The sequence below is a fragment of the Nelumbo lutea genome, chromosome 5 (genome assembly GCF_056320005.1).
Source record: "Nelumbo lutea isolate HS-2025 chromosome 5, American lotus-T2T, whole genome shotgun sequence".
Classification (NCBI taxonomy): Eukaryota; Viridiplantae; Streptophyta; class Magnoliopsida; order Proteales; family Nelumbonaceae; genus Nelumbo; species Nelumbo lutea.
The window spans coordinates 4,546,527-4,614,570 of NC_142688.1; the positions used below are offsets into that span (position 1 = coordinate 4,546,527).

General features: G+C 41.7%; 6 protein-coding genes across 8 annotated transcripts; 4 read left to right on the forward strand and 2 right to left on the reverse strand.

Moving 5' to 3' along the window:
- Positions 1–3,458: 3,458 nt before the first annotated feature.
- On the forward strand, positions 3,459–7,596 carry LOC148849941 (L10-interacting MYB domain-containing protein-like). Of its 3 annotated transcripts, none has more exons than XM_088947843.1 (4): positions 3,459–3,559; positions 3,699–3,739; positions 6,313–6,679; positions 6,757–7,596. In XM_088947843.1, exons 3-4 carry the CDS (start codon positions 6,338–6,340, stop codon positions 7,345–7,347), a joined length of 933 nt encoding a protein of 310 aa, XP_088803969.1. In that variant the 5' UTR covers positions 3,459–3,559; positions 3,699–3,739; positions 6,313–6,337; the 3' UTR covers positions 7,348–7,596. The 3 variants fall into 3 exon arrangements, with proteins under 3 accessions (XP_088803969.1, XP_088803968.1, XP_088803967.1); XM_088947842.1 differs by having other exon boundaries at positions 3,521–3,596; XM_088947841.1 differs by having other exon boundaries at positions 3,554–3,608.
- A 1,140-nt stretch (positions 7,597–8,736) lies between these two features.
- LOC148849942 (protein ALTERED PHOSPHATE STARVATION RESPONSE 1-like) lies at positions 8,737–12,600 on the reverse strand. The gene is made up of 4 exons (XM_088942520.1): positions 11,278–12,600; positions 10,979–11,178; positions 10,422–10,645; positions 8,737–9,825 (listed from the first exon to the last, which is right to left on the reverse strand). Exons 1-4 carry the CDS (start codon positions 11,951–11,953, stop codon positions 9,045–9,047), a joined length of 1,881 nt encoding a protein of 626 aa, XP_088798646.1. The 5' UTR covers positions 11,954–12,600; the 3' UTR covers positions 8,737–9,044.
- A 5,239-nt stretch (positions 12,601–17,839) lies between these two features.
- APX3 (ascorbate peroxidase 3) lies at positions 17,840–24,685 on the forward strand. The gene is made up of 9 exons (XM_088944042.1): positions 17,840–18,610; positions 19,364–19,488; positions 21,599–21,648; positions 22,319–22,384; positions 22,467–22,515; positions 22,930–23,012; positions 23,109–23,188; positions 23,270–23,372; positions 24,349–24,685. Exons 1-9 carry the CDS (start codon positions 18,498–18,500, stop codon positions 24,532–24,534), a joined length of 855 nt encoding a protein of 284 aa, XP_088800168.1. The 5' UTR covers positions 17,840–18,497; the 3' UTR covers positions 24,535–24,685.
- A 234-nt stretch (positions 24,686–24,919) lies between these two features.
- On the reverse strand, positions 24,920–27,194 carry LOC148849944 (Tetratricopeptide repeat (TPR)-like superfamily protein). Its single transcript, XM_088944041.1, has 4 exons — positions 26,874–27,194; positions 26,541–26,753; positions 26,276–26,431; positions 24,920–26,190 (listed from the first exon to the last, which is right to left on the reverse strand). The coding sequence occupies exons 1-4, from the start codon at positions 27,045–27,047 to the stop codon at positions 25,246–25,248; spliced, it is 1,488 nt and encodes a 495-aa protein (XP_088800167.1). The 5' UTR covers positions 27,048–27,194; the 3' UTR covers positions 24,920–25,245.
- Positions 27,195–34,565: 7,371 nt separating this feature from the next.
- Positions 34,566–39,744, forward strand: LOC148849945 (uncharacterized). The gene is made up of 3 exons (XM_088947003.1): positions 34,566–38,523; positions 38,597–39,021; positions 39,096–39,744. The coding sequence occupies exons 1-3, from the start codon at positions 38,220–38,222 to the stop codon at positions 39,336–39,338; spliced, it is 972 nt and encodes a 323-aa protein (XP_088803129.1). The 5' UTR covers positions 34,566–38,219; the 3' UTR covers positions 39,339–39,744.
- A 17,231-nt stretch (positions 39,745–56,975) lies between these two features.
- LOC148849946 (myb-related protein 308-like) lies at positions 56,976–58,358 on the forward strand. The gene is made up of 2 exons (XM_088943928.1): positions 56,976–57,623; positions 57,721–58,358. The coding sequence occupies exons 1-2, from the start codon at positions 57,361–57,363 to the stop codon at positions 58,190–58,192; spliced, it is 735 nt and encodes a 244-aa protein (XP_088800054.1). The 5' UTR covers positions 56,976–57,360; the 3' UTR covers positions 58,193–58,358.
- Positions 58,359–68,044: the final 9,686 nt, after the last annotated feature.

Consider the following 68,044-nt stretch of genomic DNA (forward strand, 5'->3'; position numbering starts at 1 on the left):
CATACCAACTCAATTCATTGACATACCTATAATCCCCACTACTCGAGAAATAAAAATTTCTAGGTAAAACTCAAAAAAGGGAACAACCTGGAGACCACATTCGATTCGCATGCAAGTTCTGCCAAATAGTGCAAGAGATATTTTGCACTGATCTTCCTTATTTTGATGTATCACTCTGAATCACCTACCCACAAACTTTTCCTAGATCCCTACCCATGACACTAATACCTTGTATTGGAGATATCTTTCCATGAATTACAAGGGGGAATGCGTTAGTTCGATTAGGTTTTAAGGCACAACCTTTAACCTACTTTGTAAGGGTTGGTTTTAAAGGGATGAGAGATCCATCATATGGATGCCCACAAGTTGCGGAATAGGGTGGGCGAATTTCAAAAATTTATCTCCTTTCAATTGGGAATCGTATTTCTTATTTTAGAAAAATCATATTTTTCAAGGATCAATCTTGAACCATTAATCGAACCAGATTTGAAACGAAAAGTAGGAAAGGGATATACCTGATACAGATAAATAATATCTCTCAATGGAGGTGTTCATGCCCAAAGAAGATCACCAAAAACTGCTCCATTGAAGATGACACAGTGGATGGAGGAGCAGAATCAGTAGGGTCCATCCCACGAACCGAATACTTCAGCAAAAATCCAATGGAGGCAATGAGCACAACTTCCTATCAGCCTTTTGAAGATGACACAGTGGATGGAGGAGCAGAATCAGTAGGGTCCATCCCACGAACCGAATACTTCAACAAGAATCCAATGGAGGCAATGAGCACAACTTCCTATCAGCCTTTCAGCAAACATTGATGTCAAGATCCAATCTTGACCACTCCTACAATGTTGGAGAACGAACTGGCAGTATGGCGGCGACAAGAAGGGATCACAAGGAGAAGGCGCAGTTACACTGTGTATTCTTCTCTCTGTAATTCGAGATCTAGTATTTCTGGAATTTCGGAGATGGTTTTGATGGTTTGCCCCCTCCTGCTTTTATAGGCTCAAAGAGATCAGCTCCTGATCCTATCAGGAGTTTCCTAATTCAGATCATTATCTGAATTTGGACTCTCTTTAAGTGATAAGGATGAGACCCTTATCTTATCTACAGATTAGATCGGCCTTCTCCTGATCTTATCAGGAGGTTTCCAAATTTGAATTCAGATCTGGTATCTCTGAGTGGATAGGATAGGACTCTATCCTATCTGTTGATTTAATCCTAGATCCACCCCTTCTATTTAACTAATTAAAAGGACCAATTCGAAATGGGCTTCAGGCCCAATAAGTCCATGTGCTCAAAACTACTTCCAAACTGTTGCCCAGTTGGGCTTCTTTGTATGGCGTGGGACCCAAGCATTGATCTACACATCAGCCACATGGGTTCGGCCCAGCCTTTGTTACAAGGTCTGGACGAATACACTGTTATGGACAGTGCACCCCCTGAAACCCATCACATGGGCTTCTATTAGGCCCAACACATACATTAAGTGGTCCCTGGGCCAAGCCATCTTATAAAACCCAGGGACTGTGGGCAAATGCAAGATTAGCCCATCAAGCATTACCCTCAGTGGCTTTACACTTAACCTCTCAGCCCATAATGATCAAACATTGCCCGACAAGAGAGGGCCTCTCCCTCGGCTACAAGGAACAGCATTGCACTCTCTACTTATATGGATCCCGAGAATTAAAACCTTTTGCAAACATTTTAAAAACTGTAATATATATATACTTTTATATCTCATATAAAATATATTTTACAAAACAAATCTCAACGATTGAAATCGGCTACCGGCAATCTTGGTTTCCATAAGAGAGAGTGCATGCTCGATCATTACCTTTGTCCGACAAAGGGGTTGATCCTGTCACTATGATCTCCTACTCAGATGAATTCTCAGACTGTCCCAACATACCCAGGTTTTGACCCCCGCTAAGGATCTCACTGATTGGTACATCAAAGACAGCCCAATCCGACACCTAGTACAATATCATAATCGAGTCTAGGGGTTAGGTGTAACTTTCTAGTTTTGCCCATTAATCTCCAAGGCTTAGGGCAATACTGAAAATCTGGTCCAGTTCAAAGATTCAATTAATCCTACACTGCATGTGCTTTGGGTCTCACCCTGGCGGCTGAAACAAGCCACCCCAACCGACTTGGTGGCACATCAGTGTCAGTCTTATCAAGATAGGTCTCCCCAGACTGATTCACTGGCTGTGAACATTCTAAACTAACACGAGTCTCATTAAGTGTCCAATTTAAGTGTATAAAACAGAAGCAGACCACAAGAACATGAATCAAATATACATTTTATTCATTTTCAATAAATGTTAAAAGTACATCATTCTGATTGGAGCTAAGGGCATACAAAGACTGTCTAACAGGTTCTGTGTTTTTATAACCTAAACCTGCCCTATGAAGTTGATTCAGGCTTTGGGTAAATTTTGTAGTTATTATTCATTACCTTACTTATTATACACATCCAAATATTAAAATAAAAATAAATGGTCAAATCACTTAAGTGACTTAATGGTTTGTGGGTAGGGGATTAAGTTTAAAGTAGGCCTGTCAATGAATTGGGTTTGGATAGAACTAAAATTGATTCGACAAGAAATATTAAGAAATTGGAACTGAACTAGATCCTATAGGGTTTTTAATTTTAGGATTATAGCAGATAAGTTCAACTTTTGGGCCCTAATATCAATAAAATTAACATTTTTAAAAAATTTTCAAAAATATGTTAACTTTTTAAAAATAATATCAAATAAGGGTAAAAAGACTGTTCATCTTCTTCCTTTTGTAGGTCATTTATTAGCGCCGCTGGCTCCGCCTACCTCCGTCACTTTTGCACACCTCTAGCAATGCGTCCACCCACCTCCGCCTCTGCCTCTGCCCAACGCCACCACATCTACTCGACGGCAGCCCTGGTGGATGGTAGACTAACGCAGTTGCCGCCTCTTCCTTCGCCCACCTCCAGAGGTGGAGTGGAGGTGGGTGGAGGCATTGGCGATGACACCAATAAATGATCTACAAGAGGAAAAAGATGAACAATAATTTTGCTCTCATTTGATATTATTTTTAAAAAGTTAACTTATTTTTAAAATTTTATTAAAATTATTATTTTTATTGATATTATGACCAAAAAGTTGCGATTATATCCTATAATCCCTTTAATTTTAGCCCTGAAACCAAGACGTTATGGACATGATTATAATAAACTTGCGGAAAACATTATACACTATACAGCATTGTTTTATAATTTTGTATTATTATTATTGAAATTTAAAAATACCTATTAAATAATTATATAAATTACAACAAAATCAACAAAAATTACCTTCGTAAGCATGCGACTATAAAGAAAAAATTGGCTGTCAAAGCTCGATAGCCTGCGCTCTCAAAAGTACTCTCGTCGTTTGACACGTTAAAACTTCAACAAAATGTGTAACGTACAAGCAAAAAGAGACCTGTTGACAGCCAAAGCTTTGGCTGCTAGGTAGTAACATGAAAAATCGAACAACAGTTTAACGCTCTTTTTAATTTTTATAAATTTGTAAAGGTAAAATTACGAAGTGCCAAACTGAAAAAGTTTAGAGGTGCCTGTACCAGTAATATTCTCCCTTTATTTATTTTCTTTTTTATTATTTCTTCTTTTTTTCCATTGCGTTAATCTCAAAACTTTGTATTGGTGTCTACAGCTAAAACCTCCACTCCCTCCCGCGATCGATCGACGATTCGAGTACGGGTTTCTTGTCACTTTCTCTCTTTCTGTTCTGCTCCTGTATTTTATTTATATTTGTTTTCTTTTTGTTTTTGTTTCTATGTGTACTCCATGATGTTTAGCTTGGGTTTAAGAATTTTAGGGTTTTTTGATCACATTATTGGTTTTATTGTTTACTTCTTTTTTTTAACCTGAATTTCAATGTCGTAACCGTTTATGTTGATGACATCCTTTAGAAGACTAGGGCTTCAGTCACTGATCGTGTGTGCAGCGAACAAGTTAGCATCGAATGTTGCTATACGAAACTCCTTTGCTTCGCATAAAGTTTTGAAACTTCTTCTTTAAATGTATATCTGATGAAGAGTGGACCTTTGTTCTAGAGAAGTCTAACAATTGTTCGTAGGTTTTCAATGGTTGAAAGTTGAAACCTCGAAGGGAGTCTTTGGCATGAAATGTCAAGCTGTGCTGCATGGAGTCAGAAGGGGATGCGATGGTAGGAGAGAGGCGCTTAACTCATAAGAACCCAATATTCACTTTAATGGCCCTGTGGGGTTTGTCTCTGACTAGAAACGGCACACGGATTTCCAAACACTCATTGATAGTAGAAACACTGAAACTGTGTCCAGCTATTCAGGTCTAAATTTGAGATTTTTTTTTTCCTCAGAAAGATGACTGTAGAAGGGTGGTTTTGATCTCTGAAGGACTTCTCTTTCCATCTTTCCGTTAATGGAGAAATTGACTCTCCATTGAATTTCTTTTAGGGACCTTTTGCAGAGTGCCAGAGAACCAACATAAAACAAAATTAAAATGTGCCGCTGCCTTTTTTTTGTCCTTTTGGAGCTAAGTCTTGAGAAAAGAAACCATGTCATCCTTATGATTTATAGGAACGGCAATATCTTGTATCAACCACTTTTTCAATAGTTCATTGGTCAAGTTGACTACTTTGAAAAACTTTTCTGTTGCACCCTATGATGCCCAGGTTTTGATAAGGACACCGATACAGTAAGGGAAACAGGGAAATAACCTGGCATTTGTGAAAAGACTAGGCACAGATGAAGGAATGGGTGTCGGAGTTGTATCCATTTTCTAAAATACAACTAAAATCACTAACCCCTTATTTTTCTTATTGACTGTTGTCTCTACTAACAAGCTATTACTCTACTTCATAATACATAATTACATAGTTGTCAGCTTATTACTTCATATCTTCCTTATTTTTATTTATTATATGCTTTGAACTCTGCAATATATGTTGGTCAATTTAATGGTATAGTGCCAGGCTAGTTGAAGCTACCTTTTCCAATTTCCACTAAAATAGTGCTCCCCACCCCCACCCCCCCTCCCCCCAGTTCAATGAGGTTATATTCAAAATGCATGTTGGAATACCTGGGCCATGTGCCTACTCATATACATACTGTATCCTGTGGACACTGGTATACTGGTCATGTACAGGTATTAGGCTATGCCTTGTCTTGTTTCAGCTTGTTTCCTCCTACCTTTCCCTTCATTCTATCTCCATGGGTCTGACCTCCAAAATTTGGGACTCTATCTAATGTTTGCCTATTATCTTCTGATAACTGTGACTGCTATTGGCAGTTAATAGTAATTGAGAAGAAAGAGAGACTGTCAATAATATCGGTAGAAGTCTCCAAGGTCTGAAGAGGGGATTGTTGACAGACTAAAACAAACCGAATGCTATCCAAACTTGTATTGGTAAATATACCCACTTGAAATCAATTGTTAGCCCACCAAAGACTTCAATCATTACTATTGCATCAAAGGTATTGCGACAATATAACCCTGATGGCATTGTGGCAAGAGTCCGAATGCCTGAACCTTTGAACCTACTTAAAAATGTGTGCAATGATATAGGAAATATGAGACAATAGAGAATTGGTTTGGGAGACAGGCAGCGGACCAGGTCAGATACTGCTTCCTTCTTGATGGTATGTTCCATGATAGCAACATGGGAGAGGATTTGGAATGATAGTCTTTTAAGGTCTTTCACTGCTTTCTTCTGGGTGACTTAGTTGAAGCACTTGGAGAGAGAGAGATATTTGGAAATCTTTCTGTGTATCTTTTAATATTATCCCTTATCATATTTCTTCTCTTCACCTGTGGGTGTGTGTGTGTGTGTGTGTGTGTGTTTTGTTGGGGAAGAGGAATGTTTAAATGTTTCAAATTTGGAGCCCAAGACTTGAAAAAAAAAAAAAAGCTTCTTGGTCCATGAGGAATGACAGATATTCTTTAACAGTTGGAGAACGATTGTTGGGTTTTTTGTGTTTTATTTTGTTTGTAGATATCTGCCGTGCAAGAAACTATTGCTTTAGTAATGGGTCTTATGTCCTCCCTCCATTCATTTCCTTAAGATTTTCTCTGTTCCTTTGTGTTCAAATGGTATTTCTGGAATTCAGTATGCAGCGCATGGGTTAGTTTGCTACCTACATGTTTTGTTGATTTGGTGTGAACATGATGGCGTTTACTTGGAATATGTTTGGTTTCGTTTGTTATGCATGTGTTTTATATAACACCTTCCTCATAAAAAACAGTAATAATAAGATCTGTCTCACAAAAATCTATCTTAATTGTAGATTCACAAGTCATATATTATTGTTGATGGCTGGTCGGTCCAGTAAACAACAATCTAAGCACGATCAGTCAAGGGCTAAATGGACAGCTTCCCTTACCAAGATACTTGCTGACTTAATGGTCGAGCAGGTTCTAAAGGGGAATAGACCAAATAATTCGTTTGGAAAAAAAGCATGGAAATGTATATGTGATGACTTCCATAAAAAAACGGGATTGAAATGGGATAAGGAGCAATTGAAGAACCGTTATGGTGTTTTGAGGAGACAGTATGTTACTGTCAAATCACTTCTTGATCAAAGTGGCTTTAGTTGGGATGAATCCCGATGTGCAGTAATAGCAAAGGATGAAGTGTGGGATAAATACATAAAGGTAAGTTGTCCCTTTTATCTAAAGATCATTTCAGTTTTTATAACTATTGTTGAATTTCTTACAAATCATACTTGCAGGCACACCCAGATGCTGAGACAGTTAGAAATAATGGTTGTCCAATTTACAAACAGCTTTGCATAATATTCTCAGAATCTGGGGCCAATGGGGGATATGATCAGTCAATCCATCAGGTTGAGTTGGATGATGGTACTCCTAGGTTGGTGCGAGGACCAGAGGCTGCAAGCATGTCTGTTGATCCTGGAGCAGCATCATTTGCACCAGAGGATTCTTCATCACACTCAGAAGAGGACATTGACATGTCAAATGGACAGAACAAAGGTCGATCAGCGACACCACCTAGTACTGGTCGTCGCAAAAGAAGCCGTAAAGGAATTGATGATGTTATGTCAGAAGCGATATTAGAGATGGCAGCTGCATCAAAGTTGAGGACAGCAGCTGCAGCACAGATTAACGAGCAATTTTCTATAAGCAATTGCATCAAAGCATTGGATGAGATGCAAGGAGTTGATGACCACATCTACTTTGCTGCTTTAGACCTGTTCGACAGCCCCAATGCAAGGGAAACATTCATATCTCTTAAAAGTGAGAAGAGATTGATATGGTTGAAGGGCAAGTGCTGCAGCATTCCTTCCAGTTCTATGGAATGAGGAATTCAATACGCCTTGTAATTCTACACCGTTGTATGTAATGTACCGCCCACTAGGCTTAATACCTGTTTGAGCCGTCTTATTTGTTTAGTATAGCAGCTTTTTTCTCTACATGACAGAAGTTATCTATAACTGACACATCCAAGTCCAAGGGGTTAGATGGTGCAAATCGGAATTTCCCCACGAAAAACAGCTCTTGAAATTCTGTAGTAGAATATTGGAATGAATACGATACCGGGATGTGGTTTTTCATGTGGCTAAGTACTGTCATGAGATGATGAACACGCACAGGTTAGGACCCGTGGATTTCCATCTCAACTGCCAACTGCCGGCATACAAGGTCGACCAGGAAAATCTCTCTAATTTGTGTTTTTTTTTTTTTTTTTTTACTTCGTGTCGTGATTTGCGAACAGGTTCAGTTCATACCAGTAGTACTTAAACGGATGCCCATTCATTGAAGTGGGCCTAATTTTATAGAAAAAACATATCCCACTACACTAGTTGCAATGCCCAACCTATTATCTTGGCTGTAACTGTAAGTTCGCTGCTTGGTAGGGAAGAGAAAATGTAGAAACAAGGACTTGAAACTTGAAAGAGCCTTTCATTTCAAATAGGAAGAGATGGGAATTCAAATTGAAAGATGAACTCATGAAAGGATCCAACAAACAAAGTAATATTAAGGGCCCATTCAGTCAATGGGTTCAACGGGATTTTGGTTGTCATTGACCAAGGTATATCCATGTTCTTTATTTTCAGATTTATATGTTGTCTATTAAAAATTTATTTTTCTTGATCACTTGTCCCATCTCCTAGGTAAGTTCCCATTGACCAAGATATATCCATGTTTTTTTTTTTCAGATTAATATGGGATCGATGGAAATTTTTTTTCCTTGATATCACTAATCGGAATAAGTGATATCCGTCTCCTAGATAAGTAACTTTTAATCTTTTCTAGGGGAGAGGGGAGTTGCCAACACTTTGATGGGCCAAAATCACTCCTTTTAATAATGATTTTTTATGACTAAAACGGTTATTATCTTATTTATTTGAGAAGTAAAAGAACATTAGTGCATTTATCGGGATAAATATTTTTCAGGAAACACTTACCCTGATTCAGTAACTTCCCAAAAAACGAATGAGACAACTCCAAGGCCAAGGAAATCCTGAGTTCTGAGCAGCCAGCCTAGTTGTAAACTTTTATACAAATCAGGCCTACTGCCTATAGTTTACCAGTCAGCTATGGAATTTTGGGGTGAGATCCATCAGCACTCAGCAGACGCTCTACTGGCGAGCCTTGGCCGTAGAAGACTTTCGGCTTAGCAATAAGATCATGGGAGTTATATCTCACATCACCACAAGTCCATAAAAATAGAGTTAAGACAGATCCAATTGAGAAAAGCCTCTTGAAATTTTTTTCTTGAAAAGAGACGAGAAAACACCCTAGTGACCCACTGTTACATAAGAAAAGCAAATAGTAAGTTATAAACCCAAACATACACTCCAATTCCTTCCTTACATGGTAAATTCCCAATAACTTTCTATCCTGTACCAGGGTAATAATCCAAACCCATCCATCGAATTCTCGTATCTTCTTCACTCAGATTAGCTTGTCACCACCTTTCAAGGAAATGCCCCTATTTTTTCAAAATGGGCTGCAAATATATACGAAAGATAACAAATGCGTTTAATTCAACTTCTTAAGGTAATATTCTCTTCACTTCATTGCCCTTATCATCGTTCTTGGGTCGATTGGACACTGATTCAAAGGCTTGCATACACACATTGGAAAAGCCTGTCATCGCCTGAAAGACGTTTGGAAATCCCATCTGCAGGTTGTTCAGTGTTGTTGCTCTCATCACGCTCACCAATTTCTCATGCTTTGTCTTCTCCTCTTCAGCTTTTAATCTCAGAATCTCCACCTTTGCTCGCTTCTCTGCAACTGGGTCTCTATGTCGCACAGATGTTTTGGGCATTGAGAACGGGCCATACTTGCATTCTAAAGATCTAAATTCAACTACCTTCTTTTCAAGCTCTTTAAATGCAGCCTCGGACTTTTTCTTTTGCTTCTGCTCTTCTGCCTGCTGAACCACAACTGCGTGAATTACTGTTAAGAGGCTTTTTATCCCTTCTGATGCCACTTTGTCTGGAACCCTATCCAGTGCAAGCTGCCATTCTTCACAGAAAGAGTATATTGCCGACTTCTGTTTGGTTTTGGTTAGAAAGTCATCGTTGAATTGGAAGAGGCTGACCCGGAGCCATCCTGTGAGGGAATGGATATAGTCTCTTTGGGTTTGGACAAGGTTGCAGAAGGCTAAGTGCCATTGCTGGACCTCGAGCTCCAGCTGGAGAGTTGATTGCCGATGAATTTCAGAGGTGACATCTTTAGTTGCAATATTGATATTCAGGAATTTCAGCTGTTCAACTATGTGAGTTTGCACCTGGTGACACTGATACATGCTTCTCCACATGCACATCAATCTGCAATTTCATGAAATTAGATCATGAATTAGAATATTAGATGATGGCCTATGGGCATCATGCTTGTGAGGAAAATTACAGGTGCTCATAAATGATAGACCAATATATGAGGTTGCCAGGGAACAATAGAAGCTACCATACCATGGATGTCATTCTAAACATTGATTCTTTTCAGATGATAAGAATGATTATTATGATTTCTTTGGCCCTTGATGGAAACAAGAAAAAGAATATCTGGAATAAATTGCTATAGAACATTGCAAGGAAAATGTATTTCAATTTATTTGATTTCATCAACGAGGTTCAATGGCATCTAAAATCTAAATTACTTATTTCACCAGCTGTTTAATAAACACATCTCTTTGTACCTGGTTCTTGAATTATTTCATGTTTGTATGCTTGTTCATATCATCTTTTAACTGTGTATCCTGGCGGTTAAATTATCAATAAGAATTTAGTTCTCTATATTCAAATCATTTCGATTAAGACTTAATTCTCTTTTCTTCGCTGTTTGTTTTTAATCCCATAAAGGAGATGAAAATCCAATTTAGGTTATCACAACCAGACCAAGAGGAAAGAAGGTTAAAAAGACTGACCCTTTCACAAGTTCAAGGAGCTGCGGGTAGAGTTCTGTCTCCCTGAGTCTGACGATTTCAGCAGAAGTAGTTTCTATAGCCTGAGAAGCCACAGTCATTCTTGACTCCAACTTTTCAATCTCTTTCTTGCACTTGTCAATCTTCACATAATCAGTCCCTTTCACCTCTTGCTTCCTAAATTGGGTCACCCTCTTCTTATGCTCAATCTTCAGAGTCTCAGCATTCTATGATGGAAAAATAATACATAAACAGATAAAAACATGTTTATACATTGAAAGGCAATGTGCATTCACCATCTTTATTCCAAAGACAAAATGTTCAGGTCATTTCCGAGCCCAGAACAGAACAGAGAAAAAGGAAAGAAATGAATGCTTGTGCAAGTGAGGGAGCTCGTCTTGTTGTTTTTTCATGGGAAACTTTGCCTTTGCGATTTTCCCAAAAGGACAATTGAGAAGCTCAGGAAGAAACAACATGAAGAGAGAGGTAGTCTATGTTCAACAGACGAAAGAAACAGAAAAATATCTTAGATAAAAGAGATGATGATATACGATCAGTACCTTGACCTCCTGGTACAGTTTCTTCTCCCAAGCGTAGATCCTTTCTACGGTGGAAGAATGGCTGAAATGGGGAACACCTCCACAACCAATATCAACTCCAATTTTTTCCTCAACCATCCTACCATAACTGCTCGATTTCGAATTCAAGCCCCATGTCCATGGCAATGGATTCAGACTCCTTCCGTAGTTGTAAACCTTCCCTGGAAACGTACCGGTAGAGATTAAGGAATTTAGTAAGCTAATAGATAGCACAGAAATTGGAGAAAAATCAAATACCCAGATCACAAGAGGCGACGTACCTGTTGTTTTCTGCGTAGAAAAACTAAAATTTGATACTTGTAAGAGCAATGAGACACGGCCTCCAGCGTCGGCTGCCTTGAGGAAATATTCATCAAGCTCTTTAATAATCTCAACAAGATCTTTACTGTTCCTTGAAACCACCATAGCAAGCTCGCTTGTGGTATCTTTTGAATACGCACTGACGACAGAAGGGGGAGCAGCCACACAGGCTCCAGCGGTAGTGGTAGCAGCGACCTCCGAAGCGGTTGTGGTGGCTTCCCATTCCTCTTCAGTGACAGACCTTGACGAAGCGGGGACAAATGGATCCCAGAAATCCCAGCTTGAAGGTGGCGGTGGAGGAGGAGGTAGAGCCGGCGAGGCAGTGACAGAAGTCCAGTTATCGGAACTTGGGCTCATAGGTACTGGTGGAGGGGGTGGCGGAGTCGGCGGCGGAAGTGGCGGGGAAGGGAGAACAGGGGGCAGGTGGTGTTGGGGATTGTGGTGACGGTGGAGACTGGTTTCAGCGTTAGCGAACTGCAGCAGAGCAGAACCAGTACCTCGAAGGGAGCGAAGATACATGGCATGTGCTGCAGAGAAGGCTTGTCTGGCCATTACAAACTGCTTCATGTACCTCTGTCGAGCCTTGCAACGCGAAACCATCTCTTCTTTCTCCACTCTTGAATAACAGCAACCCATCTCCTTCTTCTTCTTCTTCTTCTTCTTCTTCTTCAAACCAAAAAAAAAAAAATTGCTCTACAGTTGTTGCTAAAGCTCCAGTCAAAATTCCTCGGTTTACTATTCTTGTCGTTTTTCTTTTTCCTTCGAAGTGGAACAGAAACGTTTCTTTTCCTCTAGAGTTCCTTCCGAGGCGTTCTTCGTTCTGATTTGATCGGAAGAAAAATTGCTTGTTGTGTCTCTGAAACCTCATTAACAACTGGATTTGTCGTCATCACCATTAGCATCTTCTTCTTCTTCTTTTACTGCAAAACTTCTATTTTTGCCCCTGAAACTCTATAAACAAACAAATATCTTTATTCATAGTGATGATACTTCCCCCTTGTAATAGAGCGTAGGTGAGTCCTTCGTCCCTTTCTCTGTTATCCTCTATAACCTGCCTCGCCAGTCGCCACTATCTTTTCCTACTTGCTTTGCTAGAGAGCTTTAAAATATTGCCGTCGTTGTTCCCTAAACCTCTGCTAGTGGCCTGGTGCTGGGCCGACTAGACGCACTCTTGCTGTAAATGGAGTTTGGTCAAACTTGGGTGAGGAGGGATGGAGACTTGGAGAGCAACAGAGCGGCAGATCAACAGTTTCTGGGATGTATACAGACAATGAGTATCGGGCAGAGTGCAGGACACTTGCTATTTTATTTATTCGAAATTTATTAGACTAAAATACCCTTGACATCATAGCATCTACACCTCAGTTCCTCACCCCTAAAATGATTCAATAAATTCTTTGTTGCCAACCTCCGGCGTCATGTCTAGATGCTGCAAACCAGTCGTCAGCTTATGCTCATATTATGAAAATGTTGCAGATTTGTTTGGTCAGTCTACACTCTCAACGGCCATGTCAGTCTTAATTTGGAAACGAGCTTAATTTGGCAAGGGGTCAAAACTGGCATCGAGAGGAGAATTTTGGGAAGATATTGGGATAAGGATGGGTATTTTGGGAAAATAAAGCTGTCCATGCGGGAGCTTTGCCTTTTTCTTAGGGAACTGTGCTAGTGGAAACAGCAAGCATTTTATTGGGGCAGTTGCAAACTTGCAATTGCTTTATTTTTGGGCGGGTTGGATCCGGTTGAAGGTAAACCCGGACCAACCTTAAAGGTGCGATCTTTGGTTCGAGCCTCAGGCCCAACCTTAAAGCAAACTTGCAATTGCTTTATTTTTGGGCAGAGTTAGTTGGATTTTGGCGGGTTGGCCGGGTTTGAGAGAATTTATGTATATAGTTTTATATGAACATTTTTTTATTGGGATTATGGATAAATTTAAGAGTAGGATTTATTAAATATTTGTATTTTATATTTTTTAAATTGATGTATATTTTTAGTATTAGTTAATCATCGAATATTTAACTATTGACTAATTACACATTTTTTAGTTAAATTGGCATTTTATTCATTGATTTTTCAATTAATTGTTTATTAGTTTATTAATTTTAAGTAAATAATTAGTACTTTATTTAATATTAAATATTTATTCTAGATAAACTATATTTATTTAATTTTTATTAATTAATTATGTTTTATTTACTTATTACTTTTTTAGTTTCACTCAATTGTTTAATTAAATCTTTTTTGCTCTATTTTTAATTTTCTATGTCCATCTTTAAGGGTAAATTTGTAAAGCAACCATACTTTAAAACTCAGGGTTTAGGTTTCAAATTAGCCTTCTCTAAATTATCATAAGAAGCAAAAGACGATCTTCTACTATTACGAGGCGGTGGCGTATTTTCAGAAAATGGTGCCTTTTTCTGTTTGAAATCGTTGTTGTCAAGTAGAAAGTTTTATGGAGCAACAACTTCTTTTTCTGTTTGGTACCAATGCTCTAGGAAACGTTTTCTGCACTTCTATCCATTATCCAGTGTCACATCACTGTCTTGTTGACAATAACGAGCTACAGTTCCAGGAAACACCAAAATTGGTATTGCTCCAAGCCATGTTTTCTCGATTTTCAAGGCATCGCTTAGAACACAGTTTTCTACGAAAAAACAGTTCCAAACAAATGATTGTTTCCTGGAGTACCATTTTTTCCTACATGACGCTGATGTGACACCGTTGCTCCAGGAAACGGCTACAATGTCAAACAGCCGCTAGGTATCAGAAAAACAAGACCCCAATTAGGGAAGATGGTAAGGATTGTGGAAGAAATGGTTTTAGAAGTCCCCGCTAAAGGACCACCCTATTTACATACAGGGGAACTATGCATGTGAGTTCATGCGTGCTTGGAAGAAGAGTTTCTACTTTCTAGAACATTCTCAAGTTGGTTAGGATTTAGGCAATTTTGAGAGTGTTTATTTGAAAAAAAAAATGTTTATTGAATAAGTGCTTAAATACAATAGTTTATTCTAATAAGCACGAGCATTTGGTGAAAAAGCACTTATTTCCCAACGCTTATTGGTGTGGTTATGATAATAATTCCTTAAGTTGACTCGGTAGTAATATGAATCAAGTCATAGAGTGAAGATCAAACTACTGAATTCACATGTGTGCCCCACATAGGGCAATTTTGTCCGCATAGGATTGCAAATAGATCAAATCAAAATGGATGTTGGTATTATCTAAATTTAATCCATTTATATTCAAATTTGAATCACTTGTTGTCCATTAGATTTTAAATGAATTCAGATTGCAATTTGATATTGAATGCCATTGACAAATATAACTCAAAATGATAGAAATTTTATATACTATTAAAAAAATAAACTAAAATTAATTTTAACATTACATATCTTGAAAATAACTGAAAATAACTTGTTGGAAACTTTAACATGTGACTACTTAAGACAATGCTGGTATTACAAGGGATCAAATTTGAATTTAAATATGGACAAATAGGTAAGTTTTGCACAATAATTATATTAAACCAACATGAAAATGAACCAACCAACTGATGGTAGTTCAAATGCCACTGCCACTACTAGGGTAGAGGGGTTAAGACAAGGATGGAGGATGGGCTAAAAAAGTAAGGCTCACGTGAAAAAGAGTACTATATATATATATATATATATATATATATATAAGTGTGGATGTAGAGTGAAAGTTTTTTTTGGACTAAAAATATCTTATATTTTTGTTGTCTAATAAAGGGCATAAAAGACATTTTATTATGGTTTTAATGACTTTTTTAATGGCTATTAAAATGCCCATACGTGTATATTTAGTCAATCTCTAATTGCAATAGTTGAAAATATAATATAAATTATTAGCTTTTATCTCATTTAATCCCCTCTCATTAACTCTTATACTTAAGGCATTAATTCATATTTTTTCTTAATAAATTATATATTTAAGTTATTCTTACTAATAAATGTTACTAATTAAATTTATGTTAATATTTTTTAAGAATATAAACCTATATAGTTTAAAACTAACTGAAAAAACACAAACGGAAAAGTATGGACATGCCCATTGTAGATATTTGAATTCCACTACATACCTATAAAAATTCAAATTGTCAACTACCTCCATTCTATACACCACCCATTGAATTGGCATAAATTCCAAGTTGGCACCTACCCTAACTGTACTTTGGGCCTAAGAATTTTGACCCTAGGCTGAACTGCTGTTCTCCTAAAAACAAAACCATTATTTATCAAGTAATGGCTAAATAATTCAACCAACCAAATCAAATTGATCAACCTATGAAGTAAATATACAAAATTACAGAAACGTAAAAAAAAATCAAACACGTTTATGATTTTTTATTAATCAAATTAAAAAATAAGTGTAATAAAAAAATTGTTTTTATTGATGATAAAAACAATATACATAATTTAGGACTAACCGAAAATGAAATTATTTTACTATTTGACAAAGATCAATAGTTCATCTTTTGGATTTAATGTGTTAACCTTTAATGTCATTAATAAATAATAAAAATAATAGAATATAAAAATACAAAAAATTAAAAAAATACATATTTTTTGCAAAAAAATAAGTGTGGCATATCAAAATTATTTTTAACATAGAAATGCAAAAGAACTATAAAAAATTGAAATCATCTATAATTCTATATTTACATTACTATTAAAAGTATGAATAAGATTGTGAAACTTTCTTTTGATTAGCCCCTTTAATTGTGAGGTTTAAATTGTAAATTGAACTACTACTTTTCACCTAATTCAATTCTCTTTATTTAAACCTTACGTTTTTTATAAATGAACAAAAAATAGATACACTTGCAAGGTAAAACATTACAAAAACAATCTAGCCACAAAAGTAGACCTACCAATGACACTTGAAACTTTACAACTTTATCACATATTTGGACAAGGTGTTCATGTAATCATATTTGGATTTGACAATCTGCACCCAATTAATAATAAAAAATAAAAAATGCATAAAATTTTGGATAAATTATTAATATCATTATCATCACATAGAATTCACACACACACACACACACACACACACACTATATATATATATATATATATATATATATATATATATATATATATATACATACAAGGTTTTGCATTTAACCCTACATTTGGTAAGGGGACAAACACTGAATTGAAGCAAATTTGTACTATGGTTCAGATTTGCAGGCATTTGGTAATAACACGTTTTTGTATTGAAAGTGACAACATTTTTTTTTAATGACATGTTTGCATTCAAAATGGGAGCAAAGTTTGATTCCCAAAATAGGATGCAAACTTTGCGCTTAAAGTTGATTAACGTGAAAAAAGTAGATTCCAATGTTAAAATTTGTGTTTGTACCCATCACAACAAACATGTTTGGTAAGAGAGCAAAATTTGTCAATACAAAACCAAATCAACTTTGCATTTTCATGAACTGTTCATATTGCATTTATACTTTTACCAACAGCAGCCCATAATTTACACTCTTACTTGATACAAAGTTTGTACTTTTTCTCATTTGCACTCACTAGCAGTGTAAGTTTTGCATCTCAAAACCGGATGCAGAATACCACCTTCTTCCTATCCCAATTCTCTCTCATATAACGTGGGGGCTACATCATCTTGCTCCCTACCTTACTCCCAAACAAATAATGCTCCCACCTCAGTTCTCTTGCATACAAAGTGGGACCAAACTATTTTACTTCCTATTATACTTTTCACAAATAAACATGACAAGGCCAAATATAAAACAAAAATAAGCTAGATTCACACTCAGCCTATTTGCATTTCATTACATTTACACCAGTGCAAATGAAAATTGCACCACAAGGAAACACAACTTATGGTTCAAAATTTTGATATGATATGCCCCATATTAATAACTTTTGGAAACCCCAAATAAGAAGTGTTTTAGAATTTGGACACTTTCAGATAAGCCTAAAAAGACCCCTAAAACATTTAAAAGAACTAACGTTGTGTTTGTAAATTTATTTGCACTAGTACAAAATGCATGGGAGTGCAAATGTCAAAATACATATTCTTATTTAATTTTGTTTTGGGTTTTACTTTATTCTGCTTCGTCTTAATTAATTCCATTTATACTGAAATCAAACAAAATAAGTTAAAATTTAAAATAAAAATAGGTCAAAATATACACTCAAATCATTTACACCAAATTTACTTAAATTGCAATTAAATACAGCCTAAAGAAAAAATTCTGAAGTATCGAAACACCCGATGTCTGTTCGTACGTATCCATACTTTAAACCTAAATGCACTCTACCTATTTGTACTCCTTTCAAACTGAGCTGAGCTTAAGTTAAGGTCGTGATTCAGAGAATGAGAAAAAGCCCACGAGGCAAAGAATCTGGATTCTGGACGCTCCATAAAACATACGGACGACAATGGACATAAGTCATAACTATCTGTTTATTTATTATTTTTTGGCTCAAACTTTCATAACTATTTTGATATTATTATCTATCATGACAAATATGACAATTTTATCTTTTCTTTTTTCGTGATGTAAAATGGAGGAGGATAGACGTGAGAATTGGATTTGGATTGGTCAGAAGCGTGGATGACGAAACCGTTCGTTCTAACTTCGTGGGCCGAAGCCCAATATAAGAATAAGGAGGTCAGACAGACCGGCTTCACGTAAATCTGCCATCATCTACTGTCCGATTGGAATAAGCAATGTATGTGAACCCCAAGTTTAATCTAATCTGGATATCTGGTGGTTTTCAGGCAAGCTCTCACATGAGACCGGTCTCAGAAAATAAGTTTCAAAGAAAATGAGAAAGAACAAAAAGAAATGGGGATCCCCAACTTTTCTTTTCTTTTCCTTTTTTTTTTTTTGTTTTTATTTTAATGGAAAAACTACCAATAACAGCCCAAACAGTATCTCCAGATCCTTCACCCATTTCTTCGCTGAGCTGGCTTTCTTTGGTTCTCTCGAAAACTCACCAAGGCTAAACCTAATCAATCCTTTGCTTCTTGTTTCGGTATTCGAATCCATTGCTTCAGTCCAATAGTCATCGGCTTGGAGTTCCCTCTCTTGAATTCTATAAGTTGTTGAGGTCCAATTCCGGTTCTCGCTCCTCGCTCTTCGGTTCCTTTTCTTGCTTTCCTGCGCCATTTTGAGCGAGTGGAAATGGCGGGGCCTGTAGTTGACGCGGAATACCTCAAGCAAATTGAGAAGGCTCGTCGGGATCTGCGTGCGCTCATCTCCAGCAAAAACTGTGCGCCTATCATGCTTCGTTTGGCGTAAGTGCTCATTTTTATCTTCTTCCTGGCTTAATGTTCAATTGGTTCTCTCCTAACTTCTCTCTGTTAGTTCTATACTTCTGTGTGTGTGTGTGTTTTCAATTGGATTTTTGTCTTCACGGGTTTTTTCTTAGTTTTTGGGTTTATCTACTTCCTTGTAGCTGACTCTTTTTTTCTTCATTAATTTTCTGTATATTTTTTAGGTATTGTATCAATAGTTTGTCCTTGTTTTTCATGTCTGTTAAGTGTCATCTCATTTTGTTCCGTCTCTGTCGTGGCAATTGGGTCTTGGTCTTATACTTAAATTCCCAAATTGTAGATTATTTACTTCTTTTTCTTACTTATTCGAGAGTTGTAAGTATATGTTTGCTGATTCCAATTTATTCGAGAGTTGCTGTATAGAATTATGCCTTAAAATTTTTATTCATTACAAATATGAGAACTCCTGATTCCATTTTAAGTTAGGAGTGCTTTGGTGTTAGTTGTATTTGAATCCGAATAGTCCAGCCCGCTCATTTGAAGACCCTTGTTAAATACTTGCTGTTCTTTGAACTTATTTATCAAAAACAAAAAAGTTGTTTTATTTCATCATATACTTATTTGTGCTTAGTGTTTAATCGTCCTCATGTAGATAGTTTCAGAAAGAAAAAAATGCCTTCATGTAGCTAGTGGATGATACCATCTCACTTGAATTTTACAATATTTATTGGATGACCATATTAATTAATATTAGGGGCAATTTTGTTATCGTAGGTGGCATGATGCAGGCACTTATGATGCTTCGTCTAAGACAGGTGGCCCTAATGGCTCAATTAGGAATGAGGAAGAGTACAGGCATGGCGCAAACAATGGCTTAAAAATAGCAATTGATCTTTGTGGTGAGCTTTGCTATTCACTATGTTCAGTGTCTCCAAGCTGAACATTTGGGGTACATGATAATTGATGACTTTGCAATTTAGGGATTTTAATTTACTGTTACATCTTATCATTTTCATTAAAGGATTTATTCTAGGAGCTTAGTAAAGCATGCACAGATCAGTAATGTCTTATGTGTTTCTGTTCATAGACTAGAAACAAATCCGGAGAACCATGCACCTTTGGACTAGAGGAAGAAAAGACAGAAATTCTAACTAAATGCTTAAATTGATTACTGTAAAGAAAACGACTAAGGAGAAACCTAGTTGATTAGCTTTAGTTGTATGAAGTTAAAAGAGATTGACGCCTGTCATGGCTACAGAAATGATCATTCATGAGCCTGGGTATTCTTAGAAGTTCTCCTCTTAAAATATAAGTTAGTTGTGGTGGCTATGCATTTTTGGAGAAGAAGTGGTATGAAAAGAAATTGATTGTAAAGGAATACACCTGTACTTGTAGATCAGAACCACTTGTCTTGATAATAGAAATCATGAGACATCAAAAGAAATGTGCTGTCGGAGAATTTTGCAATGTTGTATCTGTTGATCCTTGCCAACTTGGGGATCTTTCAAGTTTCAAGTTCCAACAGGGCATCATGGAAATGTCTATGTTTAGGGAAGTGTCTAACAGAGGATATCTTAGCAAGAAAAGGTCTGAGTGTGGAACCTAGCAGATGTATAATGTGTAGGGGAGCTTCCGAAGATTTGGATCATCTTCTTATTCATTGCAGACTGGCTAGAAGTTTATGGGCAAAACTACTTGGTCTTTTTGAAGTTCAGTTTTGTTTTCCAAATAATCTGGCCGACTATTATGGAGTTGGCAGCTGAAGGGCTTATGTAAAGAAGGTAAGGCGATATGGGAAGTAGGGCCAGCAACAGTGGTATGGATTATTTGAGTGGAAAGAAATAGATGGTTATTTGAAAACAACCACAGATCAGATGAATGCCCTGTTGAAAGAATTTTGGGGTAAATTGTATTCTTGGGTGGGAACACATAAAAAGCTTTAGCAGTAAACCTTAATAGTTATTTTTTTGAGTACAGTTCTCTTTTTGTATCTATGCGCACAGGATAGAAATGTATAGAGAATACATGGACCACTGCACAGTGCCTTGCTGTGCAGATTGGTGTTTTTTGCTGTTTTATGAGTAATACAATACTTTCTCTCTCTCAAAAAAAAAGGGGGGGGGGGGGAACTGCCATTCACTACAAACCACAAAATTTATTGAAATGCACTTTTGCCTTTTTTTTTTTTTTTCTGAATTTAGTCATCTCTTGGTTTGATTGATTTTGAGAGAAATGTATAATCAAGATAAAAATGTAATGTTTATACTTTCAACCAATGTAAAGAATACACATGTACCATAAGCACCTAACTTATTCAATCTGCCTGATTTTGGTATTATGGTGATTTAAAGTTGATGTGTAAGCATAGACTTGTGTGTGTGTGTGTGTGTGTATTTTCTCTTATTCATATGCTTTGTTTATTGTACTATTTGTCACAAGTGTCAAATAATTGATACCAGGATTTTCCCCTAAAGCATAGATTTTATTGAGGTACTGGCCCTGTTGAGTTGATGACCGCCTTCATGTGAATCTAAGTAGTCTTCCATTCATCAGGTGTTATAAATGTATCAGCAATTTTTTGTTTTTATCAAAGTAATTATGAAATATTAGTGCCCAAATTTAAATGAAGCAATTGCCTCATAAAAATAATTTGATTTAGGAGATTCAAAAGTTGTCAAAACCTAAACAATGAAATCATATCTGAAATTTGACATAATCTGATTGGGTTAGAGTGGATAACAATTGCCTATCAAACATTGCTGTATTAGAAATGTTAAAAGTAGTCTTCAATATGTTCTTTTTCATAACAGTTTTACAGATATGGTCATGCATAACCTAAACTAAGTTAAAAGTAGATTATGGTCATGCATAATCTAAGTAGTCCAACTATTTTTGATCGATAAGAATATCCAGTTTTGCATGAGTTGGAAGTTAAAATTGTAGTGTATTTATAAAAAAAGTTACAATTGTTGTATTTTTAACAGTTTGTTCCTTTATTTCTGATTTCAGAGGAAGTGAAGGCAAAATATCCAAAGATTACATATGCGGACCTGTATCAGGTGATTGTAGGAGGAATCTGATTGTGATTTTGTTATTTGAAAAGTTCTCATGATCCAATATGACATCTGAAATTTTATATAGTATGTACCTTTGGTTTACCTGCATAATTTCTTGAGTGGAAGGAATAAGAGTATGGCATCTGAAATTTTATATAAGGCCTTCAGTTTGCCTGCATAATTTCTTGGGTAGAAGGAATGAGATAATGGAGCAAGAATTACACTGCTGTGAAAAATTAATAAAAAGTATTAGCTAAACAGGAGAGCAATGAAATCACTATCTTCTTTGATCTTCCTTTCTGACTGTTGATTCAAGTAAGAGTTTTGTTAATCCATGAAACTTGTATTTTCTACTTTGTGTGCTTAGGAACCCCAGTTGTTATAATAATGTTAAGTTAGATAACATGGATCTCCAGATTCATGACTAGAATTACACAATGCACTTCCCTATTAAATATGATGGAAGATGTCTGACACTGGTATCTTGATATGAAATACTAAAAGATGTTTTGAACCATTCATATTATTTGGCATGCTAAATGTGAACGCCAGTGGTTCACCTTTGCATGAACCACTTTTGATTAAATATCTATATTGTTTTGAAGAACGAGTCTTTTTCCTTTTTGATAATTTGAAAATTGAGCAACTCATTTTAAATGCATTGCAATTGCAGCTTGCTGGGGTTGTTGCTGTTGAGGTTACCGGAGGCCCCACCATTGATTTTGTTCCTGGTAGAAAGGTACACTAATACTGCTTATCATGGGAGAAACAGCTTATTATCTAGTTACTTCTGTTACTAACCATTTCGGTATTTCTATCAGGACTCAAATATTTCTCCCAAAGAAGGGCGCCTTCCAGATGCAAAACAAGGTTTCAAAACTCCACCTTAATATATTCCTATTCCTATTTGAACTCCAACCTGTTTGTTACTTCCATAGGCTTCATTAAAAAAAGCAATGGTTGTTCTAAGGAGTGCATATGGACCACATTTACCCCAAGAGAACTTGGGCATATCTCTTTGGGCTGGTCAGGGACCTGAAGATGAGGGTTGATGCATAAATCATTTGATCTTGGGATTGCCTCTTAGAAGAAAGTGAGTTTAGGCATTTGCCCATCTTGCTAGTGATTGGGGCCTGATAAGAGCTACTAGATGTGGGTAATTAATGGCACCTTACTTTTACAGCACACGTCCATGCCAACACTCTTTCCCAACTCGAGGACAAAAATAATTGTTTGCTGTAGGTGTGAAATTAAACTGAGATATCTGAGATGAGTTTGCTGTAGGTGTAAAACATTTGAGGGATGTCTTTTATCGGATGGGTCTATCGGACAAAGATATTGTGGCACTATCTGGGGGTCACACACTGGTACTAATCTCTGCATGTTTGTATCTAAAATCCCGGATGTTTATATGTGCCTGATGTATCAAAGCTAACATAGTTTGGTTGATTTTGGTATTTCAGGGAAGGGCACACCCAGAAAGATCAGGCTTTGATGGACCATGGACCAAGGAGCCACTCAAATTTGATAATTCCTATTTTGTGTAAGATATTAATGTGAACTCGAGTGACTTTTACGGGTATATTTATTTCATACAGTGATTGTTTATAAATATTGTAATCAGGGAGTTGTTGAAAGGGGAATCAGAAGGACTATTGAAGCTTCCAACAGACAAAGCATTGTTGGAGGTTCCTGAGTTCCGTCGTTATGTCGAGCTGTATGCAAAGGTAATATTATCTGTTATTGTGACTTAAAAAAAGTAACCATAGTTGAGCATTTTTCTTTTGTATGGACCATTTCTGGAAATGGAAATGTACATGATAAATGTTTGTTGTGTTTACTCCCTCAAATATTACATTTAGGTCCAAAATATTGATACAATACACCACGTATTGGTATCTGAAGGCACGGCACACAGCATGGGTGGATTAACACGATGCTGTTCAGGACCTATGGCTGCAGTCATGACCACCATTAAAAGTTTTGACTGCCGGCATAGGTCCACTAATTGCTATTATTCATCCAAACATTTTGACGTTTTTATAGGTTGTTTCAATAGTCTGGAGTCTTTGGACCACTTACATGTATACTACATTGATGGCCCAAACTTGTTGGATCTATGGATTTTTCCCAAAATATTAGAAAATTACAAAAATTATAAAACAATATTTTTATATGTTATAAATGATTTTCATTGTAGGAAAGAACTATAATGGATAACTCATTGATCTAAGAAAAAGTTGTCACAAATGAATATTTTTATTAATTTTTAAGAAAAACCAAAGTTTAGAAAATAATTTATTTTGTTACTCTAAACGATTTCATGCTAAGAGAGCTATAATAAGATATAACATTTAACCCAAAAGGAAAAAAAAACTCATTGATGTAACCATTTGATGTGTGTTTTATATGAATTTTTAGTTTGATTGAAGCTCAAACACTGGTTGATGTATATTTTCATGTAAACTATTAAAATGTGCATTTATACCTTATTTATAGTTATTTCAACATTAGATTCAGGGTTATTTTCTACTGTATTCATGATTATCCCCAAAGTGTATCAAACTTGTTAGAGCTTTCCGATATGATACGCGATACTGATATTTTGAAGATTTTGGGAATTTGCAGCTTGAATAAACTAAGTGGGAGTGCTAGTCAAGAAGATTTTGAGAGTTCTAATACTGGACCTTTTCACTTTGGCAGGATGAGGATGCGTTTTTCAGAGACTATGCTGAATCACACAAAAAACTTTCGGAATTAGGGTTTTCCCCCAAGGTGGAGGCAAAAAATAATACTGCAATATTGGCGCAAAGTGCTGTGGGAGTGGCAGTTGCAGCAGCAGTTGTGATCCTGAGTTACCTTTATGAAGTTAATAGAAGGATCAAGTGAAAAGGTGGTTTGATACACGTTCTTTGGACATGTCAATTATCCTAGAAAGAGTTGGTGGAATGTGGCACATATCCAGCCAGGACAAAGAAGGCTGCTCATATTTTCTATTGATAATATTAATAATAAAACCTATATTATCTGCTTGATCAAAGTCATACACCAATTTGTGACATTGACCCACAAGCTAGTGATAAAATAGTTCAGCTCCCTTTGCAACAACGCTACTCGTTCACAAACACCAAATTGAATTTATCTGGCGGCTCTCTTCACAAATTACAGCAGTAGCTTGAGTTTTTAATTGACAACTATGGTTCGTTTTCAAGTTGTCGGAATGGGGAAGGGATAATAGTGCTTCAACTGTGTCAGGACTAGGAGGGAAAAAAGATACATGCAAGACTGCCCATGATTTTTATATATGATAACCGGAATTTTCAATTGCAGACCCAAAGTCAATACAATTTATTGTGGTTGTACCATTAGTTTATTATGGAGGCAAAACTATGCCTTCTGTGAGAAAGACTGAATTCAATGAGAACGGCAAGCAACAAATCAACTGACCAATGCCAGAGCAGTAACCAACGCAGCAGCAGCAGCAGCACACTCCTTTCCTCTCTACGGGAATGGGAGCCAGGGAGAACAAGTTCATCTCCAACCTACAAATAATTAATTTTAGAGGGTAAAAAAACTAGTGAAGTTAGTAGTACGTTTCGGTCAGGCTCTTGGGCTCAAGGAGAGTGTGATATCTTGAAAAACCTTCAGCCTCTTGTCGATTTTTCTCTGGCAGATTCCAGGGTGGTTAATACCATCAGTCTTGGGCATCTCATTAGAGGGACCAAGAATTGCTGCAATTATGGCCTCTTCAAAGTCCTTACTATCAGGCAATAGCTCTGTCCACTCGTCCCCACCTTCTTCATTGCAAAGAGATCGTCTCCTGCTCTTCTGTTCTGGCTGCTCTACAGCAGTAAATGAAGTGCGTTTTGTCAAGTGTGGTTCCCATATATTCTCCTTGGTTGCAGCTGCGGCATTGCCGGATCTGGTCCTCTTGAGGCTTCCCAGAGGGTCATGGAAATGGCCCGGACTTGGCTCTTTTACTAACTTGGATGAATAGAATGGTGGTGCGTCGATGTTGAGTGAATTTCCTCCTGATGGTGGAATTACAGGTTTCATGCTCCTATGAGACGGAACAGCCTGGTTGGGTACTCTATTTGAATCAATATTCTCGTCAGCAAAATCATCTTGTAGGTGTAGCTTTGTTGTATTAGCGGTGGTGGAGGACAGGGACAGAACAGTGGGCTGCTGCTCCTTGCAAGGCTGAGGTTGCCAAATGGAGGACGAACCCAGGTAGGTATCAAAGAGCCGACTCTGTTCAACCCTGTCAACTCCTTTATTCATCAGTTCTGACTCTAGGTCAAGAAGCATCTGTTGGGCCCTTTCAAAGGCTTTGAGATGTGAATCTACCCCTCTTGGGCCATCTGCTACAGCGGGTCTCACTCGTCCCAGTGTTTCTTTGGCCTCAGCAATTCTCCCTTGCTTCATTAAGCAGATACCCAGATTGCACATCTTGTTATTATCGGGTGCAATCATAAGCGCCCGTCTATATGCATCTTCTGCTTCAACATAATTGTTCTGCTGCATGAGTGCCCACCCCAAGTTTCCCTGCAATGCCCATTTCCCCTCCACATATTAATAAATTAAGAAGTTTCAAGGAGGAGTAACAAAGTTGTGGAAAGGGAACACGTACCAGTAACCTCGTTGCTTCTTGCTCCACTGAAACCTGAAATTTCTTCCCTTGGGATCTAGCAGTCTTGGTACGCTTTCCATTGAAAGCCATTCCTTGTTGAATCAAGTACAATTTGTGTTTCAGAAGTGCAACTTGATCATCTAATCTCCCGCATCTCTGCAGATAAGGAAAAAGAATCGCTTTTCAGTCCATGGAATTCTCCTCCCCAGTCTGTCTGAGACACCATAAAAAAGCTAGAGAAGAAAGAATAGGAAATTATAGAAACCTTGTAAAGATCCAGAAGAATATTATCCAGAGACTCCTGGGCTTGATCTGAACACCTACTCCTCAGTGACTTGATGGCTTCAATGGCTTCTTCAGCCCTGTTTTGTTGCTTCATTACAATAGCCATGTCTTTCAGAGCACTGTCAACTCTATCTCCGGCATTGATTGCAGCCCAGAACAGTGGAATTGCTCTCTCAGGGTCCTTATCCACCAACTGATCCACATAACCATTCAAAAACGAAAGGCTTTCTCGTCAGATAAAATCGAACACATAACAACTGGGAATTGGGAAAGACACAATCTTGAAATGGACATTTGGGTTTCGAAATCTTGCCTGAACATTTTTTGCCCTTACGTAAGGAGTATCTCCAACAGGAACTTTGTGAGTGACATGAAAGGACTCCGAGCGAGTTCTGGCGACCCCCAAAGGCTTGACTGGTGAACAAGGAGCAGATTTTGAAGGTCTGAGACCAGGTTGGGCGGCGTTCCATAGATCCTGCATCATCATCCTAGTTGAAGGGTTTCTGCAGTTTGTACAGATGAAGCAGTTCTATGGAAGAGAGAAACGGAGATGAGAAAGATAGAGGGAGAGAGAGAGAGTAGAGTCAAGTTGAGAGAGAACAGAGCAGAGACTGGAGAGAAGATCTACATTCCCTTGGTGAACGAGGCGTTGATATGAGAAGAATTTTCGAATTATTCGACCGTTGGAGTTACCGTTCCAAAACTAGCCGTTATGTCTATTGGTAATTCTTCACGAAGCGTTGCTCAATCTATTATATTTGGAGAAGTATACAGTGGATCTAAGGTTGATCGTCCCCAATAGATCTCACGCTGAGAAAAGTACATGTGGACCAGTTCCAAACATCGCTATGGACGGCCGGATATAATCGACAGCATCATGAGGGTGAGTGTATCTGGGAATGATGTGATACCCGTAACCGTAAGGCCGTAACTATAGTTAGTTTTTACGGAGTTGTTTTGCACAGATACCCAATCTTCATATTTTGTCCTTTTGTGATTGGGGACCTCCGCCTCCGTGACGCTAGCGAATAGCGATGTTTACTACAGTCTACAGCTACGAATCGGGAACATCTCAGTTATCATTCAAGGGGAAGATATTCCTGATACACGGCTGTAGTGTCTTGTCGGTACCTCCAATATTTGCTTTAAGGCATACGTTTTGTAGAAAAAAAAAAAAAAACCTAAGCCGATATTTTGCTGAATGGATATTTTTCAGATGGGATGGTATCTATTCAATGGTGGATCTGATCGTATTAACTGAGGAGATGATGGTAAGTTGTGGGGCTTCTGGTCTGGCTCTTTATTGGTTCAAATTTGGGCGAAGGCCATGTTTGATAGTGCTTAAAAATAAGTGTTTATTTGGGTAGTGATGGAGCGCGATCCGGCCGGTTTTAGCTGTCCGCGGCCTTGCTTCTGAACGGGGTAGCAGGGAACCTGAAACGGAGGAGATGGGGAAGCTCCAGGGGGAAACCGGTGTAGAGGCTCTGAAGCTCAAGTTAGAATCCTTCAAAAGCAAGGTAATACCAGATAGCGCAAAGTTTGCATACCTCGTTTGTCGGAGGGCAGGGGGTTCTTATAATCACCTCGTGCACTCGCCCCGAGGCCCTTGTCAGGTCGGGTATGATTACCCATGTGTTTGCCAATTCGGCCGCCGTCCTTTCTGCTGAGACAGAACCATCACTGCCTAACTGTCTTTCTAACTGGAGATGGCGGTGTCAGTGGCGGTGGCAGGTGGCCGTTTAGAGTGCTGCTGCCAAATGTCAGATCCCAAGTCAGTCAGGCGCGGTGCCCTCGGGCACGGACTTCCTTAGTGTCAGGCATGGTGCGACTTGTTTGGTTTTGGTGCCCAGAAGGTGATGCGAAGTGCTGAGCAAGGCGAGGTCTTGAGCTCGGAGGTATCTATAGGGCAGGTCAGTTCGGCGAGGTGTATCCCGAACTGTTACAAAGTGGGTCAGTTCGGCGAAGTGTATCCCAAGCTGTTACAAAGTGGGTCAGTTCGGCGAAGTGTATCCCGAGCTGTTACAAAGTGGGCCAGTTCGGCGAGGTGTATCCCGAGCTGTTACAAAGGGTGAGTTCGGGCCCCCCGTAGGGAGTTCAGTCCACTGGTGTCCCCTTGTTCCCGCCTAGGCTTGGCCCCTTTTGCCGAGCTGTTGTTTCTGCCACATGTCACATAATAGAGAGGTCGGGCCAAATCTTCCTTCATCAATTGCCCCCCACTCCTTACGCCGGGGGTCTTGCCATGGTGCGGGGAGTTTCGCGAGGTAGTAGGTGGATTTGTCCCGCCCTTCGAATCTTCACTACGCGAGTTGCTTTTGTTAGGGTTCTTTCGGTTTCCGAGAAGGCTGGAAACGTGCTCTCAAGAATGCTGATGGTTGTGACAGCGCGCGTTTTAAATTTCAAACCAATTCGCGCCGCTGGGACGTGACAGCGGGTCATTTCAAAAAGGCGCGCCACTGCTGTACGTGTGCAGGCGACTGTTAGGGAGACGTGCGGCGCGTTAGTTTCGAAAGACGCGTGTCGAAGCGACGTCGGTTTCAAAAAGACGTGCGCTGATGTTTCACTTTTTTCGGAAAGACGTGCGCCAATCACGTCTCGACTTTAAGGGTCGTGCGGTCAGTAAGAACGTGGGCTGTCAGATCGTCTTCGATCTGCACGGTCGATTCTTGGTTACTGTAGCTATAAATAGTGGGGGACCCCAGTCGGTTTGTCACTTCTGCGGTTTGTCTACTGAGCTCGCGTCCAACCCTTCAGCTCGCGTCCAAGTCTTTTCCAGCACGCGTCAAGGCTGGTTATATAGCCTTCACAGTTCTTTGGCTTGTTCTTCAAACTTTCCGGCGAGTACTTTCCTGAATCCATCTTTTTCCCCAATGTCTAGCTTTGATAGCTCAGACGATTTTTCGAGTAGGGCCGACGTAGGTTCCACCAACCGAGCCGTGTCCCCCGATTGCCTCAGTGATCCTGAGGTGGAGCTTGAGGACTATGAACCAGTAGGCCGAGTCGCTTCGGGCAGTTTGGCGTCTACTTCCCGCCGAGGTCGGATGCTAGACAGGTTTGGTCCTTCGACCATGATGCCTGAGGGGCTTCAATCCATACTTATGTCTTACAACATTCCTGGGGGGTACACATATTTTATTCCTTCGGGTAGCTTTCCTTGGGAACACGGTCCTGACGAGATCGTGATTTTTCGAGAGCAGCTCGCTGCGGGGTTGCGACTTCCTTTCCATCCCCTTCTCGTCGAAGTTATAAACCACTTCGGTGTCACCATTGGCCAACTTCATCCGAACTCTATTCGGAACTTGGTGGGGACAGTTTCCCTTTTTTGCGAGCAGAACTTCTTCTTGGACTTAGAGATATTCTCCTCTATCTTGATGCTCAAGAGACAGGCGGGTTCTCTTCCTGGGGGGAGACGGGCATATTACCTTTCTCCTCGCCAGGGTTTTAAGCTTCTGCACGATCTTCCTAATAAGGTCCCGGCGTGGAAGCGGGACTACTTCGGCATGCGAAGTGCACAAGGATGGCCTTTCAGACTGTGTGGGGTGAGGCCGTTCCTGATTTAGGTGTGACTCTCGATAAAGAGACGGTGAAGAGCCTCCGACAATGGGCACGGTAAGGTTTAAAGTGCCACCACTACTTAACGGAGGCCAAGCTTATTGCAGCCGGCCTGAGTTCGGGTAGGTTTCTAGCTATGCGGTTTTCTTGCTTGCTCTGTTCTTTTCGTTTTTTTTTTCTGATGTCGAACTCGTTTCTGCAGGTGTGATGGACGCGGAGAGAACTCGCGGTGGGCGTTTGTTCCAAGGTATGAAGAGGAGGAAGTGGGTCGCCAAGCGAACTCGTATCGAGCTGCCCCTGGATGAGGAGTCCCAAGTTCCAGACCATATGTCGGAGGATCTGCCCAGGGAGCCCGAAGTGACTCCACCGATGCACGAAACTGCCGGGGCGCCTTACGCTGAGACCACTCATACGGGTGCTCCTGCATACTCAAGTGCTCCTGCTCACTCCGGGTTCGCTCATACGCGGGCTGGGCCCTCGGGCTCGGGAGCTCAAGGGGAGTTCAGGAGCGTGTTGACGCCGAACTACGCTCTTTAGAAGAGTAGGGACGCTACTTTCCCAGAGGAGGTCGCGGCGTGGACTGATCTTCCCTTGAATCAAGTCGCTTGCCGCGCTGTAACACATGCCATGGTGGTAAGTTAGATTCCGTCTTCTTTTTTCATTTTCTATTGCTTTTACTGCAGAGGCAAATACCCGGGTTGTTGAGGCGGCTGCTTACGCTGCTGAAGAAGCTGCTCGCGTCGCGATGGCCAGGCAGGCAAGGTCTCAGCATGACGCCGAAGCCATGGGGGTAGTTGTCAAGCATATGGCAGACTTGAAGTTGGATTTGTAGCATCAAGTCGAATATCTTCAGGAGGACATCAGGGAGAGAACACAGATTTTTTCCCAAGGCATTGAAGACGCCAAGAAGAAGGCAGTTGAGGACTATATTGCCTCTCCGCGTTTTGACGATCTGATGGTGGATTCTTACAGGAGGGGGTTCAAGTTGAGCAGGTGGATGATCCGGAATACGTACCCCGACCTCGATGTAAGTGCCATATCCACTTCGCGTATAACTCAGGAGATGGCCAATGCTGCCGATGGCGAGCCGGACTCTGAAGGAGAGGCAGGGCCTTCAGGTGTTGTTGAAGTGCCTTCTGATGGCGAAGATGTGGCTCCGGGCATGTAATTTTTTTTTTTGTAAGTCCTTTCTGATGGCCATTGTACTCATGTTTCTTGCAATGGAATAAATAGTCTTTTTGCCCGTGTTCTTTTTTCCCCGAACTGATTCTTTGTCGGTCACTTTGTCCGGGTTATTATACTTCCGCGACCTGTTCTGCCGCGAACTGGTTTTTTGCCGAGCTGATAATATGCTCAACTTCTTTGCGTGTTTACGCCGAGGTTTCTCTTGGCTTGCATCGTGGCACATAAGACCTGATTTCGTCCACTTCGTTTGGTGGTTTATTAGTATCGCCTTAAGTTCACGATGTTCCACGCTCGAGGTACTTGTTTGCCTTCCAAGGTTTCAAGTTCGTATGCCCCCCCCCCCCCCCCGAGCGCTCTTTTTACTTTATATGGCCCTTCCCAGTTAGGTCCGAGCTAGCCCACACCGGGGTCGGGCACCATAATCTTACGAAGGACCAGGTCACCGACCGGAAGCTTCGTTGCTTTACTCTGCTATTGTAGTAGCGAGCTACCTGCTGCTGGTATGCCGCTGTTCGGATGTGCGCGAGGTCCCTTACCTCGTCCAATAGGTCGAGGTTGGTACATAACTCGTCTCCGTTCGTCCGATCGTCGTATGTTTCTAATCTCAATGTTGGCACTTCAATTTCCGTCGGGATCACTGCTTCAGTGCCGTAGGTGATGTTGAAGGGGGTTTCTCCCGTGGCGGTTTTTTCGGTAGTTCGGTGAGCCCACAAGACACTTTGTAGCTCTTCGGCCCACAATCCCTTAGCTCGATCCAGACGTGCTTTCAGTTCGCGCAGGATGGCTCTGTTCATTACTTCCGTCTGACCGTTTGCTTGTGGGTGCGTGACTGACGTGAAGTTTTGCCGAATCCCCATGTTCTGGCACCACTCTTGGAACTTGATATCCTCGAACTGCTTGCCGTTGTCGGAGATTAGTACCCGAGGTAACCCGAATCGACATACTATGTTCTTCCAAAAGAAGTTCTGTATGTTTCGAGCCGTAACAATTGCCAGAGGTTCGACTTCTATCCACTTCGTAAAGTAATCTACTGCAACAACTAGGAATTTTCTTCCACCTGTTGCGGGTGGGAATGGCCCCAAGAGGTCGATGCCCCATTGTGCAAAGGGCCATGGGATGGCGAGGTATTTGAGGTCGGAGGCAGGTTGATGGTGGATATTGGTGTGCTTCTGACACTTGTCGCATTTTCTGACGAGCTCGACAGCTTCTGCCTTCATCGTTGGCCAGTAATATCCTTGTCAAAGTGCTTTTTGGGCGAGTGCTCTGCCCCCCAAGTGTCCGCCGCACAGGCCTTCATGAGTGTTGCAGAGTATGAACTCGGCTTCGGCAAGTCGCAGGCAACGCAAGTAGGGGAGCGTGTAGGACCGTCGGTATAACCGTTCGTCTATTATGACGTATTTGGCTGCCTGGCGCTGCACCCTCTTGGCTGCATTGCGTTTTGCAGGGAGGGTTCCGTCTATCAAGAAGCTCGCGAGTGGGTCAATCTAGCTCGGCTCTGCCTCCAAGACGGGAGCGACCTCCTCTGTCCCCCCGAGAATACTAGGCCGAGGTAAGTCCTCTATGTAAACAGTTCTCATATTGTTGTGACTTGTACTGGCTAACCGGGACAGGGCGTCGGCCTTAGTGTTCTCTGACCTCGAGATTTGCCTGTGTGACTGGAAGTTGAGCAGGCCTTCTTTTACTTTGGCCAAATATGCAATCATGGAGAGCTTGCGTGCTTCGTACTCGCCTGTAACTTGGTTGACCACGAGCTGAGAATCGCTGCAGATGACCAAGTGTTTTGCCTTTACCTTTCGCGCTAGGTCCAGTCCGGCGATCAGTGCTTTGTACTCTGCCTCGTTGTTGGATGCCGCGAACTCAAAGCATAGTGCGTATTCTAATTTTGTGCCGCCCGGGCCGCACAAGACTATTCCAACTCCGCTGCCTTGCCGGTTCGAGGAACCATCCACGTGAAGGATCCAGGGCTCCTCATCCCAGTTCGTGCTTCGCCTAACCAGGAGAGATGCCACACTGGCTACTACTTCACGGGGTTCGGACTCTATGGGCTCGGGATCTCCGGGTTCGCCCGAATTGGGGACCTCGGGCTCGACCTGTGGGGCTTTGTGGCTGAAAGTGCACTCGACGATAAAATCTGCCAAAGCTTGGGCCTTAATAGCGGTTCTTGGTTTGTACTGGAGGTCATACTCGCTGAGTTCGATGGCCCATTTCGTCAGTCGACCGGAAACCTCGGGTTTGAGTAAAACTTGTCTCAGACGTTTGTCAGTCTGGACGATGACGGTGTGAGCCTGGAAGTATGGGCGGAGTTTCCGAGCTGCTGTCACTAGGGCGTATGCTAGTTTTTCTATCTGCGGGTACCTTGCCTCTGCTCCCTGCAAAATTTTACTAACATAATAGATGGGTCGCTGGACCCGGTCTGTTTCTTTTATTAGTACCGAACTGACCACCTCGTCGCTTGCCGAGAGGTACAGTTCTAAGACCTCGCCCACCTCGGGCCGGGCTAAGGTTGGCACACTAGCGAGGTAACCTTTTAGCTCATCGAACGCGAGCTGGCAGTCCTGGGTCCACTCGAACCCTTTGCCTTTGATTGCTTTGAAGAAAGGTAGGCAGCGGTCTGCTGATTTGGACATGAAGCGGCTTAGAGTGGCTATGCGGCCGTTTAGCCTCTGAACTTCTTTTACTTTCCGTGGTGGTCTCATATCTAGAATGGCTTTTATTTTGTCCGGGTTGGCCTCAATACCGTGCTGACTGACAATGTATCCTAGGAACTTGCCCGAGGTGACGCCGAAGGCACATTTGTTGGGGTTCAATTTCATGCTAAACCAACGCAGGATTTGGAAGACAGAGTCTAAGTCTTGTATTAATTCTTGTGAAAACTGAGTCTTGGCGACCATGTCGTCTACATAGCACTCTATCTTCGTGCCAATTAGGGGCCGAAATAGCCTATTTACAAGTCTTTGGAAAATCGCCCCCGCATTTTTTAGTCCGAAGGGCATGACCTTGTAGCAATACAGGCCGAACTCGGTTATGAAGCTGGTTTTTTCCTCATCGGATGGGTCCATCCTGACTTGGTTGTAGCCCGAGTAGGCGTCCAGGAAGCTTAGCAACTTGTTTCCCGAGGTCGCGTCCACTAGGCGGTCAATTCTTGGGAGGGGGAAGCAATCTTTCGGTCAATCTTGGTTCAGGTCGGTGTAGTTGACGCACATGCGCCACTTGCTGTTTGCCTTTTTTACCAACACCGGGTTGGCCACCCAGCTCGGGTAATGGACTTCTCTTATGAAGTTTGTTACGAGGAGCTTCTCGACCTCCTCGTCGACCGCCCTTCAGCGTTATGGGGCAAAGTTTCGTTTCTATTGTCTAACGGGTCTGACTACAGGGTCAGTATTAAGTTTGTGAGTTATCAGTCTGGGGCTAATGCCGGGCATGTCGGCCGCGGACCAGGCAAAAATATCTAAATTTTGAAGTAAAAAACTCACCAGTTCGGTTCGTAGGGGATCCTCGATGGAAGCTCCGATTTGAAGTGTGCGAGCTGGGTCCGTAGCCGAAGTCGGGATTGCGACCGTTTCCTCCGTGGGTGAAGCTCGTTCCTCACCTTGCTCCACAGGCCGCTCTAGTTCGAGGTCGTTGGCCACCTTGGTTTTTCCCTTCAGGGCGGCAACATAACACTTGTGGGACTCGAGCTGGTCCCCCCGCGCTACCCCTACACCGAAGTCCGTAAAGAACTTCATGGCCAAATAGTAGGTGGAGACCGCCGCCCGTAGGATATGCGTGATCGGCCGCCCTATTATAGCATTGTATGGGGAGGGGGTCGCGACTACCAGGAAATCATGGTTGAGTCTGACTGCACAAGGCCATGTGCCGACTTCCACAGGGACGGTTATTTTTTCGAGGGGCCTGACTTCCTCTCCGCTGAAACCCACCAGGGGAGTGTTCGCGGGCTTCAGCTCGCTCCTCTGTAATTGCAGCTAGTCAAATGCTGATTTGAAGAGGATGTCTGCTGAGCTGCCCGAATCTATGAGTACGCACCTGACCTCGAAGTCGTTGATCCTTAGTTTAATGACAAGCGCGTCATCATGGGGGTAGTGGACCCCTCGCGCATCGTCCTCCGTGAAGATGATTGGTTCTTCGGTCTTTGGTCTCTTTGGGGGGTTTCATTCTTCGAGGGTCGCTTCGCGAACTGAATTCCGGGCTGTTGCCGAGGTACACCCCGCTACCACCGAACCTCCCATGATTACGTGGATGGTTCCCCGAACTGGCCTCTCTTCCGGAGGCTCCCGCTGCAACGGTTCGACAGGTCTGTTGCTAGACTCGGGGGCATCCTTTTCGTGCTCCCCTTGCCGACCTGCCTTATTGTTATTATTGTTGTGCTGTACAAAGTTTCTCAAGTATCCGCGACGGATGAGCCCCTCTATCTTGTCCCAGAGGTTATTACACTGCTCGGTACTATGACCATGGTCTCTATGGAAACTACAATACAAATTCTTATTTCTCTCGTTCGGATTTCCCTTTAGGCGAGGTGGCCACTTCACGTATGGGGCATCTTTGATCGTCATTAAGATCTCCGTCCGCCTCGTGTTTAACGACATGTAGTCCGTCCAAACTGCTAGGGGAGCCCAGAACGACTGGTTCGGCTTCGGCTCCCGGGTCGGGTTTTTTCTGTCCACCGGTTTGGAGAGCTCGCCTTCTCTCTTTCTTTTCTCGTTCTCGCCTTCAGTCCGTTGGTTGATTTCTTCCTCTGTCCTCATGAACTTATCCGCGAGCTTAAGGAACTCGGCCACGGTTGCGGGCTGGTTTGCCACCATGTGCCATTTGAATTCTTTGTGCGTCACCCCTCTTTTGGCCGCCGCGAGCTGCACTGTGGGGTCCAACTGCGGTATCTGCAAGCATGCTTCGTTGAATCGCTTGGTGTAGCCCCGGATGGATTCTCCTTCTCTTTGGACTACTCCGAAGATGCTTTCCTCTGTTTTGGGGCACCGTTGGCTGGTGACGAAGTGTGCGGTGAAGACCTGCACGAATTGGGCCCAACACTTTATCGACCCGGGGGCCAGGTTCTTGTACCAAGTGTGGGCTACCCCCTTGAGGGTGGTGGTAAAGGCCACGTACATGCACGATTCGCTGGCCCTGGCGAGGTGCATTTGGGACTGAAAGGCGTCAACGTGGTCATTGGGGTCGAAGGACCCGTCGTACTTGTCCAAAGGTGGGAGCTTGAAGTCTTTGGGTAAGAGGACCGCCAGGAGTTCTGATGTGAGGGGGGAAGGAACCGAGAGAATTGGGGCAGCCCCTACCTCGTCCGAGCTCGTGTCTTTGCCTCTGAATTCCAACAAGGCATGGGTGACGGTTCGGCGACTTCGTCGGCGCCTTCACTGCTGAGCGGGCCTTGTACTGGCGCTGCTGGCCTCCGTGTTACCGAGCTCGATGGGTCCGGAATGCTGGTAGTCTGCCGCCAGGATGTCGAATCGGTTTTCGGTGAGCGGGAGCTCGGGCTTGGAGCGCCGGGGTGCCGACCTCGCAGGCGAAGTTTCTGACCTGCCTGCGGGTTGCGAGGCGGGGATGACATTTTTCTCTCTTCGGCCTGGGGACGATGCCTGGCTGTTAGGGGGGTTCTGGGGCCGGGAGGCCTTCGCCTGGTGGAGGCGTCCATCTTGCGGGGAGGCCTTGACCGGCCTCGGAGCGGGGTGGCGAGGTGGAAGTAGTGGTTGGTTCAGTGGAAGTTGGGGGAACTGCTGTTGATAGTGATACTGGGAGATGTTGTGCAGTACTTGGTGCTGGTGAAGCTGGTGCTGCTATAACTGTTGCATTTGGGCTTGCATTGCCCGCATGAACTGCATCAGGTCGTCCAACCGGTTTTGGCTGGCTGCCAGGGGGACGGCAGTCGGTTCAGTGAAGGTTGTCTCAATGGGGAGAGGAAAGGGGATGCTTGTGGTAGGAGGGTTTACGGGTGCCACTGCTTGTGGCGCGTTCAAGCTGGGGATCCCATCCACCGAAAGGGGGATGGTGAACTGTCCAACGCACACCACGGGGACTTGAAGTTGTTCCCCGGTGGCGTTTGTCTCCATTCCACGTCTGGTGTTGTTGAAGGAGGCCATGAGTGTTGGGTTTTTTGAAGAAAAGGGGTTATCGAAGTTTGGAGGGAGGCTTTTTGAAGCGTTTTCCCACAGACGGCGCCAATTGATGGAGCTCGATCCGGCCGGTCTTAGCTATCCGTGGCGTTGCTTCTGAACGGGGTAGCAGGGAACCTGAAACGGAGGAGATGGGGAAGCTCCGGGGGGAACCCGGTGTAGAGGCTCCGAAGCTCAAGTTAGAATCCTTCAAAAGCAAGGTAATACCAGATAGCGCAAAGTTTGCATACCTCATTTGTCGGGGGGCAGGGGGCTCTTATAATCACCTCGTGCACTCGCCCCGAGGCCCTTGTCATGTTGGGTATGATTACCCTTGTGCTTGTCAATTCGGCCGTCGTCCTTTCTGCTGAGACAGAACTGTCACTGCCTAACTGTCTTTCTAACTGGAGATGGCGGTGTCAGTGGCGGTGGCAGGTGGCCGTTTAGAGTGCTGCCGCCAAACGTCAGATCCCAAGTCAGTCAGGCGCGGTGCCCTCGGGCACAGACTTCCTTAGTGTCAGGCATGGTGCGACTTGTTTGGTTTTGGTGCCCAGAAGGTGATGCGAAGTGCTGAGCAAGGCGAGGTCTTGAGCTCGGAGGTATCTATAGGATAGGTCAGTTCGGCGAGGTGTATCCCGAACTGTTACAAAGTGGGTCAGTTCTGCGAAGTGTATCCCGAGCTGTTACAAAGTGGGTCAGTTCGGCGAAGTGTATCCCGAGCTATTACAAAAGAGGCCAGTTCGGCGAAGTGTATCCCGAGCTATTACAAAAGGGGCCAGTTCGGCGAGCAGAATTTCCCTTTAGACTTAGAGATATTCTCCTCCATCTTGATGCTCAAGAGACAGACGGGTTCTCTTCTTGGGGGAAGACGGGCGTATTACCTTTCTCCTCGCCCGGGCTTTAAGCTTTTGCACGATCTTCCTAATAAAGTCCCGGCGTGGAAGCGGGACTACTTCGGTGTGCGAAGTGCACAAGGGTGGCCCTTTCAGACTGGGTGGGGTGAGGCCGCTCCTGATTCAGGTGTTACTCTCGACAAAGAGACGGTGAAGGTTCTCCGGCAATGGGCACGGCTAGGTTTGAAGTGCCATTACTACTTAACGGAGGCCAAGCTTATTGCGGTCGACCTGAGTTTGGGTAGGTTTCTAATTCCGTGGTTTCTTATTGCTTTGTTCCTTTATTTTTTCTGATGTCGAACTCGTTTCTACAGGTGTGATGGACGCGGAGAGAACTCGTGGGGGGTGTCTGTTCCAAGGTATGAAGATGAAGCGGGTCGCCAAGCGAACTCGTACCGAGCTGCCCCCGGAAGAGGAGCCTCAAGTTCCAGACAATACGCTGGATCTGCCCAGGGAGCCCGAGGTGACTCCACCGATGCATGAAGCTGTCGGGGCTTCTTACGCTGAGACCACTTATACGGATGCTCCTGCATACTCAAGTGCACCTGCTCACTCTGGGTCCACTCATATGCAGGCTGGGCCCTCGGGTTCGGGAGCTCAAGGGTTGTTCAGGAGCGTGTTGACGCCGAACTACACTCTTCAGAAGAGTAGGGAGGCTACTTTCCCTGAGGAGATTGCGGCGTGGACCGATCTTCCTTTGAACCAGGTCGCCTGCCGCGCCGTAACTCATGCTATGGTGGTAAGTCAGATTTCGTCTACCTTTTTCATTTTCTGTCGCTTTTGTTGTCATTGCTCACTTGTTTCTTTTGGTAGGTGAATTCTTCAATTCATGCCTTAGCAGCCCAAGTGGAGAGGAGCTCGCGACAGGCACGAGCTGCTGAGGCTGCCGCTCATGCTGCTGAAGAGACTTTCCGTGCTGCAGAGGTGAATACCCGAGCTGCTGAGGCGGCCGCTTATGCTGCCGAAGAGGCTGCTCGCGTCGCAATGGCCATGCAGGCGAGGTCTCAGCGTGATGCCGAGGCCATGGGGTCATTGTCAAGCACATGGCAGACTTGAATTTGGATTTGCAGCATCAAGTCGAATATCTTCAGGAGGACATCAGGGAGAAAAATCAGATTTTTTCCCAAGGCATTGAAGACGCCAAGAAGAAGGCCGTTGAAGACTACATTGCCTCTCCGGGTTTTGACGATCTGATGGTGGATTCTTATAGGAGGGGGTTCAAACTGAGCCGGTGGATGATCTGGAACACGTACCCCGACCTTGATGTTAGTGCCATATCCACTTCGCGTATAACTAAGGAGATGGCCAATGCTGCCGATGGCGAGCCAGACTCTGAAGGAGAGGCAAGGCCTTTGGGTGTTCTTGAAGTGCCTTCTGATGGCGAAGAAGTAGCTCCGGGCATGTAACATTTTTTTTTTGTAAGTGCCTTCTGATGGCCACTTGTTCGGGTTATTATACTTCCGCGACCTATTTTGCCGTAAGTCTTTTGCAGCGAACTGGTTTTTTGCTGAGCTGATAATATGCCCTTTTCTTTGCTTGTTTACGCCGATGTTTCTCTTGGCTCTGCATTGTGGCCCATAGGACCTAATTTCATCCACTTCGTTTAGCGGTTTATAGGTAGTATCGCCTTAAGTTCACGATGTTCCACGCTTGAGGTACTTGTTTGCCTTCCAAGGTTTCGAGCTCGTATGCACCCCCGAGCGCTCTCTTTACTTTATAGGGCCCTTCCCAGTTTGGTCCAAGTTTTCCCACATCGGGTTCGGGCACCATAATCTTACGAAGGACCAGATCACCGACTCGGAAGCTTCGTTTCTTTACTCTGGCATTGAAGTAGCGAGCTACCTGCTGCTGGTAGGCCATTGTCCGGATATGCGCGAGGTCCCTTACCTCGTCCAATAGGTCAAGGTTGGTATGTAACTCATCTCCGTTTGTCCGGTCGTCGTACGTTTCTAGTCGCAATGTTGGTACTTCGATTTCCGCCGGGATCACTGCTTCAGTGCCGTAGGTGAGGTTGAAGGGGGTTTCTCCCATGGTGGTTTTTTCTGTAGTTCGGTGAGCTCACAAGACACTTGGTAGCTCTTCGACCCACAGTCCCTTAGCTCGATCCAGACGTGCTTTCAGTCCGCGCAAGATGGCTCTGTTCATTACTTCTGTCTGACCATTTGCCTGCAGGTGTGCGACTGAGGTGAAGTTTTGCCGAATCCCCATGTTCTGGCACCACTCTTGGAACTTGATATCCTTGAACTGTTTGCCATTGTCAGAAATTATACCCGAGGTAACCCGAAACGACATACTATGTTCTTCCAAAAGAAGTTCTATATGTTCCGGGCCGTAACAGTTGCTAGAGGTTTGGCTTCTATCCACTTCGTGAAGTAATCTACTGCAACAACTAAGAATTTTCTTCCGCCTATTGCTGGCGGGAATGGTCCCAGGAGGTCGATGCCCCATTGTGCAAAGGGCCACGGGCTGGCGAGGTATTTTAGGTCGGAAGCAGGCTGATGGTGGATATTGGCGTGTTTCTGACACTTGTCGCATTTTCTGACGAGCTTGACGGCTTCTGCCTTCATCGTTGGCCAGTAGTATCCTTGTCGAAGTGCTTTTTGGGCGAGTGCTCTGCCCCCCAAGTGTCCGCCGCACAGGCCTTCGTGAGTGTCACGGAGTACGAACTCGGCTTCAGCAGGTCGCATGCAATGCAAGTAGGGGAGCATGTAGGACCGTCGGTATAACTGTTCGTCTATTATGATGTATTTGGTTGCCTGGCGCTGCACCCTCTTGGCCGCATTGTGTTCTGCAGGGAGGGTTCCGTCTATCAGGAAGCTCGCGAGTGGGTCGATCCAGCTTGGCTTTGCTTCGATGACAAGAGCAACCTCCTCTGCTCCCCCGAGAATACTAGGCCGACGTAAATCCTCTATCTACATGGTTCTCACGTTGTTTTGACTTGTGCTGGCTAACCGGGACAGAGCGTTGGCCTCAGTGTTCTCTGACTTCAGGATTTGCATGATGAAGTGTGATTGGAAGTTGAGCAGGTCCTCTTTTACTTTCGCCAAATAAATGATCATGGAGAGCTTGCATGCTTCATACTCGCCCGTAACTTGGTTGACTACGAGCTGGGAATCGTTGCAGATGACCAAGTGCTTTGCCTTTACCTTTCGCGCTAAGTTCAACCCGGCTATCAGTGCTTCGTACTCTGCCTCGTTGTTGGATGCCGCGAACTCAAAGCGTAGTGTGTATTCTAATTTTGTGTCGCCCGGGCCGCATAAGACTATTCCATTCCCGCTGCCTTGTTGGTTCGAGGAACCATCCACGTGAAGGATCTAGGGCTCCTCATCCCAGTTCGCATTTCGCCTGACCAAGAGAGATGCCACACTAGCTGCTACTTCACGGGGTTCAGACTCTATTGGCTCGGGAGCTTTGGGTTCGCCCGAATTAGGGACATCGGGCTCGACCTGTAGGGCTTCGTTGCTGAAAGTGCACTCGGTGATAAAATCTGCAGAGCTTGGGCCTTAATTGCGGTCCGGGGTTTGTATTGGAGATCGTACTCGCTGAGTTCGATGGCCCATTTCGTCAGCCTACCGAAGACCTCGGGCTTCAGCGAAACTTGTCTGAGGGGTTTGTCGGTTAAGACGACGACGGTGTGAGCTTGGAAGTACGGGCAGAGTTTCCGAGCTGACATCACTAGTGCGTAGGCAATTTTTTCTATCTGTGGGTACCTTGTTTCTGCTCCCTGCAGAATTTTACTAACATAATAGACGGGCCGCTGGACCCGATCTACTTGCTTTACTAATACCAAACTGATCACTTCATCGCTCGCCGAGAGGTACAGTTCTAGGACTTCGCCCTCCTCGGGTCTCGCTAAGGTTGGTACGGTGGCGAGGTAAGTCTTTAGCTCGTCGAACGCGAGTTGGCAATCTCTGGTCCATTCGAACCCTTTGCCTTTGATTGCCTTGAAGAAAGGTAGGCAGCGGTCTGCCGACTTGGACATGAAGTGGCTCAGAGCGGCTATGCGGCCGTTTAGCCTTTGAACTTCTTTTACTTTCCAAGGTGGTCTCATATCAAGGATGGCCTTTATTTTGTCCGGGTTGGCCTCAATGCCGCGCCGGTTGACAATGTACCCTAGGAACTTACCCGAGGTGACACCGAATACACACTTGTTTGGGTTTAGTCTCGTGTTATACTGACGTAGAATTTGGAAGACAGAATCCAAGTCTCTTATTAATTCTCGCAAAAACTGTGTATTGACGACCATGTCGTCTACATAACATTCGATTTTTGTGCCAATTAAAGGCCAAAAAGTTTATTTACAAGTCTTTGAAAGGTCGCACCAGCATTCTTTAGCCCGAAGGGCATGACCTTGTAACAGTACAAGCCGAACTCGGTAATGAAGCTGATTTTTTCTTGGTCGGACTGGTCCATCTTAATCTGGTTGTAGCCTGAGTAGTCGTCCAGGAAGCTTAGTAGCTCGTGTCCCGAGGTCGCATCCACAAGGCGATCAATTCGAGGTAGGGGAAGCAGCCTTTTGGGCAAGCTTGGTTCAGATCGGTGTAGTCGACGCACATGCGCCACTTGCCGTAGGCTTTTTTCACCAACACTAGGTTGGCTACCCAGCTCGGGTAATGAACTTCCCTTATGAAGTCCGCTGCGAAGAGCTTTTCGACTTCGTCGTCGACCGCCCTCCAGCGCTCTGGGGCTAAGTTGCGTTTCTTTTGTCTAATGGGTCTGACCACAGGGTCAATGTTAAGCTTGTGAGTTATGAGGCCAGGGTCAATACCGGGCATATTTGCCGCAGACCATGCAAAAATATCTAAATTTTGGAGTAAGAAACTCACTAGTTCAGTTCGCAAAGGCTCCTTGACGGAGGCGCCGATCTGTAGAGTTCGTGTCGAATCTGTAGCCGAGGTCGGGACTGCGACTGTTTCCTTAGTGGGCGAAGCTCGTTCCTCGCCCTGCTCCGCAGGTCGCTCTAGTTCGAGGTCGTCGGCTGCCTTGTTTTTTCCCTTTAGGGCGGCAACATAGCATTTGTGGGACTCGAGCTGGTCGCCCCGCGCTACCCCCACACTGAAGTCCATGGGGAACTTCATTGCCTGATAATAGGTGGAGACTACTGCACGCAGAATATGCGTAATTGGTCGCCCTATTATGGCATTGTATGGGGAGGGGGTTGCGACCACCAGGAAATTGTGGTTGAGTCTTATCGCGCACAACCATGTGCCGACTTCCACAGGTACTGTTATTTTTCCCAAGGGCCTGACTTCCTATCCACTGAAGCCTACCAGAGAAGTGTGAGCGGGTTTCAAATCGCTTTTCTGCAATAGCAATTGGTCGAACGCCGATTTGAATAGTATGTCCGCTGAATTGCCTGAGTCGACCAGCACGTGCCGGACTTCGAAGTCGCTGATCTTTAGCTTTATGACGAGCGTGTCGTCGTGGGGGTAGTGAGCACCTCATGCATCGTCTTCTATAAAAAAGATCGGTTCTTCCTTCTTCGGCCTCTTGGGAGGGTTCTGCTCCTCTCGGGCTGCTTCGCGAACTGACGTCCTTGCTGCCGCCGGAGTGCATCCTGCCACCACCGAACCGCCCACTATCACGTGGATGGTTCCTCGGACTGGCCTTTCTTCTAGGGGAGGTCGCTGCAAGACTTCAGCCGGTCTGTTGCTTGGCTCGGGGACATCCTTCCCGTGTTCCCCTTGCCGACCTGCTTTATTACTATTGTCGTAGTGTACAAAATTTCTTAAGTACCCTCGACGGATGAGTCCTTCTATCTCGTCGCGGAGATTATTACATTGCTCGGTGCTATGACCGTGATCTTTATGAAAACTACAATATAAATTTTTGTTCCTCTCGTTGGGGTTGCTCTTCAGGCGAGGTGGCCACTTTACGTAAGGCGCCTCCTTGATCGTCATCAGAATCTCGGTCCGCCTTGCGTTCAATGGCGTGTAATCCGTCCGAACTGCTAAGGGAGCTCGGGACGGCTGGCTCAGCTTCGCCTCTCGGTTATGGCCTCTTCTGTTGCCGGGGTTGGAGGGCTGCTCGCCCTCTCTTTTTCTTTTTTCCACCCCGCCTTCGATTCTCTAGTTGATCTCTTCCTCTGTTCTCATAAACTTGTCTGCGAGCTTGAGGAAGTCGGCCACGGTTGCTGGCTGGCTGGCCACCATGTGCCATTTGAACTCTTTGTGCGTCACCCCTCTTTTGGTCGCAGCGAGCTGTACTGCGGGGTCTAACCGAGGGATTTGCAAACATGCTTCATTGAACTGTTTGATGTAGCTCCAGATGGGTTCTCCCTCTCTTTGGATTACCCCGAGATACTTTCCTCGGTTTTGGGACACCTTTTGTTGGTGACAAAGTGCGCAGTGAAGATCTGCACCAACTGGGGCCAGCTTTTTATTGACCCGGAAGCTAGGTTCTAGTACCAGGTGCGGACCACCCCTTTGAAGGTGGTGGTGAAGGCCACGCACATCCACGACTCGCTTGCCCTAGCGAGGTGCATTTGCAACTGAAATGCGTCGACGTGGCAGTTGGGGTCGAAGGACCCATCATACTTGTCCAGAGAAGGGAGTTTGAAATCTCTAGGCAAGGGGACTGCCAAAAGTTCTGCTGAAAGGGGGGAAGGAACTGAGAGAATGGGGACGGTTTTTACCTCGCCCGAGCTCGTTTCTTCCTTGCCTCTGAGCTCGGGTAGCATGCAAGTAGTAGTTCGGCGACTTCGTCGGCGCCTTCTTTGAGTGGGCCTGGTGCTGGCACTGCTTGCCTCCGTGTTACCAAGCTCGATGGGCCCGGGTTGCTGGCCTACTGCTAAGGCGCTGAAGCAGTTCTCCGTGAGTGGGAACTCGGGCTTAGAGCACCGAGGTGGCTTTGTTGGCGAGGTTCTTGACCCACCCGTGGGCTGCGAGGCGAGGGTGATCTTTCTTTGCTTTAGGCCCAGGGATGAGGCCTGACTGTTAGGGGGGTTTTGCGGTCGGGAAGCCTCTCCTTGGTGAGGTCGTCCACCTTGGGGGGAGGCCTTGGCCGGCTTTGAAACAGGGTGCCGGGGGGGGGGGAGCGGCTGGTTCAAGGGTAGCTGAGGGAATTGTTGTTGATAATGGTGTTGGGAGAGGTGGTGCAACACCTGGTGTTGCTGGAGTTGGTGCTGCTGGAACTGCTGCATTTGGGCATGCATTGCCCGCATGCATTGCATCAGATCATCTATCTGGTTTTGGCGGGCTGCCAGTGGGATAACAGTTGGTTCCGTGAAGTTCATTTCGATGGGTAGTGGGAGAGGTGCCACCGCGTGTGGCACATTCAAGCTTGGGATCCCATCCACTGAAAGGGGGATGGTGAACTGCCCAATGCACACCGCTAGAGCATGAAGTTGCTCTCCGGTAGTGGCTGTTTTGGTTCCACGTCCGGCACTGCTGGAGGAGGCCATTTCAGTGTTGGAGTGGGTGTTGGAGTTTTTGAAAGGAGGGTAGGTAGAAGAGATTTAGAGGGAGGCTTTTAGAAGTTATTTCCCACAGACGGCGCCAATTGATGGAGCGCAATCCGTCCGGTCTTAGCTGTCAACGAACTCGCCTCTGAGCTGGAGCGCCGGGGAGCCTGAAACGGGAAAGAAGAGAGCTCCGGGGGGAACCCAGTGTGATAACTCCGAAGCTCAAGTCAGTAATCTCTCAAAGGCAGAGTGTAGGCCAGATATCGCAAAGTTCACATACCTTATTTGTTGGGGGCAGGGGGTTCTTATAATCACTTCGCGCACTCGCTCCGAGGCCCTTGTCAGGTCGGGTATGATTACTCTTGCGTCCGTCAATTCGACCGTCGTCCTTTCTACTGGGACAGAATCGCCACTGCCTAACCGTCTCTCTAACTGGAGATGGCGGTGTCAGGTGGCGGTGGCAGGTGGCTGTTTTAGAGTGCGACCGTCAAGCGTCAGATCCCAAGTCAGTCGGGTGCGGCGCCCTCAGGTACGGACTTCCTCAGTGTCAGGCATGGTACGACTTGTTTGGTTTTGGTGCCCAGACGGTGATGCGGAGTGGTGAACGAGGCAAAGTCTTGAGTTCAGAGGTATGTATAGGGCGGGCCAGTTCGGCGAGGTGTATCCCGAACTGCTACAAGGTTGGCCAGTTCGGCGAGGTATATCCCGAACTGATAAGGTAGGCTAGTTCGGCGTGTATATCCCGAACTGTTACAAGGTTGGCCAGTTCGGTGAGGTGTATTCTGAACTGTTACAAGATTGGCCAGTTCAGCGAGGTGTATCCCAAATTGTTACAAGGTATGCCAGCTCGGATTACTTTCTAGTTTGGGGCCAAGGGTGAGTTCGGGCCCCCAGTAGGGAGTTCGGTCCGCTGGTGTCCCCTTGGTGTCTGCGCTTTAGGCTTACTTTTGTGCCAAGTTGTTGTCTTTGCCACGTGTCGCATAACTGTGAGGTCGGGCCAAATCTTCCTTCATCAGATACATTTAAAAGATTGAGCTAAGATCTGCTACTTGTAACACACTACAGTTATACATCGGGAACATCGTTTGATACTTTTATGTTTGGGAGAATCCCTTGATCCTGAATATTCTTGAACATTGGTTCCATTTGGAAGCTATGCAATCCTAATCAAGGATTTACTTGGTATATTTTTGGTTTCGTGGGCATTTATAGATGGACTATGCTTTAAACATTTATTTATACTGATGAGGGGTATTTTGGTCAACCCATTTGATGATGGACACGTGGATGTTGTCAGTAACGCAACGTCTCATTCAGCAAGATAGCTCGTCAGTTTGATATGCAACGGTCAATATCAGGTATGAAGCCGAGCTAGAGCAAGTTTGGCCCACAACATCCGACATAGCAGAACAGTTTGTTGGAGTAACACGTGACAATCAACATTAGATACACACTCGAGCTAGGGCAAGTTTGATCCTCCGATAGCCCCAACTCGCCCGAAACAACCCTGCAAACAATGCCCACGTAAGCGGTATAACTACAACATAGAGAATGGTCCACCGAGTTGACTGCCCCCAGACCAGTAGGCAACCTGTAACCATCACATGGATCTAGCAAACAACTGACCAGTACACCCCAGGATTTATGAAATAACTCTGTACAAGACTTAGAGACGTTACCAGATAGCACCTGAACCTCGGGTAGCTATAAAAAGACCCCATGACCACTCCAAAAGATATGTGCACATAAACTCTCACTCTCTCATATTCTCTCCCATAAAAGGATCGTTTGCTAACTTAAGCATCGAAGTGTCCCCTTGGGTAAAAATCTACCCAGGCACTTTAACCTCTCTTCCTTTTCAGCTCTCAACTCGGACCCCCAACTCGGCCTCATAGCTCGACCCACACCACAGGCTGAACCCGATCCGAGCCACCTCATTAGACCTGAGGGAGCAAACAGATTATGTGCCTCATTTATTGGTGGGACCATTTTTGGCTTCATCATGTATAATTTCACTTTAAACGTTTATTGTTTTTGTTGTTTGGTTGGGCATTACTTTAAATGTTTTTTATTTTCCACCTTAGATTAACCCCCCATAAAAGTGTGTTACATAAGTATTTGGTTTCAAGAAATACTAAGACATAGGAAGAAATAAGAATTTAATATTTCTCCTAATGTCCCATCCACAAAATTCAAAGAGTTTCAAATTTTTAGTGTTTATTTGATAAATGACGAAACCAAACAGTGGTTTTATATGCATTAAACACCAATACCTATGTAATGTTGATGTGATTGCATCTTTTCAATAAACACCCACGTAACCAAACATCACCTTGGATGGGTTAGAAACAATGAGCTAGACAACCTATCAAGAGTGAAAATACCAGTGCTTGGTATGTATAAGGTATGGATTCCACGTGGGCCCATGCATATGAAACATTGATCTATCACTCTTGGTAGGTTTCTCAGCCCACTTGGTTTCTAGCCCATAAGGACTCACATGGATTTGACCGGAAGCACAGGGAAAGCTGGTGATTCTTGAAACTTGATGTATCATTAGATGGGGCCTTGGGGCACTAGAACTAGGGCTGAAGCTGGGGTGGAGGGTTTCAAACTTTCAATTCAACTGAAGATAAGATCCTCCTGTTTCATTAATCATTATCATCAAATAAAAAGCAAGGAAGTGGTGCGGCACCAACCAAAAAGAGAACCTGATAATATATGAAATAGACTGGCAAAAGACTCAATTAGATAGAATCATTCAATTTGGTTGCTTTGTAATATAGGAAATGTTCCAAGTGAGCTCCCACTAAAATGGTAGGTCCCCCCAGCATGTGGGTAGGAGTTTGGTGAACCGTCTTTTGGGTTAATTGTAATGTGACAGGTACAGTTTAGGTCAGGTCCCTTCTCTTGTCTGGATATAAGGATGACCTAAGCACATGAAGCTTGGATACTTTAGTGTATTTTTTCCTTGGACCTCAGAAAAAATAAACCCTACCCAATCAAGATCTCAGAAAGATAGATGCTGTGATTTGAAAGAAAATAAATGTAGAGTGACACAGTCAAGTTATGGGTGACTCAGGCAACCATGTTACCATGTTGCAAAAGAAAGTGACTTCATTTGCCCAAAAAAAAAAATGTTGTCAACATCTGGGCCCCCAGTGGGCATTAATTGATCAGTGAATCTGTGATACAAGCTGGGAGCTTTTGACCTAGGTTCCACCTTATCTACCATCTATTACTATCTTAAACAGTACAATTGAGAGAAAGTGGAGGTAATTATGTCTGCAAGTCCCATGCATCTGTGCTCAAAACCCACCTTGTGACCTTTTAAACAACTACCATTGAACCTCCAACTAGCTTGATCATAAAAGAATAAACTCCACAAGAAAATTGCCCAATAGACCTTAGAATTCTGCTTAGCCCTTTTGGAATTTGTCCCTTTAACTGAGATAAAAGGTTCTCCCTTCTCGTACATTAATGGGCATAGAACCCTAGCTGCATGTGAAACCAAAATGCATCCCTCTCTTTCTCTCTGTGGCTCATTTACATCATCAATAAATCAAGGTGTGCAAATGGGGTTTGAGTAGGGGTGTCCATAAAAAATCGAAAAACCGAATTGAATTAAAAAATACGGTTAACTAAATCAATCGATATATATTTTTAATATATCTCACATATAATCTATATTATATATATATATATATATATATATATATATTATTTATTATTTACAATCTATATATGCATATATTGTATATTATTTATTATTTACAATTTATATATTATAAATATAAAAAACCAGAAAACTGAAGAACTAAACCGGTTAAACTTCAAAGCCAATTAACCGATTAACCAGTGGTATTAATTCGGTTTGGGTTTGGTGATATAGAAAAATTAATAGGACCATTTAGTTACAAAAAATCTATACATTTCAATTAACCAAACGGTAAGCACCCTTATATTTAAGTCCTAAAATTTATTAATTAGAAAGAAGCAAACGGTAAGCAACCTCAAAAACATGAGGCAAATCGCGAACCACGTAGTTGGAACGTGGGAGATGCAAAAGCCAAAAGGCCTAGTACAGACCTACAGTTGTGTTGGACCATTTGTTATTGTACGTAACGTATAGGTAGAAGTAGGACCCAGAAATAAGAGCCGTGGGCTTAGCCAAAACCCAAGACAATCCTCTACCATGTCACCCGGATAATTCTGGGGCATCACTTGTTTGCTGGTGAGAGAGGTAAAGGGCTTTTGGTAGCATTCGATGCACGTAGCCCACCATCTTCATGGGTCAGCCTCAGCCTATCGTTGAATAGAACTCAATGCAATGGAGATAAAAATGAATCCAAATGAATAGTTGTGAACATTGCTTGCAGAAATAAATGTTTCACTTGCAGTACAAACATGCATAGTCGGTGGATTAGGTGAGTGAATGGGCTGGACTGGATCTGGATGATGGATCCTTCTCTGTTTCTCTCCACTCTCCCACTCCTACAACTGTATAAAATAGTTTTTTTTTTTTCTTCACTTAATGGGCCTTTTTTTGACTATTACATTGACAGCACCACCATTATGTCATGTTTTAGGCAGAAACGTGTTTGACAAAAGGCAATACTGATGTGCATTTGCAATTAAAATGTGACAATCAATAAAAGTGTTTGATATATTTCTTTTTTTGTTGACTTTTCAATGTGCCACATGCCATATGAGAATGGAAATTTTTTATTTTGGATCATGGGTAACAGCCAAGAAGCGATGCCCGATACCCTGTACACTATTCACACTATGATCAGATGGACCAACTCTCAAAATCAAACCAAGTACCAATTTCATACAAACCACTCATCATTTACATAAATTACATCAGCACCGTTGTTTTTTTTATTCTTAGCCCTATTTGACACCCATGCCCCCACCAATATGTTATCAGTCGGGTCCACCCTAGCTAAATCAACACCTAAAAATCAAGGAAATAATTGCTTTGTGATTGATGGTTACAGAAGCGAGATGCTATATACTAAGACCTATAGACTATAGTTGGCGGATTAGGGAGTTTAGGGTGTCAAGATCCACGCAGAGCCTCACGAAGAAAGTTTGGCTGTTGGGGACCAACAGCCTAGCCTAGGCAGTTGGGGCGCTTTTGGGCATGCCATATGTGTAGGAAAAAAGAGTAATTGCATCATTTTCTTTTGACCAAAAAGATAAACAAGGGTTTAATGTGTTATGATTGGCTTAGGCTGTTGGGTTGAACATTAAAAACAATAAATTGAATCGAAAATTCTGATTAATCAAATTTATAGTTTGGTTTTGGTTTGATATTTTAAAAAAATTGAAGGTGTTGGTTATCTTTCGATTAACCAATATAATATATATATTAAGGGCAAATTTCTTAAACTATCCTTAAATTATATTTATAATTTAATTAATTGATATTCAGTCACATGCAATATATAATTTTTTTAAAACTCAATTTTACTCTTTATTTCTCCTCCTCCTTCGTTGTCTTCTTCAAGAGAGCCAGCGGAACCTCCTGCGAATAAAAACCCAAAAGCTCCACACTCCATGGTGAAGAAAAAATCCATCTTGATGGCAAAATGAGTTATCCCTCTTTTCGTTGGTTTTCTCAGAGCCTCGATCTCATTAGAGATGGCTCCCTATAGAGACAACTCCACTCTATAGGGTTCAAACGTGGATATGAAAAGGTTGGCGGTGATGAAACAAGGGTGAGAGGGAGAATAACTAAACTATTCATCTGGGCGATAGTTAACCTGCTAATGTTTTTAAACCCTAACTTGAGTTCGACTATAATACCACAAAAACTTACAATTAATCAATTAGAATCAGCTGTGTAATAACCTCTTTTATTATACCGGTTGATTGGCCGTCAGTCTTTCTAGTATCTAGGCTAACTTAACTCACACAAAGATGACAGTAGTAGAGACTATGATCTAGGCTAACTCTTTCATTTTCTTTACTTTAATGCTGCTTTTTTACTTCTTCCTCCTCTAGGCGACTTGTCCCACAAAAAATCATCTCGAAGAACGAAACTAGGGCGAGAGGGAGAGAGAACGAAGGGGATGAAAAGACGGCGAGAGAGGCCTGATGTGGAGGAATCTGCCGCTACTATGGTGGCAGTGATGAAATAGGGGTGAGAGGAAGAGAGAACAAAGGGAACGGGGAGAGAGGTCAGATGTAGAGGGGTCTGCCGCTGTGCAGCAGCAGCGGCAGTGATGAAACAGGGGGGAGAGGGAGAGAAAACGAAGGGGGTGAAGAGAGATAGGCCAGATGTGGAGGGGTCCGCCACCGCAACTTGCAGCAATGACAGTGATGAAACAGGGGCGGGAGGGAGAGAGAACGGAGGGATGAGGAGAGAGAGAGAGAGGACGGTGATGTCCTGCATCTATTCAAAGTTCTCTGCTCAGATTTGCATCTGTTCAAAGCTCCTCCATACCTGCCTACCTCAGACAAATTGAGGAAGATGAAAAAGAATCAGAGGAGCTTTCAATTTGACGTAAGGGTTAAACGGGCATTTCAGCCCTTCCGTTAATATTTTAACGTAATGGTAATTTTCCAAAATAGAATGGCATAGTAGAGGTATATGTATTTTTAGTTTTTATTATATTTATATATTTATAATATATAATCAGCTGAACAGATGGTTAACTGAACAAGTCAATCAATTAACCGATCGACTTTAATTCGGTTTTGGTTACTATTTTTCAAAAACCGATAATACTGGTTTAATCTGAAAAATAAGCCCACCGAACCGTGAGCACCCCTACTTTTGAGAATACATGGATGCAGGACAAAAGAATAATTGTCCCATTTTCTTTTGATCAACAGACAAACAAGGGTAAGAAAGGGTGAACGTGTCATACCTAACAACGTTCTCAACAGCCTACGCTGTTTTTGTACTGTCTCACCACTAGACTATACGGTAATTTTATGCATTCAAATTCATGACTTCATGCCCTAAATTCAGTTTAGGACTTAAGGTTGTGTTTGGGTCGGTGTAAGGCCAATGATGATGCTCAATTGATGTCAACAGAAAGGTGGGAAACCAATTGAACTTGAAACAGGAGCAGCAAGGTTGACAATTGGGCATGGCAAAAGCTCAAGTCAATGGCTCTTGACGATTCCAAGTAAGGGTGCTGAAAAAATTGACAATTTTAGAATTGAATTAAGCATCTTGTCCGTCAGTTTTTATATCCAAAATTTTGGCGTTCATATTTAAATTTATTGAATATATATATATATATATATATATATATATATAAAGAGGAGGGAGAAACCTTTTGTGTGAAAGGAGGAAGGAAAAGGGAAGAAGACTCTTATTTCCCAATTTCATTTCTACTGTAACAATGGCCCCAAATCTACTCAGAATGAGAGCTCTTTTGCAAAATGGCTTTGTTTGTTCTAGTGTTTGCTGTCTTAGTAATATTGCTAAATTAGGAAAAAAAACACTGAAGGCTAAAAGTTGTTTGTTTTTGCACCAAATGACAGAAATGAGATGTTATAGATTTAAGGGAAAAAAAAATAAAAATCCCTGAAACAAATGGAGGAACCTAACTGAAATAGCTCGCGAATGTCCACATTGTTTCGCTTTTAACTCTATTCGAGAGGAGTACACACACTATCAAGATAAGTAGACAAATGCTCCCCTGTCGTGACTGTGATCACTAGTTATGTTAATACGGTTTTATTATTTACTAAATTGAAAAGGGTGTGTGTCTCCTTCACTAAGAAACTTCTGGGTTAGTTCTCAGTTCAGAGAAGAGAAAGATGACAGTAGAGTCACTACTACTTGGAGAGTTGGAGTTGTGTTGGACACGAAAGAGAAGAATGGCGTGAAACGTTAAAATGCTTCTTCTAAAGTAGTTTCGTCTGGACCAAACGAAATTGGGATCCAATTGCAAGCACCAACACAGAGCAAACTAGAAAGATTAGCAGAGATACAGCTAACCGTCTAGGCTTCTACTGCAGACGGGAAGAAAATTATGCCAAAAGCCATTTAATTTTTTCAATTAATATGGGAGCCCAAATAAAAGGTCCAAACAATCCCGCTTTGCCCTAAAAGTCTTAAATCCAGACAAGGCTCATCAATATTTCACATGTAAGCGCAACCAAACAGGATGACCTCATAAATCATAGCTTAGTCGTTACCTTATCACCTAATTAGCACATGGCGTCCAGCCATCAACGTGCACTGGTGCTGGCATTTTAGAGCTTCAGAATCTCAGATTCTTGCCAACCCCGAGAAAGAGCCAAGAGAATGGATGAGTTGAGTGGGGGAATTCATTATTATTTGATTATTTCATTTCATCAGCCAAAAGTTTTCTTAGTATCCATTTAATTAATATTTCTCTAATCTCAAACGTATTTCACATGTATGTGTATGAAACTATGAATCATGAATGTGTTGGGTCCGGCGCGGCCGACAACTGGTTCAGATAGAGACCGCTGCGCCAATCACCGGGGCTAGAACAATCTAACCGATTTTTAACAGAGAGTACCATATCCAGCTCGGCCCGACCTGGCGACTGGCGAGAGGCTGCAGGCTGCAGCTTTCGGTATGGTACCTAACAAATACTCAAGCAAGTAAGCAACAAATAGGTCATAGGGAGCGTTACATTACAATTTAGTAATTTACACTGTACGATGCCATAAAGGCATGTGGTCATCCACACGCCAAGGTCAATCATATCTTGAATGTCAAGGCTTTATTAGCCACAGGAGCGTACGTACGTCTCTACGTACTCACTCCACCGTTTTGTTGGTTGTTTCACTGAAGTTTAGGTATGGCTCCTGTCAGTTCGGTAAGGCTGAGCCCAGGCCACACCCACGTCAGGGTCAGGGTAGGAACCGTTCATCTTCACCAAAACACCTAGTTAAGCTAGACCAGATTCAAACCAAGGTCCGTCCTACTAGATCTCTAGCCCTCCTAGAATGATTTGGGCCATTTTGGCCCTACCCCAAATTATAATCTCTGCAACTTAGCAGGTGGCCAATTCAATAGTTTTGATCTTATTCCGAATTTCTGATGTTTATTTCCGTCTAGGAAGGTAAGGTGACCAAGCGTTCAATAGATCAAAGTGTCCTTGGTGTAGTAGTTGCTTATTTATTGCAACAGTCCTACGATTTGGCTTGATATATCTTGAGTCTTGGGTCTTGACCCAATCCACAAACTCACTTTCTCCCACATTGTTTATCTTCGATTTCCCAGTTTTAGTTGGCTTATTCCAAATAAAGTTTAAAATTTTAGGTCCAGGATTTAAGTAATTTCGCAGCCAGCCCAAAATGTCCAACCAGAATACACAAGGACTCATCAAAACCCCCATCCGAATTGCTCAGTCAGTGGATGCAGTTGTCACTGAACCCCCAACCCCCACCAAGTTTGCCTAGGTAAAAAATAGAAAGTTAGTTCAGTTTGGCTTTTTCTCAAATTGTAAGTATGCAACCTAAACCCTTGAGGATGAGGTTTAGAATCCGAGTGATTAACCCCCCTACACCTACAAATACAGGTGGATCTACCAGAAAACAGAGAAAGGGATTGTCCAGGTATTGGGTTTTCATTTATTCATTTATTTATAGGCCGGTATAGTAGAAATAACATAGGAAATAAAAAAGACGTAATAAAAGGACAAAATGATCTGATCAAGATTCTTCAATTGTGCATCACACAAGCAGAACCAGAATTTGGACAGGACAGAGAGAAATGGTCGAGAAGTTAGGTAGAACACATACAAGACTACAACGAATATGGATGATTTGTACAGACAGAGATTATTCTAATGGGCCTTTTGTCTTGTAACCGATATCGGTATGAGATAGGTTTCGAAGCTGCTGATCAACACATCGGCGCTGACATGGCGATGGCGGATTCGGACCATTCATCTATTTCAGACAAATTATTACCACATGCCTAGTTTTCCTTTTGCCAAATCAGCAACGTGTGCCTATGCCCTATGATGTCCCTCACCAATTTATTTCCTTCAAAGAACAAGGCTGGTAGGGAAGTGACCTGCCTTTCCTCGTGGGAAAGAGAATTTTGCCACATGGAAAGAGGGATGCTTTGGGAGAGCAGGTGGGCCCATTTTCAACTGCCACCTCAGCTACAGCTAGTAAAAATTGAGTATAACACTATAACAGTGTGATACATGGGTCCCACACATGGCTTAACATCTGTTCCCTTCTTTTATTTCCCAGGAAAAGAAGTGAAAAAGAAGAAAACAAAGAAAAAAAGATGAAACCCAAGTTGATTGGAGCAAGGGAACATGGAGACTAGTTGTTTTCAAACATGAGTGGCTACTGAGAGAGAGAGAGAGAGAGAGAGAAGAGGGGAAGAGGGGATGGTGGTAATTCGATGTTCTCCGGTCTCCCATGTGTGGTGGGAACAAAATGTTTGCAAATTGGGAGGAGATAACAACAAAAAGGTGAACCAACCCCCCCCCCCCTCCCCCCCCCCCCCCCCCTCGTTGCCCAAACTTGAACCACAAGCACAGATTTTAATTTGCATGGAGAAATAAATTAATAAACAAATAAATAAGAAAGAAATTAAAAGTGGAAGGTGAGCCACAGCCACATCCATTTCTATCTTCCTTTTTCTCTGTACCTTCCTTTTAATCTACCACCCACCCCCCGCCCCTTCTTCTAGAAACCCTAATAACCCCACATATATATATATAAAATAGCCTGAAACACTTGGTTCTTTTATATATATATATATATATATATTCTTCCAAAATGCCACTAGGCTACAACCAATTAAAAAGAAATAAATCAACAGTTCACATTCTGTTATAAAAACCATTTTGTGGAGCTGCAGGAACGTGCTTGATCCAAGTTTAATTAGCATATCTTCTAATAAGGATTAACTTGAAAAAGTCATGCGCTTTTTCTAGGTATAAGGAGTAGCATCACTTGTTATGTTTGGATGACTAGAGGGGTGGGGGGGGGGGGGGAGTTCAACATCAATTTGCTCATCTATACACTGCATAAGATAAATCAGCAATAATTTATATAGCCAAATCGATCTCTTAATTGAAATGTTATATAGTTTTAAAAGCAGGAAATGTATATACGACCACATGTAAATATGTAATAATGTAATTTATCTTTTGAAAAGGAGGGAGAGGGTATGGTAGCTTAATTATTTATATAGAGTAGATTAGACATACTAAGGCTGGGACACGCCTTGTCTTGCCATATATACTTAAAAATACCTTACTTTACACCTAACTGAAGGTTACTGATGGTTGTGTGATCCTTTTAACTTATTATATGATGATGAGGTTTAGATCGTCTACAGAGAGACCACCAGCCAGTCGGTCCAGTCCCTCTAACCTTTCTCACCAACTCACATCTGGAAGCAATTAGCCACCCTTCTCTCTCTCTCTAAAAGCCTATAAATCCCCATCTCATGTTCTAACAGGGCCGGCTTTGGTGCACCAGAAACACCACCAATCAGATCACCACCACCACCTACAACAGCAATAGCAATAGCAGCAACAAGAGTGTTCTAACAGGGCCGGCTTTGGTGCACCAGAAACACCACCAATCAGATCACCACCACCACCACCACCACCACTTACAACAGCAATAGCAATAGCAGCAACAAGAGACAACCAGAACCACCAGTAGGCACTAGCTAGTAGTCCAGTATAGTAATAGTTGATGGGGAGGTCTCCTTGTTGTGAGAAAGCTCATACTAACAAAGGCGCATGGACCAAAGAAGAAGATGAAAGGCTTATTGCACACATCCGGGCACACGGAGAGGGGTGTTGGCGATCCCTCCCCAAGGCTGCAGGCCTTCTCCGCTGCGGCAAGAGCTGTAGGCTTCGATGGATCAACTACTTGCGTCCCGACCTCAAGCGCGGCAACTTCACAGAAGAAGAAGACGAGCTCATCATCAAACTACATAGCCTCCTCGGTAACAAGTAAGCCCCTTATCGATCACCGAATTTAATCCATGTTTTCTAAATTTCAGCAGTTGGGTACTCATCGTTTTTGTAACTAATTATTAATTTATTACAGGTGGTCTCTCATAGCCGGGAGATTGCCAGGAAGAACGGATAACGAGATAAAGAATTATTGGAACACCCACATAAGGAGAAAACTGTTGAGCCGAGGAATTGATCCGGCGACTCACCGACCTCTTAGCGAACCAGCAGCAGCATCTGATCATGTCAAAACCATCTCTTTCGCTGCGGTTGCCAAAGAAGAAGAGAAGGTCATTGGAAGACTAGAGTGCGAAGAAGAAGAGAAAAACGGGAAAGTAGAACGGTTTCCCGACCTGAATCTTGAGCTTCGAATTAGCCCTCCTTGCCAGCAGCAACAACAGATCCCTGAGCCATTGAAGAGTGGAGGGAGGACAACTCTTTGTTTCTCTTGCAGATTGGGCTTGCAGAATAGTAAAGAGTGCAGCTGCAGTGGTTCTAGCAGCGCCAGTGATTTCTTGGGCTTGAAAACTAGTATTTTGGATTACAGAAGCTTGGAGATGAAATAAGAATGAATGTTCAATTTGTATTAATTAATAACTACATTAGAAATGGTGAGAAGAAGAAAGAGATTGTTATTATGTTGAAAAATCTCTCTAGTTTTCTCCTTAATCTAATTTGTACAATTTTTAATTAGCACGTAATACAAGTAGCTAGACATGATTTATATATCAACTATTTATATATTGGAAATACTTTTTTCTATTAATTAGTTTTTTTTTCATTATAATCCACACTGGAAGATTACTGTTCTTCCATTTATATTAAATGTTATTATGAAAATAGTTATGTACTAGGATGGGGGGGAGGAGGCTCTACAAGTTAATTGTTTATTTATTTGTCATTTCTCTCTCACTTCTTTTGCCTCCTGCTGGTCCTAGACCCGGATGAATTGGAAGCATCAAATGGACAGGCAATGGAGAATTTGTACCAGCTGATAGTTCCCATGAATCTTCTTCACCTGATTTCATGACTATACTACTCATTTGAGATATATGTGGTTAGGGTGAAGTTTGATGAAAATTTTGAAGTTTGCTAATTTTATTTTTTTCTTATTTTACACTTTGATATAAAATCCTAATTTTGGGGTAATGCATTTCTACTACTCAAGCTGTTCCTATATATGTTATCATGCTTGTGGTTTTGTTGGTGACTGTTTTTGCGGGGGTTTCATATAATATTTGGAAGTCGTAGCCTTTGATATTTTTTCCTAGTGTATCTTTAATTCAGTTCTTTTCAATTTTTATGTTTTGTCTTCTTTAGGAAAAGTAGGATTTCTCGTTTGAATCGATGGATAAGTTGTGAGAGGAGGAGAAGCGAGGAAGAGGAATGGGTAGGTAACCAATCTCATCAAAGTTAAAAGCGAAGGAGACGAAATATTCCCATATAGTACCCTGTATTTTGGGTCTAGTGACAATTCAATATACCTGAAGTTTAAAACGTGTAAATCCAATACCTACCCCTAATCTGTCATTAAATAAAATTTGAAAAAGACACATATGCCTTGTGTCATCTAATTTTTTTGACCAACCATCCAAATGTTGACAAAAATTTAATAATTTCAAATCATTGTTTCTTCTATAGAAAGTTGGGGTCATCAAAATGGTCACTAAGATGTAATACCAACTTTATTTGGGATTGTTATTTTTTTTGTCAATCTTTAGATGATTGATAAAGAAAATTAAATAACACTTTAAGGGTATTTGCGTCTTTTTCAAATGCCACTTAATGAATCATCACTAGATTGATACATTTTAAAAGTTAACTGTTCAAGTACTGCAAGGTACTGATAAGATATTTTCCCACAAAATATATAAATGCGTATAATATCTTTTCTATCTTGATACGTGTATGAGGGGTTGGATGTGTGTCTGTGCAGTAGAGAAAGTGGGGTGGGGTGGGGGAATTATTAAACTATTCATAGTACCATCTTCTACCAACCAAGTATAACTAGATAGTAGCGTCTTCTTTTTTTATGTGATTCTCTTCGTTTATCTCTTAACATATATATATATATATATATATATATATATATATATATATATATATATATATATATATATAATTACTGTTAGGTAGAAAATATATCCAATTTTGGCTGATCTGGTTCTCTTATCCCAAATCCATATCTTAGTAATGTGCACAAATTAAAGAAATCATGTAAATTTGTATGTATTATAACTATATTAGACTAGGGTTTGTTTGTGTTTGTGAACAGGAAGTATTAAGACCTAATTAATTAATCATTTGTTAATTAAGTCAGTCTTAAATAATATAATGAATCTCCCATCCACCAACGATGCCCCAAATCAAAGTAATAATTTTTTATTCTAAAATCTATCAATGTATTCTTTATTAATACTTACCCAAAAAAATTCCATATTTGCACCACATCAGTCATACTCGCATGTATATACATACAATCATGATAAGATTATCCACAATAGCATGTTCATATATATCCAGTCAATATAAATAATAGCTAATATCCGAGCCAAGTAAAGGTCAAGAACAATAGACCCCACAATCAATCGATACTAATGCACTTTAATCTAATAATGTTTATGTCATTGGGAGAGGGGGTCCAGTTGGAATAATGAATTAATCAAGTGGGTCCAGACTCACCAGGTTGGATTTGACCAATTCTAGAAAGAAAATGGTTGATGAAAAGATTAACACTAGAGATTAGAAAGAGAAAACCCTGACCTATGAAAGGAATAGTAAACCCTAGACCCAGATAGCAATATCAAGGTATTGGAGGACAGTGATCAGAGAGCAAAAGGGTGGATTGGTGGTAGCTGCTGTGAACAAAAATTCCAAGGAAACAATGACCATTCCAAATGAAAGAAAAGAAAAGAAAAGAAAAAAAAAGAAATAAAAATAAAAGAAAAAGTAGGGTCGCTTTTCAACACTCACCCACCTTTTGCCTTTTTCAAACATGTTAGGTAGACACAAAAGAAGCTTCCATGAACTTTTTCTATTTTTTTATTAGTCCCTTTCTTATAAAGAGAATTGCTAAACAAGGCTGTCTTTATTAACTGAACTGTTGCTCCCCCCTCCCCCCCATTTAATAATCTAATTATTATTCAAACCTTATTAATAAATCATCTCCCACCACCAACACATGCATGACCCTGGTGGTGGGACCTCTTGGATCCCTTTCTGATGTCTTACCTAAGCAAATGACATTTAGGGTCCGTTTGATTGTACTTAAAATGGAAATATTTTCTGAATATAACTATTTTATTGTGTTTGGTTGCTTGTAAAAGGGTTTGAAAATTTCAATAATTGTAAGGAAATTATACTCATTCTAATTTTTAAAAAGGTGTTGTCAAGATAGATAATTCATATCTTACAAAACTTGTTTATATCTCAAATACTTAGGTTTATTTTTCCCATTGACTGTCATTGTTATTTTTGCTTCACGGACCTACACAAAAGGGGAAATCATCCCCCCAAATCCATAACCCCCAACCTTAGTGGCAATGGGATTCAATCCCAAGTAGGTCTCAACCACAACTAGCTAGAAATCATACCTACTGAATTAATTCGTTATTTATTGAATATCATTTTGAAGGAAAGCATTCAGTTTTGCTTTTCTCTCCAAAAGTAAAGTAACAGTTTTGCTTCATTTTAGGTGCAACAAAACAGACCATCAGCATATCATCACTTAGGCTATGTTTGATTTGAAGGAAAAAGTGGGAAAGGAAAAAAAAACCTATACAAGACTTGTGAAGATTTCTCTGCATTTCTATTCCTTTCCCTACTTTTTCCTTCAAACCAAACATAGCCTTAGGTAATTACCATATTTATTGAGTTGAGCTGCAAACGGATTGGATCAAATGAACTATAGTCTATCCAAATTTGATACGTTTGATATTAATAGCATTGATATCCAATTAGGAATATCGTTAATAAGTTAAACTAAAAGATGATCAAAATACTATATCTTATTAATAGAAAATAAATTTATGAAATTTAAACCAGTCTCTCTCTCTCTCTGGATTAGTGTTTCAACACAGAGAGGCTGGAAGGAGGTTTCCTTTTGAGGGAATGGATAATTGCCCATCGGCCCATCGACTCAAATCACCGATCCAATTGGACGAGTCAACGATAGGTCAAAAAATTCCTTCGCCCTCCGAATTGATTTGGATAAAATAAGGAGGAAAAGGCCTTGATAAGGGGTAATTTGACTTGACCTATCAACACCCAGATACGTGGATTGACCTGATGACAATTCAGCATTCCCTGCCATCTCAATAGGCCAGGTCAGCTCAGGTACCTCGGGCACTTCGACCAAGACAGAAGTCTGAGCAGCTTGTGATGGTCCAACCTGCTGAGGTGATACGTAATCAACTTCTAGAAGCTAGCTAACTATCTCCAACCTCTCCGGGATCGTGCCTCACATTCATAAGCCTTATCCTTATCCCACATGAATTGGACATACTTGATAAGCCTTATTAGCTCACATGAAGTCTACCTCCGAGTGTGAAATGAACTACTAGTAGCACGGGCCGGAGATCTCGCCTATATAAGGGCTTAAACCCCAATACTACAAGGTATGCGCAGTTATTGCTCACTAGCTCTCCTACTTATAAATTCTTCAGCTCACAAACAAATGATAACTTAAGCATCAGAATGCCCACACCGGATACACCATCCCGAATCCACTGAACATTCTTTCTTTGTAGTTCAACCGACCAACTAAACAGACCAATATTCAACCATCCAATTAGGAGAATTCAGATCGTTCACTATTAGGCCTCAATGAAAAATCACAAAGACATTGATGATGGTCTTTTATTTATTTATTTATTACTCCTTACACTTGCAGGCTTACAACGCTCAGCACTGCAGTCGCCAGTCAGCTTATCCATCATCAAAGGGTATAAAAGTAATTATGGATGCAAAATTGGGTATAGTGAGTATGGAACCTTCGTATGTATCCCACACACTACCAACTCCTCTGTTTCAGGCGGTGGTTGGCAGCCGGCCGCAACGGCCACGTTGGCGCATGTGCGGGGTTGCGGCGGTGGGTCCACATGGTCCCCATCATAATCATCCATTATTTATAGCTGATGCCTGGTTCTCGTCCTGGTGGGCCTTGTTTTTTGGGTAGGCCTTTGCATCTTCCTTGCGTTGCATGGAGTCATGGACCCTCTTCCCGTCAAATCTCTCTCCCTTCATTCTTCCTTTGTTCACATATTTATTTTATTTTATTTTTATCTTAAAAGCAAGCAAGAAATAAGAATAAAAAAGAAAGTAATTTAACAAATTTTTTTCTCATGAAGATTACTTTATACACCGTCATTGATCGGCAACCGAATCGTTTAACCTAGTAACAGACTAACAGATGAACTTATTTGGTTCCATTTTTTACCTAACATGGGTTTTTACAAAAATACATTGAATCAGTCAAAGAACCGTTGACTGATCAAATGATTGAACGGTTAAACCCATTTGATACAAACCGTTCACAAATAATTTTTCTTTTTAAATAATTGTTTCGATCAAAGCAGTTCCATTTTTATATTAGTTTTTAAAACCTTAATTTTTTTTTATTAAATTTTTTACTTTTCTATATAATGCTTGTGATTAGTATTAATGTTGTTGAATAAGCAGAAATAAGTGTAATCGCTTTTATTATGTTGGGTCTGGTGGGTGGCCCATGTGACCAGTCCTCCTTCCATATTCTTTACACAAACCCTATCACAATTCACAACACAACTGGATCAGCTTAGTTGACGATGAGAGTTTGATCCTCTTTTTTGGACCAAAAGGCAACTAGTGGGCAACCAAAAGGCACATGTTACCGTCAATCTATCACCCAGAAGATAATTTTATTCTTCATATCTCAATTCGCAATTCTCTGCACCTGATTTGAGTCTTGTTAGCGTCTGATTGATTGAAGGAAAAAAGAAATAGAAAACAGTTCGCCATTTCTTCATTGAGATATGTATATAATGTACAAAGATGAAAGCTTCCGTTCTCCCTAACCCCTCTCTCTCTCTCTCTCTCTCTTAGATCTGGATCATAAAATATATTATAAAAATAATGAAGGCTAATTGCAAGTTGTGCAACTCCATAACTTGGTTTAATGGTTTCCCCTTTTTCTTTTCTCACATCAATTTCAATGAAACCGGCAGCATGAGTCTGCTTTTTCTAACACGGACGGATGCAGTTGTTACATGGTTGTCGTCATGATGTAATGGTGTTGGGTTAAGCCCGGCAACAAGTTTGTTCAGCTTTTTTCTCTTTTAATTTCTTTTTTTTTTTTCTTCGATAATAAAGCGAAGGAAGGTGAGGATGACATTATATTATACCCTTTATTATACACATGATATCATGGCCGAGACAATGGAGCCATGCTCCTGCAAGGGTGAGCCAAGTCCAGAAAAACCGGCTATCATCCATTCGGATTACAAGCTCCAATTTGTATGCCATTATTTTCATTAATCAAATCAATGAGAGAAAATTTTAATATTAATTCTTTAAAATTTAACAAAAAAATATACTTTTTTGCAACCATCCACGCAACACAACATGGTGATTATATAATATAAGTTTTTGTTGAGATTCATATATAAATATTTGAAGAGAATCCCGCATTAGAAAGAAATAAGAAGTGTAAGGGATTTATTTACTAAAAGGACTTATAACCTAATAGTTCAAGTTTTTGTGTTCTAACTTTTAAGTCCTATATGGGCCCTTGGTTTTGATGATTCCTTTCAATTTACAACAGCTTTGACCAAATCAAAACCGTGATCAAGATCCGCCATAATATATACACACACATATATATAAATTGTTAGTAGCCAAAAACTTAGAAAAAAAACATGTATAAATTGCTCAATTTCTTTAATGATATGTCTATAAAATAATTCTTTCGTTTTTTTTTTTCAATTTAAATGAACAAAGCACACATCCAACTAATAGTCAACGTGTATTTCGTTAGAGAGGAATTTATTATATTTTGGTATTCTCATATGTGATTTGTAGAGGTTCAACTCGGACTGGGTTGGCTGAGGTTGTTCAATTTAAATTTATATATCTATATTTTATTTTATTTTTCTCTTCTCTTTCTCGCATAAGCATACCCTATGGCATAATAATACTTATGTCAACTCATTAGACAGTATGCTTTGTAGACTATCTCTATTAGGCTTAAATATATCTTCTATCACAAAATCATGGCATGTGAATTCATTTAAAATTTTTAAAATTTCATTTTGCCTTTGATCACGTTTTTGAAAATCTGAAACCATTGAAAAGCCACACCTAACTAATTTAAATATGACTGTTGACATTGCATAGGTTCAGATTATGCTTTACATTGCATGGCGTGAAAAACATGATTCAATCAGTGCAAAGTCCATTCCAACATCCATTATAGTCATACATTAGAAATATCTCTTTATGAAATAAAACACAGAAGTGCAAATCGAGATATTCCCGATGCAAGGCTGAACGGTGTTCCAACACTATGGAAGTAATTGTACAAGAAGTTCAGAACTTTTTCAACGTAAGGAGGCACAAGGTTTTGGACAGGGGCACAAACTAGAATTCACATCTGTGCCCCACACGCACATCGGAGTGTGCATTGGGAACATCTCCCATCTGGATGTGCTGTGGGGCGCCAATGCGATTAAGAACTGGGACATGTCATGAACGTAGTGTGTGGAACCCCTTGATCTTAAAGGATAATTCTACATTGAGGGATTTGCTGTAATGGCTGAAGGACAAGAGGCCCATGGCTTAGAGCATCTCCTGTGACATTAGTCCCTTGTATACAATGGTATGTTCTTGGGCACAAAGATTGATTGGAGCATAAGGTAGTCGAGTTGACTAGAGAAGTCATTGTGGTTGAAAGGAGGGAAAGTTGGTCAATGAGATTTTTGTTCACGTTAACCAAGAATTTCATGTTCTTTATAATAATGGATTTTTATGATTAAAATAGGCATTGCCTTATTTACATGAGAAATAAAATAAAATGGGTAAATACACTTATCCACGAAAGTGCTTCTTAGGAAAAACTTACCCAAGTAACTGCTTCAACCCGGGTAAGTAACTTACCGAAAAGTGAATGGAGACTTGGATTGTGCTTGCTTTGAAGGAAAATATAGGGAAAGGAAAAAAACCTTAACAAATCTTGTATAGATTTTTCTACATTTTCAATTGTTCAACACAATAACCCAATTAATTATGTTGCTTACAACTTTACATAGAACAAAAACATGGTGATGATGATGATGACGATAATGATGAACTTATTTCTTACCATAATACTTCACCCGCATATTTGTGAGACACTATAATAATGAGGATGGTTATACTTATTCAAAAACTAAAACTGGCGTGGCTTCAAATTGAAAAGACTTTATTTTTAATTTCTGCATTTTGATAAGCATGTTATAAACTGTTTTAATTGATTAGTTCTAAATATAAACACGATGTGTTGACTTGAAAAGTGAGTGTACCTAAATCACAACTCACAACGGAAATCTTATCGTGTGGGGCATTCTAAGGGTTTTAATTAATTGGATTCGACTATGATATGGAAAAGATATGATATCCACAAAAATAAGGGACAAATGAATTAGAATCATAAACGTGATTGTTAAGGTTCAAAGTATCATCACATATTGGTTAATACTTAACATATCATAGCCTTTCTGATATGTCCCTACAGGGGGTGTTTCGGGTCGGTAAATGTTTTAGGGGGTAGGTCGGCCTTAGATTGATTCCTCTAAATCAAATTCAAAAAAAAAAAACAATATCAATATAGGCCAATACGCCTTACCAACATATCGCCAGATATTTTAAACCTTAATAATAATGAATAAAGCATTATTTATCAAAATTTATAAATGAATTTTGATTGATCAAAACTCTTTTCATACTATATCTTTCCTGCATCATAAATTCTCCTAAAGGGATAGATACGGAATAATGGAATGGAAGGGAGAGATGTTAAATGAAAGGGAGAGAGAAAGGACAAAGGAGATGATGGAAGGGGGGGTGCGTACATTCACACTGTGCGTGAATTAGGGTAGGTACTGATGGTGGAAATAAATAATAATAAACCAGTTTGGTGAGGTATAGATCACAGTTGGAAAGGTAGCGAGATATTATATTGGCGGGATTTGCTCCTCACAAATAGGCATGATAGGATGTACATGTGAGGCGCCTGTGAGGCGCCAGGTGTAAAGAGCAGATCTGATCTAAAGATGGTACAGTACGATAAATGCAAACCTGCTGTGACGCTGACACTAAGAGTAATACTAATAGAGCAAACCACTCTCACCCGGTTCTGTCAACTAGACGTGTAAATCGGGGCAGTGCTGCCCGTGGTTCGACATGAATTTGGACCGATTTGGCACGATAGTCTGTGGGCTGTGTTAGCCTGTCACGACCATGCGGGTCATGCTAGGCCTAGGATTTTAGGTTCATGGGCCAGTACAATACAGTACGATCAAGCGGCTTATGCCGCCTGTGATCCGGCCCAACACAACCCATATACAAGGTTCAAAGTATCGTTACGTATCGGCTCGTATCGGTCAATATGTATTATTATGAGATCCTTCTGATACGCCCCTACAGTGGGTGTATGGGGGTCTGACCGGTTCAGGAGATGGAGGGGTCCTAGACCAGCTCCCCTGAACCAGTTTTGAAAAAAAAAAGTAAAAAAAAACAAGTATTGAAACGCTCGATACGCCCCTATCGGCATATCGAGCGTATCGATATTTTGAACCTTGCTCATATATATATATTATATATATATATATATATATATATATATATATATATATATTATAATTATATAATAATATATAGTATATAATATGTTAATAAAATAAATATTTTTTAATTTTATTATACTAATTTATTTAATTATTGCATATATAAGCAAATTTATACACAAAATTCATATAAAATTAAAATTTTAAGTTTTTTTGTCAATTTTTTTAAATAAATAGCTTTGGCCCAACACACGGCCCGACCTAGCCCAAGGTTCGGCCCACGGGCCCACATGGGCCCGGGATGTGGGTTGTACCGGGCCGACTCCCAAATTTTTCACCGGGGCACGGCCTACTTTACACCTCTAACCACCGTCGTTTATGCCAACTTATTAAATTCTATCTTTATCTAATTTAATTTTAGACAACCATCCTGTACTTTTGTGATGACACTTTACCCCCTCAAACTTCGTTTCTTCTGAATTTTAGCACTTTTGGCTTCCCATCAAGGTTTTTAATTTTAGCACCCCTTACCTGTAGAGGTGTATCTATACTTAGAAACATGAGTTAAACATAAGCGTTTATATTTTTTTAGTTTTATTTTTAAAAGTTGGTTTTTACATA

Coding starts and splice junctions, on each gene's coding strand:
- LOC148849941 (XM_088947843.1), top strand. CDS start 6,338: ATGGCTGGTCGGTCCAGTAAACAACAATCTAAGCACGATCAGTCAAGG. Junction 6,680..6,756: donor TGTGGGATAAATACATAAAG/GTAAGTTGTCCC, acceptor TCATACTTGCAG/GCACACCCAGATGCTGAGAC.
- LOC148849942 (XM_088942520.1), bottom strand. CDS start 11,953: ATGGGTTGCTGTTATTCAAGAGTGGAGAAAGAAGAGATGGTTTCGCGT. Junction 11,179..11,277: donor TTCTACGCAGAAAACAACAG/GTACGTCGCCTC, acceptor GTACGTTTCCAG/GGAAGGTTTACAACTACGGA. Junction 9,826..10,421: donor CTCCTTGAACTTGTGAAAGG/GTCAGTCTTTTT, acceptor ATGAAATTGCAG/ATTGATGTGCATGTGGAGAA.
- APX3 (XM_088944042.1), top strand. CDS start 18,498: ATGGCGGGGCCTGTAGTTGACGCGGAATACCTCAAGCAAATTGAGAAG. Junction 21,649..22,318: donor CATATGCGGACCTGTATCAG/GTGATTGTAGGA, acceptor TTGCAATTGCAG/CTTGCTGGGGTTGTTGCTGT. Junction 22,385..22,466: donor ATTTTGTTCCTGGTAGAAAG/GTACACTAATAC, acceptor TATTTCTATCAG/GACTCAAATATTTCTCCCAA.
- LOC148849944 (XM_088944041.1), bottom strand. CDS start 27,047: ATGATGATGCAGGATCTATGGAACGCCGCCCAACCTGGTCTCAGACCT. Junction 26,754..26,873: donor TAAGGGCAAAAAATGTTCAG/GCAAGATTTCGA, acceptor TATGTGGATCAG/TTGGTGGATAAGGACCCTGA. Junction 26,432..26,540: donor TTCTTCTGGATCTTTACAAG/GTTTCTATAATT, acceptor CCTTATCTGCAG/AGATGCGGGAGATTAGATGA.
- LOC148849945 (XM_088947003.1), top strand. CDS start 38,220: ATGCTCAAGAGACAGACGGGTTCTCTTCTTGGGGGAAGACGGGCGTAT. Junction 38,524..38,596: donor TGCGGTCGACCTGAGTTTGG/GTAGGTTTCTAA, acceptor TCGTTTCTACAG/GTGTGATGGACGCGGAGAGA. Junction 39,022..39,095: donor CCGTAACTCATGCTATGGTG/GTAAGTCAGATT, acceptor TTCTTTTGGTAG/GTGAATTCTTCAATTCATGC.
- LOC148849946 (XM_088943928.1), top strand. CDS start 57,361: ATGGGGAGGTCTCCTTGTTGTGAGAAAGCTCATACTAACAAAGGCGCA. Junction 57,624..57,720: donor CATAGCCTCCTCGGTAACAA/GTAAGCCCCTTA, acceptor AATTTATTACAG/GTGGTCTCTCATAGCCGGGA.